This window comes from Merops nubicus, unplaced genomic scaffold (assembly GCF_000691845.1).
Source record: "Merops nubicus isolate BGI_N331 unplaced genomic scaffold, ASM69184v1 scaffold8935, whole genome shotgun sequence".
In the NCBI taxonomy this organism is placed as follows: Eukaryota; Metazoa; Chordata; class Aves; order Coraciiformes; family Meropidae; genus Merops; species Merops nubicus.
This window is the reverse complement of record NW_008608919.1, coordinates 1-53,371: the sequence shown is the minus strand read 5'-3', so window position 1 is coordinate 53,371 and position 53,371 is coordinate 1. Positions and strand designations below refer to the sequence as shown.

General features: G+C 45.6%; 2 protein-coding genes across 2 annotated transcripts; one reads left to right on the top strand and one right to left on the bottom strand.

The window, feature by feature from the left end:
* Positions 1–14,162: 14,162 nt before the first annotated feature.
* Positions 14,163–40,033, top strand: KCND3 (potassium voltage-gated channel, Shal-related subfamily, member 3; the record flags this gene model as incomplete). The annotated part of the gene is made up of 6 exons (XM_008940416.1): positions 14,163–14,325; positions 27,909–28,010; positions 34,294–34,386; positions 36,626–36,682; positions 37,641–37,888; positions 39,829–40,033. Coding segments are annotated over 6 exons (868 nt in total), but the record flags the coding sequence as incomplete, so codon positions are not given.
* An 8,053-nt stretch (positions 40,034–48,086) lies between these two features.
* On the bottom strand, positions 48,087–53,368 carry DDX20 (DEAD (Asp-Glu-Ala-Asp) box polypeptide 20; the record flags this gene model as incomplete). The annotated part of the gene is made up of 10 exons (XM_008940415.1): positions 48,087–49,180; positions 49,598–49,699; positions 49,783–49,888; positions 50,572–50,654; positions 51,343–51,401; positions 51,694–51,832; positions 52,334–52,476; positions 52,558–52,672; positions 52,950–53,118; positions 53,291–53,368. Coding segments are annotated over 10 exons (2,088 nt in total), but the record flags the coding sequence as incomplete, so codon positions are not given.
* Positions 53,369–53,371: the final 3 nt, after the last annotated feature.

The following is a 53,371-nucleotide window of genomic DNA, read 5'->3' as shown; positions in this document are numbered from 1 at the left end:
CCCGCCGGGACGTTGGCAGCGACAACGCGCCTGGTGCTGCCCACCTCTCAAACTGCACAAAAGGGAATTTCACACCTTGGCAAACTGCCCACCTGAATTCTGGAGCAGTGAAAAAGAAGAAAACAAGTTTTGACTAGTAACATTTAAGGTGACACTATCAATCACTGGCAAACTTCGACAACACCAGTTAATTTTTGCTCAGAATGATAAAATACTCCACTGGTGAAGAACATAACAGGGAGCTTCATGCAGGGCTATTTTTCTTGTTGTTTTTCTTTCTATTTAGAAGAAAAATAATGTTAAATCTGCAGTGGTTTTAATCAAAAACAGACAAGGGAAGTTGAACAATGCACAAACAAGCCTGCAGTTTCAATTGACTTTTGTTGCTTTCACTTGAAAGTTTATGATTTGGATTTTTTTTTTTTTTCCCTAACAAAAATCCAAAACACTTCAAGAGAAACTGATATTTGTGAGCATGCTCCTTTAGTCTGTCTTTGAAGAAAGAGGAGTCTGAAATAGAATAGAATTATTCAACCAGCTCTAGACTCAGAACACTTCCCTGGAGGCGTAGATCTGGCAGCATGTAGGTGAATTTGATTTCTTACTCAGAAAAATTATCTATGTGTTATTAATATTAACACATGCTTAGAGGAACAAATGGATAAGATGTTCTAAAATACAGATAAAGATGGATCCTAGAGCCTGAACTCTTGACAATCCAAGTGAAGAGGTCCAGCCAGCAAGGGACAGAGAGAGAAAAGGTGCCAGCCAGTTTATGATTTCCAGGTGACCAGTTCATACTGATTCATAAGCTGCTTTGGGACAGACATATCCACACATAGGTGACACAGTGCTAGAAGAGTCTGTCTGGAACATATGAATCCATAACAATCCCTATCCAGAAGTCCTGCAGCTCACCAAGAGCAAATCCTCTCAGACAGTCTAAAAGATGCTGTTGTGCCTTCACGGTGGCTGTTCTCAAAGAAAGTGGAATAAAATCGAGGGATAAAACCAAGGGATCATTCAGAGCAGGTTCATAGCATTGGTCTTCCCTGTGAAAAAAAAACTGTATAAGAATGGAAGTAAGGATTCTCTGATTTGTCTGTCATACACTTAATAGACTAAATTGTGTATTGCAGTGTAGTGTTTAAAGCTCACAACTTCTTTTCTATTGAAAGAAGATAAAAGAGATAAAAGAAGACAAAAGAGTAGCTAGTGTAAGAAAAAGCTGTTTGTTTTCACTGTCTTCTGTGACAGCCTTGTGCTGGCCTGCACTAAGTAGATTTGCAGAGGGGCACCTGTATTTCTTAAGGTTTCATAATTTATTTTTATTTTCTGTGATACAGAATCACAAAATGGGGGAGGGGAAGTTACTTCAAGGCTTCCAAAAAATCAAAATTTATTCATAGAAAAGAAAGCAGGAGGAACACAGTCATAAGCAAGGAATGCTGAAGTCATCTAGCTTGTAAAGAAGTCTATAGCTACCTAGCCACAGGTGCTCTTTACATCCCAGAAGCAGAGGAGAGGATGATTGATGGGGATGTGATAACAGCTCTGCAACCATAACACAGCCTTTCAGGAGCACAGGTTTGCACCTGCTCAAAGATGAGGCTTTAATATTTATTTAAATGAGACCATTAACAAGGAGGGGGGCGTGGAGAAGAAATCATTAAGTATCTAAACCAAGGTAGAACAAAGCACACCCACGTCAAGCAGGAGCCTTCTGCATTGCAGAGGCAACACCCCGGTGGTGGTTAGCAGAGCCAGGCAGAGGGGCTGGGGACCAGCTCCCAGCTCCCCATTTCTCATGGTATGCCACGTCCAGACTCTGCCTCCTGGCTAGGTTGTCTGACGTGACCACAGTGGCTTTCAGAGTCACATACAGAGTCTATGGTGAGAGTTAAGAAATGATTTAGGTGGGTAAAGATGCAAACAGCATTAGGCACACGCCAGCGCCTCCGTGATCCCTCTTATGAGCCCAATGAACTCTGCAAATCCAGCCCTACGTCAGCTCCGGTTTTGCTCACGAATCAGGTGAGGCTGGGGATGAGAACACAGCCACCAGAAGCCAGGTTCCACCAGGCTGCAGGGACATGCTCCAGCACCCCAGTCTCACTGAAACACACCTCTGCAAGTCTTCAGTTCAGCCTGACTCTGCCTCACGTGCAAGGCAAGGCTGAGGCAGTCTGCCCTACAAACACACAGTGTCAGAGCTCGAGTGCTCCAAAAGAGAGGTCCAGAAACCTCTGCTGCCTTCCCACCCCGTGACACAGCGTTACAACGTTTGCAGTAGTATTTGGGATTGTAGTGAAGGGCAATAAAGAAAACTTCCAAATCTTTCTGATCTCAGTAATATCCTGTACACACCAAGTCATCCTTCAAGCACCAGTTCCACATTTGAATTTCCGGGTTGTCTTTCAACCTGTCACAACAAGGATTTGTCCTTTACACTTCCAGGACTCGAGCAGCCTGCACTGAAATGGTTTCTGTGGAGCTCAGGAGTCCCCCCTGCAACACAGTCACTCTGATGCTCATCTAATTCTTCCTGTCACTGGGGTATGCCTGAGCCAAGTCAATTCTTAATTTCTTTCCTGTGTCACCATCTGATTACAAACGCCACATTATTAGACCCCTTTCCCTCAGAGGAACAGAAGGGTGTATTTAGGTAACATCCAGCCCATGGACAGCATTTTACACCTGCAGGGAAAGGCAGCATTGATCAGATCAATCTAAAGCCAACTGGAATTTATATGCAACCTTCCATTGCCTTGAGTGATGCAAGTTTCCAACATCACTATTTAAAAACATGTGTCTTTGTGACATTGTGTTTATAAAGGCCTGTACTTTATGGGAAGAGGCAACAGGATGCAGAGAGAAGTGTACAGCTCACGGGTTTTTTTAGACCTGGGATCTACCTTCTGCTTCTGCCACATCTCTCGTGCCAATAAACCTGACATACTTCATGCACTTCACTATTTGATCATAATTGGTAGACTGTTGAAATAGAACTTTTGATAAGGAAAGGCAATTCTATGCAAATTTACAGAATTATAGCTATTCTTATATGTGAAATATTACAAAATATTATTTAAAGAAGCTCTTAGGTGCTTAAATATAATCAAAGAAAACAGCTTCTCAGAAGCTGATCAAATTAAAACAGCTTTTCTCTTCCAATAAGCTAGTGAAAAAGCCATTTTATAGGAACTGTGAGAAAGAGGTTAGTTGTGCATGTTGTTAATGAACCCAGTGCTAAAGTGCAGCCACCCCCACATGGAGGCAAAACTTCTCATTCTGCTGCACGAAAAACACTGCCTGAGAACTGCCTCCAGATGCAGAGGATGCACCTTTGGCTTTACTGCAGGGGTGACTGAGCACTGGAACAGTTTCTCCCCAGAGGTCATGGAGCCTCCTCCCTTGGAGGCATTGAACACCCGATGGCCACAGCCCTGAGCAACCTGCTCTAGGTGACCCAGCTCTGAGCAGGGTGAGACTAGACCAGGCTGAGCAGGGGGCTCCAGAGGACCCTCCCAGCCTCAGCCACTCCACGACTCTGTGACTCGGTCACATATCCAGAGCAGACTTGTTCCAAATCTGTGGTCACAGGCTCCAGTGATTCTGTCCCTCTCTGCTCACCCCCACAGAAAGGCTACAGAAGCTCTGGAGATGATGCAGTCGTTGCACAGCATTCCTCCCTCAGAAAGCTTTGAGAGGGTGAATCAATTCTATGCACAGTGCATCTTCCAGACCCGTAGAGGTGCCCAGGATGTGTAATGCTCCATCACAACTTACTCCTTTTTCTTCTGCTCGCTTCAACTCCTTTGAAACTACTTCCAACTCCAAATTCAACTTTTCCAAAATCTGTGGCTTTCAAAAAGCCAATTCTTAAAAAGCTAATTAATTCCCCATAGGCTTTTTTTTTTTAGACTCAGTAAATATTTCTGAGATTGCTTTTTGTATAATCAGTGTTAGCAGCTCATTAAAATGCACAGTATGTGTATCATTTTGAACATGACATGGCTCAGCATGGACGCTCAAGCTGCTTAAAAAGACAGAAAAGAAAGAGATGAGGATAAAATAAAAGCAAAACCCCAGCATCTCCTTCCAGCTGACACCACAGCTAAGGATGTAAGACAGGGCAGAGAGCCTTCAACCCTGCTATTAGGTGAAAAGTCTAATTGCTCAGAGCGCTGCCTGCCCTCTCCAGCCTGTATGCTTTCTGGAAAGATTTCTTTTACAGAGAGCTTTAAGGTGCTAAAAAAAAATAAATAAAATGGATTCTGCTATTAGGTAATTGTGTAAGGTCTTCACTCCGAGTAACATGAGGAGACTTCTTGAATTAATAATGAAGTAATTTAAAAGGCCTTTATTGTATGCAGCCGGAAATAAATAATGCCTTAATCTGGGACATTTTATTTTCCATTAAACCAGACACATTTTTAAAAGCATGTGTTATTGAGAGGAGAGGCACTCAGCTGCTAACACACCAGGTGCCTGTGTCAGATGGACAATAATACTCAGGACTTATTCCTAATATTTCCTGAGTATCGCTGGTGCTTGATAGCTGTAGAAAACACGAAGGTTGAAAATATTGCTCTGGGTCACCCAACAAAGCCTAAGATGTAGAGCTGGCTCAGCAGCAGTGGCTGCAAAGCTGCTGTCTGATGTTAATTCCCCTGATTTCAGTTGGTGTGTGCTCTGTCTTGGATAAAATACCCCTCTGTTCATTCACAGACACGTTATAACGACTGGCATGCCAGCAAAACAATAGCAATGCTAACCCCAGACTAATTAGTAACTGTCTGTACAGTAACTTCTTTAAGCACGTTAGTCCCCAGCTGCCAGGGCAGAGCTCTGAGCCACCGAGCGGGCACTGCAGCCCGGGCAAGGGAGAGAAAATGAACAGAGATCAGCACACAGCCTCCAAACGGCCCCCACACGTGGAGGGAGCACATGCCAGGGAGCACACGTGGAGCACGTGCAGAGCACCCCCAGAGTGAGCACCCCCAAAGCACCCCCAGAGTGAGCACACACATGGGGCACACTCAAAGCACATCTCCCCTCGTACCCGGCTCCGGGGCCAAAGAGGAGCCGCGGGTGGCGACTGCCCTGGCCCAGCACAAGGGTTAACGCCTATAAATGGATTTGAGCCTCAGTGCCCACATTAGAATTTAAATTAAATTAAATATTGACCGAGGAAGAACTTGCTGTCAGGTTCAGGGTGAAAATATTCAACTACCAAGGAAGCAGGAGTCCTTGAAACAACTTCACATTTTCACCTTCACGGGGTAGGGGAGGGGGGAAGTAAAAATTCTGCAACTCACCCTGCAACACACCCAGCCCTGTGGTCAGCATCACTGGAGGGTCTGAGCCACATCAACATGTAGCAGTTGCTCTCACTTGAAATTCTCTAGCGATCTGTCTACCCAAAAATGCTGTCAAGTTCACCAGGGCTTTTTCTGCTACATCTTTCACTACAGAAACCGAGACTTGAGAATGAAAAACTTGGATGCCAGCAGAGCTGTTTGGTGATGCATGAAGTGAAAGAAAACAGAGATCACTTTTTGCTAGATGTATCAGCTTTGCAAGAACTAAAAGGAATTGAGCTTCCTCTGAAAAGCTGAATGAATAAACATTAGGTATAAAAGGCAGCAAGGTGTGGAGGCTAAGACTTGGGGTATTTTCTGCAAAGTGAAATTCAGCTTTTCTTATATTGATTCTACATTGAAGTCAATTCCTATTTTTCTCTGAATAACTGCTAAATCAACAGTTTAGATTTTCCTTTTTGTCTGAAAAACAAGTTAATGCTTTATTAAAGGTCACTAAGAAATCAGAGCTATCATAAGAAAGGAAGCCTCTCTCTTTCATTACTGAGATGAGTACAACACAGCAAACTCCTGCCTCTGTCCACTGGCAGACCATTGCTCTGCATGTCACCTCTGAGCTACACAGACCAACAGGATGCTCCAGATTTCAGTGCCTGCTTTTGTTACCTGTGACAGTGACAGCCAAGGACCAAGGCAGGTAGTGCACATCTGCTGCTAAGGGAGAGCAGACAGGAGGTCTCTGGCACAACCTCTAAACACACAAGCAATTCCCCATCCAAAGAAATGTAATTTCTAGCATTAGTTTGAGGGGAAAGGGAGAGGAATAGTGACAGTATATTAGCTTTGGTTCACCAAATAGCAGAGAACACTTCCACCTTAGTGTTCATCTTAGTTTCATCTTTGTGTTCAACTTTTCATCATTTAAAAACAATATTTGAACATCTACGTTATCATCTTTTCAGTGATCAGGAAATAAGTATGGGCTTTGTATTAAGCAAGGGCTGAAACCATGTGCTGAACTGGGACCACTGCGTTAACTGGTACAGGTTCCCCACTTGCTCTGAATAATTCCTGCTGGCTACAACAAATCAAGGTTTCTAGTGGTTGGTGCACACTTGAAAATGATGGAGAACAAAGAAACCACTGACTGAAGTCTCAGATATGGTGCAAGTCACAATTTGCAGAGGCGATGGAACTAGAGACCCTGAGCTGGGTGGATGATAGTGTGGGGAGGGTGTTAGCAGGCTCTGCAGAGAGGCTCTGCCCTCAGGAGACACCCAGTCACCAGCACCCCCCTGCAGAGCCCCCTCCCCACCCTGCTGCAGAGGGGCCCTGGGCAGCGGCGGCCGCGGTCGCCCCACCTCACACTCACCAGGCTCCCAGCACACAGCTCTGGGGGTGCAGGGGGCTCACACCCCATCCCAATCCTTCTCCACAGGGCTCTCATGAGATTTCTTCCCTTGCTCCTTTTAATGGGTGGTAATAGAGAGCACTTGATTAGAAGCCTTTCATCACTTTAGGACAAGGGGCTTTAGCTTTCTGACCTACTTTCCTCGCCAATGAAACTCCATTTTTAGCTTCAACTCAAGGTCTGAATGTTACCCAAATTCAGACCATCTGTTTTAACTGCCTACAGGCTGAGAAGTTGATCCAAGCCAGGAAGAATAAATGGAACCAGTGTGTGCATATATTAAGTATTCTCAATCCTCAGTGTATTAAATAACCTACTCGGTTTATTCCTGAGCCTACATAAACATCTCTGTTTCTTTGGGCAGTGCCTGCTGCTGCTGTTGTAAGGAATATTGATGCTACTAGTTGCTCTCAGAGACCTTCAACCAGGTTGTACAAGTACAGGAATGAACAGGCTACAACAGACCCCAAATCCCTGTAATCCCTTAATTTGCCTTTGGTGAGGGTGGGTACAGGCTGCCCAGACGTACAGTTCCCCCTGAGCAAATTGTTCAGGAATAACCTGCTTCTCTTCCTAGTTCTCACTGCTGGAGAAGCAACAGAACTTGCATCTCCTCAGTGATCCTCCTTCATCCAGGGTGAAACAGCATCAGACCTCTCTTCAGAATTTCAGATGCATTTCTCAGTCTTTTTATTACACAAAACCTCAGTAACAAATATGAATTTATAAACCAGAACAAAATCAAAAAGGCAACATGACCTGGAAAATCCCTACTAAGTAACTGCTGACCACAGCTTTACAAAAAAATCAAACCAAATCTAAGTACTGGAGATAAGCCTCTGCTGCTAGCACTGATACACATCTACAGCTCTCATCCCTCGCAGCTTGGCTGGGGGATGTAATTTTTATCTAGGGAGGATGAGAGCATCCATGAAAATGTTAACAACTAAAATATGCCAGAGAAGAAGAAAACAGTAGTGTAAAACCAAGCCAGATATTGCAGAAGTTGAATACCCAGCTGGGGAGCTGCCCAGCTCAAAACAAGGCAGAAAATAAGTATATTTAATATAAGAAGAAGCCTAGCATGAAATAGGCTCTGCACTTCCCTGGCCACAGCTGATTTGCTGTTCAAGGCCGTCGTTTGACAGCCTGTTTATAGATCCTCTTGCTTCAAAGCCATTATGGCTCTGTTTGCAGCAGACTCTTCCAGGAGGCACCACAAGGCTCCTCATGCATCGGGTTTTTTGGGCATCATCAGCACATCCCCTTCCCTCTGGGATCAGGGTATTTGAAAAGCTGATGCTGACATACCAGACTGTCCTTAGGGACACAGACACTGAGCCTGGGTCTGCAAAACACTTCCAAAACACTTATCCTATGTTTTCAAAATATCAAGCCAGCATTAACTAATTAATCCTCACAACACTTGCCCAGGACAATTCTGAAAATATCTTGATCCCCCTTATGGTTATGGAAAAATCAGACAAAGTGGAGCTGTCCTCCCTGTGGCCATGGCCAAGTCAGCCCACAGACCTGAGGAGCACCTCCTCACTTGTTCTGTGTCACACCCCTGCACCCAGCCCAGCACACACCACTGCTCCAGAGCTCTCCTCCCGCCTCCCAGCACACAGGAGCCTAATGAGTCTCCTGTGGAAGTTTGCACATCTCTGCTGGGAAAGGCAGCAGCCTCTCTGCACACCTGGGGGTGTGAAACTGGCCAGGTAAGACCCGGCTGGGCAGGACCAGGGCACACGTGAGCAGCAGCTCGCTGGGCACCAGGAGCTCTGGTCCTCGACAGGGCAGTTCCAGCAAGGTGGGTCAAACAGGTAACGTGGCAGAGGAACTGTGAATTAAACCCTCAGCTAGAGCTCTAACCCTCCCCAGCCCCCTGTACTGTAGCTGTTAATTCCCTGTCCGTTCATCATGTGCGAATCCAAGAGAGGAAGGAGAATTTGCCTTTGTTCTGTCATTGGAAGTGACACAATGATTACTTCACTGGAGGTGCAAAGCAGCATTACCATGATTCCTTTGGACTTGTACTTATTAAATGGAGGGACATGAGCTCCTCTGAGCTGTCAAATGCAACACACACAATGCAACTGAAACATGTAGCTGAATTTTAGCCTTTTTTTTCTCCTTTCTGCAAATAAGAAATATTTCATAGTGATGCACTTAGAGTATAAAGAAGGATCCCCTGCACCTGGAAAGCTACATGCTAATTCCATGCTTTACTCTCTCTCTCACGCAAAAGGCTCTCAAAATCACACCCTATTGTATGGTACATTATGTTATTATTCTGTCCTTATTGTCCTAAAAGCAGAAGCTTACGGGTGAGAGCAAAATCTTCTTTTGACTCTGCTGTGCCGGGCGAAAGGTTAGGGAGATAAAGAAGCTCTCAAAGAGCTGTTAATGCCAGCGTGAGGCAGGAATACCAGATCATCTGAAGGAGCATTGTTTCTGCTCCATCCTCCACGAGACATTTCAGCTCTCACAGGCTGTGCCTGAAAACCACACGGGTCTGCACCACTGGGCAGGAAGCGTCCCGACCACTTCCACACAGCGGCCAGGAAAAGCACAGTCTGACTCTTGTGAGGGTTTGCTCCATGAGCCAGCTGTCCCCAGGTCCTCGTGTGGGCTCTGCAGCCTCGGCAGAATCACTCAGGGGCACAGGATTTTGGCTCAGCCAGGTGCATACCTTAGGAAAAGTTGGCAGATAAAAAGGCGGCTGGAAAGAAGCAGCCTCTAAAAAGCTGTTTCACTGTCCCCACAGGGCTGTTCCTGCTGTAGCACCTTCCAGTGTCCCTGTACCATAGGATCTTCCAGCTTTTTGACTCCAGTTGCCCATTTCTAGGGCTGCAAATGTCGCACAGATATATAGGATCATCAGAGATGCTGCTGAGAGTCTATTTTTAGAGCAAGTCATTTGATGAGCTATTCTGCACCTTATTTATTGCTGTCTCCAGCTGGGGAGCTAAGCAGTGTCCAGACACCTCTGCTGCTAAATCCAGAGCTCGGAAGCAGTGACCTCTATTTGATAACATTTTCTGTACTGACAGAGAGAAACACAACAGCACATTATGCTGTCAAGGCTAATCGCTGCTAATTAGGCTGAGTGACATATGACCCCTTTTATATCTAAAGAACACAGAAGTCACACTACAAATAAATAGAAGTTAAAATTCTGCATTCGCAGTCATTTCCAGCCTAAAGAGTGAACACTTAGAAGTAATTTCCTATTTTGTTATTTTTCTGGCTTATCTCTTTAAGACTTTGCTTGAACTTACAGTTCAAGTGTACAGTGAGTAAGAACCTCGGTGTTCATCGTGTTTCCTTGCTGGGAAAGGGGCTTTGAGGAAGGAGAAGGGGCTCTGAAACCAGGAGAAGAAACGGGGACACACTGAATCTAAGTCTTTGGGAACGTGGGATACATGTGTAGAGGCTCTGGAATCGTTATCCATGTGCAGAGAGAGCACTGGAGGGACCACAGCAGCAAGGGCAGGTCCTCTCAAGGGTATCCCAAAGAAGGACCCCAGCCAGCACAGCCAGTAAGCAGAGCAACAAATTCAGCAACTGAGAACCTGCTTGATCTGGTGTCATCTAACTGGATTCCTGGCAAAATAGATAGAAAAGATGTTTATCTCTAGGCATGTTCCACATCTAACGTGGCCAATGCTCAGCATTCATCTCTGGACAAGCCAGGAACCATGTACAGGCTGCATTTACTCCAGGTTTCTGTACAACTGCCCTGAATTATTAATATTTGTCACACAGCAGCACTTGGGGCTTGCTGCTGGGTATGTTCAGAACATAGGGCAGCTCCTGCTCTGAAGAACCTCCACCTATTCAGCCAAACAGGCAAAGAATAAGGGTAAGCATTTCATAACAGTTGCTATTTCAAAACTGGGGAGCTGAGGTACAGAAGCTGAAATGATTTACTAGAGGTCACATTAAAAGTCTACTGAATGTGCTGCCTCCCGTTGTTTTATTACAGGCTCAAACATCCCATTAGACTCTCTGAATATTAATCATTACCTAACACTTTCTATCTTCTTGTTGTTCTAATGAGATTATTGATTAATTACTTAAAATGCACTTGCTGTAGAAGAAATTTTTTAGGTGACAAGTTACCTTTTACTAAACAAATTAATGGGAAAGTTGAGTTCTTTCATTCCAGTCTAGGGAAAAGAAGTTTTGGGCCTAAAATGCCCAATTAGTACTAACTGAAATCCAATATTTGAGATTATTTGGCACTATACCTGTTATTAATATGCCACGTGGCTATTAGTACCTTGTGGTACCATCAGGACAAAAATAGTCACTCCAGCAATTAATATTGCAGTAGCTGCATATGTCAATACAGGAGTTGAACAATTGCAGCTTTACAGGTTCACTCCAGACCCCAGCACTGGCCCAAGTCAAAGGGAGGCCTCTCGTTAAGTGGGAGGAGATGCAGCTCCAGCTGGGCTTTACTGGGATGACAAAGCCAGGACACTTCCCAGCACCAGCATCGCTCACGCCGCAGGTGACCCAGCCAAGGCAGAGAACGTGGCTGCAGGTGCAGGCACCCAGGGATGGACCCAGCAGTGTCCCCCCACAGAGAGCTCTGTGGCAGAGCCAGCAGTCAGTGGTACAAGTTCTGCCTCCTGTTCCTGTGCAGCCGCCTCCAGCTGCACAGATAGCTCAGTGCAGTATCCCTCACAACAGTTCTGCAAATGAAGTTCTACATCTCCCCAGCAAAATCCTCCAAGACAGCCTGATCTCCCCTGATGGGGTTTTAAAGCACCTTCTCTGAAGTCCCAAGTAATGAGGTAACTCTCAGCCTGCGTGTAAGAACAAAACTCTACAAGACAGACTGAGCCAGACACTTATTACTGTTCTTTCTCCAAATGCACAGAAGGGCTTTCTCTCAGTGCTCCAGGTCACCCAGATCATGTTTGAGGCATGTGATTAATTTTCAGCCTTACTGTGTTAAGGGGTGGCAGGAGAAAAGTAAAAGAGATTTATTTTTTTTTAGAGCAGTGTTAAATGAGGCAGAAGACTGTCGCTAAGCAAGAGATTTTAAACTATTTTTGCAAGAAGCAGCAGCTAAGAAGTTAATAGACATAAATAGCATTTTATTGATTTGAGGTATTCTGAGGGGGTCTAATGCAGGTGAAGGCAGGAAAAGGATTCTGCTTGGGATAATTAAGCCTTAGCTAGCAAATCTTAAAGCATTTACATCAAAAAAAAAACCCAACACAATAACCCAACCTAAAAAGCCAAAGAAAAGCTGTTCCTCAGCCTGAAACTAAGACCTGCCTGGGACACAGGCAAGTGTGACAGCCCCACCACGGTGACCTCTTCCCCAGCTGCTTGGCCACACTGTCTAGCCACCAAGCCTAGGAGACAAGGAGAGCACACAGGAGACTCCCAGGAGCAAGCAGCTGATGTGTGATGAGTTGTTTTTATTCAGAGACCCTCACATCAGTGAGTTGGGTGAGATGGGGGAAAGAAGTGCAGCTGATAAAAAAGGTGTCTTGAAACATTTGGTTTTCCCATTGGATAAATTGTTCTTAGCACAACTCTATTCCCATAAAAGCTCTTAGTCCTATGGAGACATCAAAGACAAAAGTAAGTCTCAACTATACAATGCTTTGCTTTTCAATATTTGCTGCATCAAACACCTGAACATCCCAAAGAAGAGCACAGGGATCCCAAACACCATCTGACAGCAGCAAGGGGCCTCTCCAGATGTCAAGCACCCTGAAACAAGGGATGTCCTCCCTTGGCCCAGCTGTTAGCTTTAGCATCCTTTCCCTGTCTACAGCAGACCCTCAGCCAGGACCTCTCTGCTCCAGGGTGCAGGCAGGTGACACAGGCCTGCTTGTTGGGGGATGTCACAGAGTACAAGGTACTTTGGGAATTCCTGTACCCCTGTGGTTTGTGCACAGCCATTTCAGCACCAAATATTTTTTAAAAAAACCCAAACCCTGTTGTTACTTGGCTGCTTGCTTTTCCCTTTCCTCCAGATGAGAACTACTTTGATGAATATTGATATTAATGTATACATTTACACACAAGCACGTAATAAACAGCCCACTGAAACAAGGCCTGTAAATTCAGTCAGGGGCTGTGCTAATCACGTTCCCATCGTACTCCAGGGGCTTTAGCTACAAATGAGCATTTTGTTACACGATCAGAACACGCTGCAATCCCCTCCCAGCTTTCAGGATGGGTTTTTATTTGCCTATCAACCGTTTGCAGATGAAAGCACCAAAGTCACTTCTAGAGGGCAAACTGGAGGGGAGGAGGAGCCTCCTGTGGAGGTTCCCACCACCTCTGCTGGAGGCAGGGCACAGCATCTCACTGCCAACATCTGGGGCCCGCTGAGATGGGGGATCAGTGGTGATGGCACAGTCAGAATGAGCTCCCATCACCTGGGATGCAGTACGGGGATTGCCAAACTGTGAATCACAACTCCAAATCCCCACTCTCTTCACTGAAGAAGAGCCCTCAGTGAGCCAGCACAGCCCCTCGGGGCCGAGCCCCAGAGCAGTTTGAGAGCCGTGTGTTCCGTGAGGGAATTACAGCCATGCTCCCTCTCATGGCACTGCTGAGCAGCCAGCAGGCACAGCACCTTGGTTTCCTTCTGTAAGAACAGTATTAAAGCTTAAAACTGCTGCAGAAAGCTTCTGCCATACACAAAGTAAAACCACAAAGAGCAAATAATCAATCCACAGAGTAGTGATTTCTGCCATGTGGAATCCACCAAGCCCAAACCAGCATCATCTTCCACCTCTGCAAAATGGATTATTCAGCCCCAGATTTGGATGGCATTATTGTACATACAAATTACAATCTTTCGAGGGAGATTGCTGGGCCAAACCTGGGTTTGACCAAACCAAAGGTTTGTCTGAATATTTTTCAGCTGGTCTCATTCCTGAGAATTTACCCTTTACTGAATCCAGACTTTGAACAAACCCCAGATTTTTGACTTTACAGATGGCAAGGGAACGGATGGGGTTTGAAATGCAAGTGTAAGTCAGTCCTCACTCACACCTGGATTCAAGGGAATGAAAATACACAAAATACACAAACCTGCTCACAAGCAGACACACAGGGTTCAGTCTTCTAGTGCTCATCTACCTGGAGAGGTAGGTATCAAATGAGCAAGGATGTGAAATTAGGTACCCAGCAGCTGCCTGAACTGGCACATCTATTCTCAATCAAAAGTGCCTTTCTTTGGTGTAGTTTGATTCATTGCCAAAGCGTGGTTCCAGTTGCCATCTCCAGGGTGAGAACAGCACACACACTGGGGTTTGCATGGGGGGTTCCTCAGCTTTGGTGTCCCACCGGACGCTGACGCTGCTGCCCACGCAGGGACCCTGCAGAGGCTCTTGGTGCCTTTTTTCTGAAGGAGGGGCTTTTTTTTTTTTTTTCCCCTCTAGTTATGGTGACATGGTGCCCAAGACAATTGCTGGGAAGATATTTGGCTCCATTTGCTCCCTGAGCGGGGTGCTGGTCATTGCTCTGCCGGTTCCAGTCATTGTTTCCAACTTCAGCCGGATCTACCACCAGAACCAGAGAGCGGACAAGAGGAGAGCGCAGAAGGTAAGAGCCCCGTGGCCACCTCCTCTGGGAGCTCAGCAGCTGCCAGGAACCCCCAGCCCCTGCTTGTCACCACGGGGCTCAGAGCCACCCGTGACGGTCCCAAGCGTTGCAGAGGGCGTCCCGCACACACCTCCCCAACCACCCCACCCTGACCACCCCCTGCACGGAGACAGGAGCCAGGCCAGGGCACACCCGGGGTGCTGGGGGTCCTTAGAAGATCAGGAGTGATGAGGCTTTTGCTGCTCACCTCTGCTGCCTGCCAGCCTGAACTAAATATATGCTCATAAACCTTTGAAGGATCAAGCAGAGCTGTTTATCTTTCGGCTGCTTGGTTCCTGTTGTCTCTCTGGAGTTTTGAAAACATGCATCCAGAAACATGCACTTCCAGTACACACACCCCTCAAAGCTGCAGACTGTACCAGGCAAAACACTGGCAATACACAAAAGCCCCTGGAAACATCAGAGAATTACTGAATGCCCAAACTCTAAAGAGTTTTTACCAGCATAAGCTTACTGATTCACTGAGAAACTCTGAACAGATTTATTCTCTCTCTGTTTCAGTCTGCTAAATTGCACCAAAACCAGAAGCAGGTTTTGACAACCACAAACTAAAGGTCTGGGGGGTTTTTTTCTCCCTGTGGAATGCTGTCTACCAGAAACTTGAGACTCAGGGGACCTGATGGAGAACAGTAGTACAAAGATGTGCTATTTCTGCTCCAGGCAAGCATCTGGGCTGTGCCTACTTCTTGCTTCTCAGGGAGCTGACAGCAGAGAACTGAGATACAAGAACTACAAAACCACAAAATTTGGCAGTCAAAACACATAAGGAGAGTAGCAGAGAGAGAAGCATGAGGGAATGAGCTGCAGGCTCCCTAAGTCACTGCTGGGTTTCACAAATACCTGCATTGGGTTTGGCACTGTACAACCGTGAAACATCAAACTGCAATACATTCAGGAGGCATTTGGGAGGGAGAGCTGTTTATCTGATCAGTCATACAACAATCTAGACAAAAATCTAAACTTACCATAATGGGAGCCCACTCTGTACCACACCCTGTTCGGTCAGCAGCTGGACAGTGGGAAGCCAGGATGGATCATTACACTCACTTAATGAATTTAAATGATTTGCAGAGTGGGTTGCCTAATGTGAGGCTGCACCCAGGGGTAAAGTGTGTGGATTTGACTTGAAACGGGAATGTGGCACCTGTCAATGCCCTGGAAGGACTGGAGTACTAACAGGGAGGTTTGTGAAGGGGACAAACCTTCACAATTTAGCTCATCTAAATAATCAAAGGCTTTGAGAGAAAGCAATTTTTTCCTACTGGAACAACACGTACCTGGAGTAAGAGACAGAACCTGAGTTACAGGATAGCCAGGCAGCAAACAGGCAAGACAAATAAGCCAACAAGATTTGTGCATAGCCATGGATCACAGTACAGAGAAGCTCCAGAACTGACTCCAGGTCTGTGCAGGATCAGGTTGTCCTCTCCAGGCAGCATACTGAAGTTTCTTGTTCTGATTCACCTTCTCCTTTATTCATTGGACTGTGATCCACTTGGTGACAAGGAGACATACCACCACCTTGGATGCTGATGTGATTGATTGCAGCTTTTATAAGGTTTTCTGTATTGACACACAGAGTGTATAATTTCCCCCCATTTGAATTTCTAATTCCCTTGATATTGGATGAATTTCTGGGCTAAGAAAGTTTTCTCAAGTCAGAAGTGTGAGTAATTTTCACATGATCATACTGCATGAATACTAAAGAGAAGGAAAGAGTCAGAAGCACATTAATGGCAGCTTCTCTGGAGATGGGCAGGACGTACAGAGGGACACTGAGGTTCTGCTTGGATTGCATACTTGTTCCAGCATCATCCTCCAGTGAACTGAATCCCTTCTTCAAGAACAGGAAAGCTTTAGTAGCAGTTAAAACTCTGTCCCCATCTAAAGACTTTTTCATGGCTTTTTTGAGAAGGTTGGAAAAAGCTCTTTGCACTCTCAGTCCTTGAATACAAACAGCCCACCAGCAGCAGGTGCCCAGAAGCACAGCTCAGAGGACAGAGCTCTGAGGAATAACACAGACACTGCCCCTCAGTTTATAGCATGCACAGCCCAATGTCCCTCTAGGTTATGACATGCTCAGTCCTAACTTTGTCACTTAACTGTTGAGGAGGCAGAAATAGTATTTAGATGCATGAATAAAATATCAAGAGGTGGCTGTAACTTCTCAGCTGTTCTTCAGCTAAGGAGAAATTTTCCTTAAAAAGGGGGGGGAAAAAAAAGGCCCAAATACCCAAAACCAAACTATTAGTGATTTAATCACTTTGAAGATAAATTATTCTTTGTCAAACATGCACTGCAAGAGAATTAATTACAAAGAGACCTGGCAATCTTAATTTATTGTGCTGTGTCATCAAATTTTGTCCTCTGGCATGCAGCAAGGACCAGGTCAAACTGAATGGAAGATGAATTGATCATTTCTGACAAGGTTCATTTTGGTAAAACTGGTTTGTTTTTTTTTTTTCCCCAAAGACTTTTTTTTTTTCTTTTTGACTGATATGCTAAGAATAGACCTTCCTGACTTTGAAACAATGCTGTTCTTTAGTCAATGTCACAGCCTTTGGTTTTAAAGGAGAATTTGACACTTAAAAGGCTTGACAATAGAATGACTTTGTAATTCAGATAATACCAGAGTCTCTCTCTTGCTGTACTCAGTTTGCAATGGATGCAACGTGAAGAAGGAGACGAGTATCTGGTGCTGGTTTGAGGACCACACCTCCCACTTTTCAACCCTAGAGAGAAAGCAGAGGCAGCTACTAACAGCTACTGAAATGCTGCTCCTTTAGCAGCAGTAGAAAAAATAAAATAATTAATTGTTCAGAAGTTAAAGACTGAGTGAATACAGCCCCAAGGCACGACGTTATTCCCACCAGAGCAGGGCAGCAAGATTGCCAGGTAACAAGGCAGTGAAAAGAACAGATGTAGCCTTTGAGCTTGGTCCAAGGATCCCAGAGGTGCAGACTGCTCTCCCATGGTTTACAAAAATGTTGTAAGCCTCTGGAGTCCAAAGCTGCTCAAAAAACCCTGCAAGAATGATCCTTCTTGAGTAAACTATCTGCTGACAGGGAAATTTAATCTCATGTCTTTAAGCAGAGAACCAATACTAAAAATCAAAGGCTCTATCTTTGCACAAACAGTAGATCTCTTAGTGAAAATACTTCCAGAAAGAGGTTTTGCAAGAAGAGTGATGAGAGCCTTTGTTGGTCTTTAATCTCCCACGTCCAACAACTCCTGTCTTTATCCAGCTTTAAAATAAACACTGGGGTCCTTCAGCTGAAAGTGCAACAAAGGCAGCTAGTTCTGCTGGTTTTTTTTTGTTGTGGGAATGATACTTCAGAAAAGACATCAAGAGATCCCTTTGATAACTCCTGAAACTGCTCTAAATACAGTCTAGCTAGTTACCCCATCAGCTCCAGCATCCCCCTCCCTTGGGGACAGGAGCTGGCAAGGAACCGAACTGGAGCTCTCAGAAACACGAGCTGGCCGAGGTGGGGCAGTGGCTGACACAGCAACAGGCACTAGCAGCTTTTCAGGAAGAAAAAAGGGTAAGACAGAAAAAAAAAGTCCTGTAAGAAGGGCAGCAGGGGATTCTAGGTTAGGCCCACAGGGCCTTTAGCCCCAGCAGCACACCCAGCTGAACACACATGTAAAGCAGCTTTGAGCAGCCTCAGCAGGCACGTGGTAGTAAAGCAGAAGCTGAAATGTTCTTAGTCAGTTCCATTCATTTCATTTCTTATCTGGTGGCCTCCGACTATGAGAACAAGGGATGTACTACAAAAACCTTGAAACAAACTTCTCATTTCAGCCTCTAGGCTATAAGTTTCCAGGAAAGAACCAAACACTCAAATTTAGGCAAGGAAAGGACCGCTCAGGACAAGATAATTTTGCAGAGCCACTCTCACATGAAACTATTACTATAGGACTGAAAACTCCAATGCAGGCTATCAAGGAGTAGATGGTATAAATTAGGTGAAGCAGAGAAGCAACACGTTGCCTGGAAGATGAATTAAAGCATTCAGTCAGAGAGCCAGTACCAGCAGAAGAAAGGAATGAGGGGGCGAGGAAGGAGCCGTGGCTTCTCAGGTGGAAGCCAATGAGAGGAAGTAGCTAGAGGAAAGTTATTCCTGACAGGGAGAGCTCCTCGTGTGATGGCTGCACACAGGCAGCTATGGCTCTGCAGACTGATGAGGTAACTATGGAGATGCTTAAAAAGGGCTTAAGCCAAAAGGAAGGAAGGGTAAGGACAAACGTCTTTCTGATGGTTCCACAAGAGGCATGTTAGAAACAGCCTGTTCCAGACCCAGGCACCACTCCCAGAGGCATGGAACACAGGCCTGCAGTCAGCAGAGCAGAGGAAGAGGGGAGATGGTGATGAAGAGAATGCTTAATACGAGATTTCTGTCATCATCACACCCCTGAGGAGGGCGGCCCACACGCCTGTCAATAACGAGGCCATTATAATAATTGATTTGCCTCTGAGCAGGGGAGTCAGCTTTGAAATGTTCTGTTTGTCAGCTGACACCCTGAGTTTTAGAGGTGGGTTAGTGAACTTCAGAGCATGGAACAGAACGGCCAGAAAAAGCGACTCGAGCAGAGCTGTGAGCTGTCTAAGGAGAGCTCAGCAGCAGAACATGACTCAGTTCCCAGCAGGGAATGGGGTTGGGAACTTAAGGAGAGAGAGAAACAATAAGGTTAAAACTGGAGCTGGCTGACATTTAAAAAACATGGGGTTTTTTTCAACCACAATGAACCTGTGTGGAATACGTTTTTGTTGATGATATTTAACAGTTTTTGACAGGAGTGGGAAAAAAAGCACTTTTTTTAAGATATTGCATTTTTGCTAGCATAGGTACCTCTTTCTCTTCCTCCTCTCTTTCCTGGTCTGTGTTTGTCACATCCTTCATACAGTTCAGGGGAAAAACAAACAAACCAATCAAAAAAAACCACCACAAAATAAACCAACCAGGAAGCTTTCCTCTTTTTTTTTCCTATCATCCAGAAAAGCAAAGTGGCATTTTCCATCACTTCAGCTACTTCAAATTCCCTGGGTCCCAAACTGCATAAGGGAAGTCGATATCTCCTCTGAAGGGAGGGACTGAAATCAGTGAGCTCCAGCTCATAGGTGCAGCCTCCAAAGCAAGCCCATACTCTGAAATATTAAGCCTGTTGTCTATAGTGGCTCAATGCCCAGATGAAACAATTTCCACACATATCCAGAAGCCACTCTACATTTGTTTCGTACCTTGATGCTCTTTCATGTCACACCTCAGCCATAACCAGGTCACAGCCTGCAGTGCAGGAGGACCTGACTGGTCCACACTGGGGGCTCTCCTTGGGTGTCCCCCCTGCCCACCTGCAGCCCAGGGGTGTGGGGCAGCCTCTGTCCTGGTGGCTCATTACAGAGTGTGGCTGGGAGGATCTGTGGGGGCTGATGTTGCACCACTTCATCCCAGATGTCTGAACAAACACAAACTGAAACTGCCTTTGTCGAGGAGAGCTGCATGCAAAACCTCCAGCCAAAAAGACCTGGGAAGCCCTGTGTGACTGTGGGTGGGGTTCTAGGAGTCAGGTTCTTTGCCGTTACCTTTATGAACTCCTTATTTTTCCACTTGCCTGAGGAATGCAGAATCGAGTAGGCTGGTGCAGTTCAGCTCCCATGCAGCTCCCAGGCTACAAAATGAACATGGCTCAAACTCCCCTGCACCAACTGCAATAGAAGGTTATGTCTGGATTAATGGGTATGGATATACCCACTGGGTCAGGAATAAACACAACTGAAAGTGAGTTTAAGTGGCAGTAGAGCTTATTGTGGTTCCTAATTTGTACCATGACAGTGATAAGCAGATGAAGAACAACATTTGTCACTGACACACGTGGTGCTGGGATGGCAATACAGGTCTCAGTCCTCTAATCACAGATGTCAGATAGATGGGATCACTCTGCAGTCTGCCAGCACATCTCCCCAGAGCCCCTGCAGAATTTCCCTGACAGATGTCTTACACAGCCCCACTTGAGAAGTCCTAGAATCTCATCACTCCACTACCTCCCACTCCACCCAGCAGCAGTGGTCTGCAAAGTCTGACTCAGAACAAGCCTTTGTTGTTTGAAGGTCATGACAATCCCATCAAACAGCAAGCAGCTCCACCACCGGCTCTCCGGGGACGAGCAGCCTCCCGGGGCACGCTGGGCGTCAGGGTACCGGGGTAGCTCCACCCCGCCCACCGCGGCCGAGCTGGAGCAGCAGCTTCCCCAGCGACCGAGCCGTTCGTGCAGGGCTGCCTGGGGCCAGGGCAGCTGGCAGCCAGGATGACCCCGCAGCTCTCGCCGAGGGCCGGAGGAGGTGCCAGGCAGGCAGCCAGGCGCTGGGGCTGCCAGGCAGGGACCTGAGACAACACACATTCTTCCGAGGCTCTGCTTACCAAATAGGACCAGGGCGTGGTTTTGTGAAGGTTTTTTTTTCCCCCCAGAAGCCTAATGCAAGAGATTCGGCCCCAGGAGCAAGAGGAACAACTAGGAGCAGCTTCAGTAAGAAAGCTGATTGCACCACACAGCAACTTCATTGTCACCCGATGACTTCGAGTCGTTTTCGTTTCCCAGCAAGCAACACTTGTCTCAGTTAATACTGAAAGCTCATGGCACAGAAGGGAGATGGAGCACAGCTCCTGGCCCTGCCAGCGTTGCCCACACTGGCACTTGACCCCATTCACTCCCCTGCTGCCTGTGGGCACCTGCCCAGAGACAACACACTCCAACTGCCAGGAAGCAGGCAAGGCAGGAGAACAGCCCCACCATCACCTTCTCCACTTGGGCTTCATTCCATGGGGGAGAAAGAAGGGCATGAGTTTTACAAATTTGCTTATTTTCCTCTTGAGTTCTGTACAAAGCTTTTGGGGTCACTGTCACTGTCCTACCCATGTTTTACCATCCTGAGGAAGCTGTGAGCAGCACTATGTGAAGCAATTACCTTCATTTTCTGTAGCTAACCAGAGGCCTCCGCATCATTAATTAGTGTTCATATATCAGGTCTAGTAAGTTGGCATGTGACACTAGATCAAATTCTGTTAATTTCTCCATCCCCTGAATACTTTATAGCTATTAATTAGGGGTGTGAGCTGTGTGAAAGGTATTATAAAAGTGAGATCTAGAAACAGACAGACAAATAAATCACAGGCCGACAGATGCTCATCACACTCTGCTTCCAGTGAAACACAGAAGCTTATTTTAGAGTAATGGAGAACAGCAACCTCTCTATTAATGATGCAGAAAAACACAAGACTCTTTAGAAAATGTTTATTAAGTAATACACTTCCAGACAAATTCAGGCATCCTAATTAGCACCCTGAAATGCTTCAGCTCAGACTATACCAGATTCCATAACTAGTACAGCACCTCTTTGACCACACACTCCTGAGGCGATTTTGACCCAAGCTCTAAAATCTGTTACAGCATTAAGAAAATAAAAAAGCATATGTAGAAATTTATTTTCTTATTATTTCAAGAGGTAAACTTAAAGCTGGTGCTCTTCTCTGCTTATCAGTCAGCTGGACTAGCAGCGTGGGAACTTCAGCACAGAAGCAGCTTTGAATTCCAGCCAAGATGCAGTAACTGTCTGTAACATTTCAGTCAAGAAAAAACTGTCCATAAGGTCAATTCTTATAGAGATCAAGGTCTGCCTATAACCCTTCCTGGGTGGATGGATAGATGGAGAACTAAAAAAAGGTATTAGAAATAAGCAGGACATCTATAGAGGATAAAAATATGAAATGGGCTCCAAAAAAGCTTACTACTTAAATGTCAGGCAAAGGAATAAAGTGAAAATTGTCAAACTCCACAAAAAGTGAAGTTTATTCTATTCTCTCCTGTAGAATGCAGCAAGCACCAGGAAGGGAATGGTCTATGTAAAAAGAAAACGTCAATACAATGACAGCTGAGTACAACTGGCAACAAATGTATGCAGGCTGGAAATGAGATTTTCTAAATAGAAGAATGAAATTCTAAAATAAATGCCCAGTAGGAATAAGACCTTCACTAAGTTTAAGCCAAAGCTCGCTAAGTTTAAGAAGAAAATGTCTGTAATAGAAGGGAACCAGTCTCAGTCCCCCAGGGGCTTCCCAACCATCCTGCATTCCTCTCTGCAAGTTTTCCATGTCACAACGCTTGTTTCAAAGCCCTGTGTTTAATCAGCCAGGATATCCATGACTAGTAGAGGAGCCGAGATCCATTAAACTCCATATTCTGTGCATTGTGCTATAAATAGCTCGAACATCATGTTCTTCGGTGTTGGAAAAGATTAAACGATATAGTGCATTTGAAATGATGTTCTGTTGCTTTAATGGTGCCAAGGGTAAGGTAGGATTAAAAGGAGAGCCACAGAGGAGGGGAGGGGAATCTTTCATCTCTGGAAAGTAATGAAGAGGCCCAAAATAAGATCAAGGTCTGACTGTAAGTGGTTCCATCAAATTATATAGGAATATAATGAGTTCTACACTATGTAATTTCCATATGCAGCTCTACAACATCTCCCCCAAAGCAAAAGTGACAGAATATTTAAATGTGGCTCAAAAGCTGTTTAATGTAAAGATTTGAGAGGAAGGAGAGTCCAAATGTGCATACTTCATTTCTTATGAAAAAAAAAAAAAGGTTAAAGTGGCAGAAGGATGATCTGCAGAAACTAACTTTCCTAACACTGCTGTAACTCTGCTGCCTGCCCATTAGAACAGCCAGATGGAATCATGGCTAGCAGAATAACAACTCGTACTTATTATATGGGTCATTTGCTTTTTAAACAGCCATTATTTCACTCAGCATTCAAACACATGTAATAACCCCAAGTCCTCATTTGGCAGTCCAGCCTGCTTCCAGGCTTTGTTAACGACGGCGTATCAGCCTCCCAGAGCCCTAAGTAGGACAGATGATCAGTGTTGCCTGATTATATGGAGGAAAGCACTCCACGGACAGTAGATTCATTTAATATCTTGTCCACTCTATTATTTTTGAATGTTCTTTTAAGAACTGAACAATTTTCCATTTTCTGCTTGGCAAGGAAAAACTGCCACAGCAGGCCAGGGAGCTAAGCTGGTTGTCACCAGATGGAGGTTCCATCCACTCCCTAAGTTACATGTGTGCTGAGTTTCCTCTCAGAAGTACAAATTGAAGTCTTTGCTGAATTCCTTTCTGAATATTACACTAAAATTAGTTGAAGGTCCCACAGATGGCATCATTTTAGGAAAGCGAGAACACAACTACAAGAAAACACATTTTGTCATTCCATGCTCTCAAGCCCTGTTTAGTCTGCAGAAACTCCTGCCTAACTGTACAATCTTTTGTACAGCTTGTTATCTTTCTTTTCATACAAGGAAAGGCTGAGAGCTGGGACTGCTTAGCCTAAAGAGGAGAAGGTTCAGAGGGATCCTACAATAAATACCTGAAGGAAGGCTGGTAAAGAGGACAGAGCCAGGCTCTTCTCCATGTTGCCCAGTGACAGGGCCAGAGGGGATAGACACAAGGTGAAACACAGGATGCCCTGTCTGAACATCAGGAAACAGCTTCTCAGTGTGTAGGTGACCAAGCACTGGCACAGGGTGCCCAGGGGGGTGGTGGAGTTTCCATCCTTAAAGATATTCAAAAGCCATCTGGACACAGTCCTGGATAACTGGGTCTAGGTGGCCCTGCTTGAGCATGGGGGTTGGACCAGATGGCCTCTGGAGGTCCCTTCCAGCCCCAGCCACACTGTGAGGGATAATGCTACTAACAGCCCGAGTCTAAAGAGGGAGCAGAAGTGGACACAGGACCTGCTCACATCGTACCTGCCACAGACCCAGACCAGTCACCTCCTTGCTCAAGTACAGAAGATCTGGAAAGCTGAAGATGTCTGGCAAATATGAAATTATGTCATAGGTTGTAACTTAATAGTGTATTATAACACATAAATCAAGAGTGAACATTATTTCCATAAGAACTAGATGAAAATCATTAATAAATAATAATTAGCTGTTTCCTGGCCCTGCCATCTGGTAAGCCCTTCTCCTAGCCAGCAGCTCCTGCTCCTTGCACTTCTCCAAAGCAGGCAAAAGATGAAGACAGGCTATTCTTTTTCCTTTGTCAGTCCCTTTGGTAGACATAGGGTGCTGTCAGCCCCTCAGATCATCCTCCCCACATGTCCAGGGCTTCACTGTCCTTCCTGCTCACTCTGAGTCCCCAGTTTCTTAAAAAGCAGTAAGGAACCATAAGTTCCTGAGACCTGCCTTCCATCCTGCTCTCAGAAACACGTGGGCTCCAACATAACCAAATTAATCATTCTAACCTATAAGTGGCTGTCATTAGTATTAGTATTTTCATCATATAAATTATCTTCCAGATTAGGTCATATGCATTTTGAGATCCTGTGGTTTCCTAGCAACTCCTCTTACCACTCCACATGCAGACACAGTGTGCCGTTTTCTTTTCCTTTTTTAGACTCTCCATGCAGGGGTTATATTCAGTAACAGTTATCTCAGGCCTGGCCCTAACGACCTTTAGTCTGTCACGTTTGTGGGATAAGATGCAGCAGACAGCTCGCCCTGCCCCCTCAGAAGCCATTTGCAGCAAAATGCCAGAAAAACCTGGTCATCCACTTGCCTGTCTGCTGTCCTGCAGACCAGAAGTGCTGGGCTCTGCAGGGCAGGGATGACAAGGGCAGAAAAACTGCCACAACTTGGAAGACCCCACCAGCCTAATTCTCTAGTTTTATGGAAGCCAATTATGTGACAGTGTATAGTATGGTTCCCTGCAAAATACTGCTGCTCCAAAGCTTGCATTCAAGACTTTTGCCTCTAATTTACTCCTCACCTGATCTGCCAAAGCAGAGCTCTGCCTGCAGGCCAAGTCCAGACTGAGGCATTCCAACAGGTAACCCAAACTCCCCTGAAACAGGCACTGCCTGCTTCCACACCAGGCCCCGAGCCCTGCCCTGGGGTGCCCTTCGTGTCCTGAACCCACTTTGCTCCCTCCTACCAAGCAGTGGGGGCTCAGCTGTGGTGTGGGAGGGGGCTGAGCTCCCTGTTACTGCCAGGAGTGCCCCAGCACGTGTGGCACGGACCCAACAGCACAAAGTCTGTGTCACTGGGCAGATGTGCTCCCCAAAGGATGCACTTTACACACAAACCTCACATTAAAATATGGGCTATGGTTTTAGAGTCGAATGTTTCTAGTCCAAAGTTGGAAACTGTCTGGAGAGCCAAACCAATTTTAGGCACCAGTTTTAATTAACTTCTCTAGATGAGTTAATCAAGATATCCACCAAATTTAATCACGATGGGGCCACAGTCAGGTGATGTGCCAATCCTAGACAATTTTTTTTGTGTAAGGAGAATAGGATTAACTTCTGTCCTGCCCCACTGACATTTTTTAAAATAACAACATCTGTTCTAAACTACAAAAGCCACGGGGCTTAATTATTTAGATACCTAGTGGCCCTGTTTCGAAGAAGAAAAGAACAGACCTCAGACACAAACCATCTTCACTCCACATGGAGTACAGCTATTAATATTTGATCCCATACTAGCCTGGAGGCACAGGGAATAATGTTCCCTACAAGGGCCTGAGACTATATCCACTTTAACAACTGACTGAACCAAAGAGGAGGATGGAGCCTTGCCTGCTCTAGGTGAGGTGAGCTGGGGACTCTGGTAATCCCTTAGCACAGGAGCTGATACTCTGTCAATCACAGGAAGAAATGGAAGTCTTCTGTGGCTGCCATCAGAACCTCACTGTAAAGATGATCGCTGGATCCAATATCCAGTCCTGACTATAGAGATAAAATCAGTGCCAAAAGTGAGGAACAGGGACACAAAGGCATATATGTGCAAATAGAAGAAATAATTCAGTGGAACTGTATTTAACAGAAACAGAGAGATAATGCCACATAACTAGGAAAGGGAACATCCTTCAGCCCCTTCTCCCCTGCTCTCTCCCCCTAATTCATATCCAACTGTAGTGGTCCCTGTGGGGTTTGTTCTAGATTCTCAGGCCAGTCTATTCAAGGCTCAGAGCAGCAGTTTGGGAAAGTCTTCAGAAAAAAAAAAAAAAAAATCAAATTGTGTTTTCTTCTTGTACTTTTAGAGTGTCTTGCAAATACAACTCCCACCCCTTTGACAGGGTGACCAGATAGCCCTGGGAGATCCCTTGGCCCCAGTACAGAGTAAGTTTCATCAAAGGTTTCACTCTCATATACTGACTTGGAGTCTTAACACTAAAATGGGACAACGAAATCTAGGTGAAGTATAGAAAAAGTCAATTTTGGATGTCCCCATTTTGGGGTGTCAAAAGAAGATCTATTTCTCAGACTGGTCATAGTCTGTGTCACCCAATTAAAGCTGCAAACTAGTATCTTGTTCCTGTCTTTGTCTGAGAAATTGTCTGCTTAAGCAGAAGCTCTTAAGGTTAAACAAATCTTTCAAATATTGAGGGCCAGAGTCACTCACGCATGTACAGTAATGGAGCTCCTGGAATTATTACACTCTCTGGACCCACTGCAGATATTTGCCTCTTGGCTTTACTCTTCCTACAGTGTATACCCATTAGCACCTCTAATTAGAAAGGAAAATCACGAGTTCCATGTTATTTAAAAGATTATGCAGCATTTTAAACTACAGCACAATGTAATTATTTTTTAATAGCCACAGCTATTTCATGTATTTACTTTTAATAGTATTTGAGTCATAAATTAACAGTAGAAAAGAAAAAGGCAAATCAGCACTTGACAGAGAAGTAGGCAACGATTGAAAAGAAAGACTGAAACACCAAGAACTGTGATCAGAGAGGCAGAGAGCCTTGTTAGGTCTCCTTGTCTGCTTTATTGTGGACTGCTTTTTACCATCTAACCTGTCCGCCTGGAGGTCGAGGTCAGGCATTAAAAAACAGAGGAGCTGATGTCTGTGTGGTGACAGTGACTTCTCTCAGTTTGTCCAGAAGATAGGTATTTTTGGACAGTCTTCTATTACCAATACCTGAGCCCCTGAGCCAGCACTGCCCCTGCAGAGGACAGTCCCCACCAAGGAGGGGTCACTGGGCTCGCTGCAGGAGCGAGTGACAGCACGTGTCAGAGCAGAGAGCTGACAGCTACGGAGAGAATGGAACAGCCCAAAGTGCTGGGGAGGAGGCAAGGCAAGGAGCAGTGTGTGCAGAGCACGTGTGCTGCTAAACCACACACTCCTGTGCCAGGACATGGCCAAGGCAAGTGTCTCTAGTTGCTGTGCTTCTCATCCCCCAGAAAATTACTATTAGCTTTTGAAAGGATAAACAAATGTGCAGCACCTCACCTCTTGCCTCTGGAAGGGCTCTAACGTTGTGGCAGGTTGTGCCCCTCAGACACACGCTCTGGCCTGGCTCCCGGGGGCAGGGCTGTCCTCAGCAGCACCTCTCCTCTGCACACCCTCGCCTGTCACCCTCAGGCCCTGGCAGGCAGAGGGGGAACCCGCCATCCCCTTCCTCCTGCCACCGCCGCCCGTGTGCCCGGCTCTAACTCGGCTCGTTTCCCCCCACAGAAGGCCCGGCTCGCCAGGATCCGCGTGGCCAAGACGGGCAGCTCCAACGCCTACCTGCACAGCAAGCGCAACGGGCTCCTCAACGAGGCGCTGGAGCTGACGGTGAGTGCAGAGCAGCACCTCCCACACACGGCCTGGGACGTCCCCTACTGCCACTCCTGCCCCGGGCCCCCTCCCTTCCTCTCCTTTGCCCCCCCAGTGCCCATTGCCCGGTGCCACGCTCGTGTGCTGTGTGTGCTGCCTGGGGGCACAGCTGGAACCCCAATGCAAGGGGGGGTGGGAGCAAAAAGCTTCCTTGGACTCCTCTCCTCGAGCTAGGAAAGGATCTGGCCTTCCAGCCCTTGAATGATGCAGTCTTGGAGCTGTAGTGATTTATACAGCCCATCCTATAAATATCTGCTCTCTTCCAACATATGGTTATTTATTTTTAAGAGTCTCTCTCTAGTGTGGACTATCTGATCATGCCCAACAGGACAGGAAAACATTCCCTAGCTCCCGTTTCAGACAGTTTGGTGGTGAGTTTATTTTTAACAGAAAGGCCTCTGGAGACTAACGCGAGCTATTCACGAGAAGAAAAGTTTTAAGTGCGTCAGATTGCTCAGCAGAATCAGGGAAAATGAGGGGAGGTTATTACATTAAGCCTGATCAACACCAGAGCAGGTATTAGCACATTTCACAGATTTCATTTCAAATAAATCAGCCTTTCGTGCACATGGGGAGCAAAGAGCAAGATGAAGAATACCTAACTGAGCCACCACAGCTGCCTTGTGCTTGTCCATGTGTCCTTACTCATGGCCTGATCCTTCCAATGCACACTATTTACCCTGGCACACATCCTTGCATTTGTAAAATCAAAGCTGAAAAACCCTTTCAGCTCCTGGTGAAAGCTGCTCCCTGGGACCTGAGCCCACCCCTACCCAAGTTCAGTGGGTGCAGCACACAGAGGGACATCAGGCAGCACCATGTTTTGCCCATAGGATGCTACTCAGTGCAGACCAAGATAGAGGAACCTGGCCCTTGACAACTGGAACTGTTTGTAACCATGAAGTACAGGTTTGGAAGGTAGGATGCCCAGACTGGTTTCTGTTCTCTTGTCCAAATCCTTCTGACTACACATCTAACGTCTCCTGCTCTGTGAACAGCAGCCACGCTCAGAGAGTCTGTTTCTTGAACTATATGTTGCTGTTGAACGGTTCAAGGAAAGTTTCTCTACCAAGCAGAGACCAGAAAGACTGGTCACACCAAGTCCAGAGCCTTACCCCCATAAAGGAAAGGCTCAGGATTGGGATGGCAGCTCAGCTGAGATTCTGCTATTGCAGTACCCAGGAACATGCCAAATTTTGACAAAAAATTTTAAATTTCCATTTGAGTTTTAGATTTCTAGTTTTTAAACATGCCAGAAGACCTTAGCAGGGACACTCAGTTTGCACTTGATCTTCCATGCTGTTATCCCAACAAGAATCTCCTCACTTCTCTTGTCAACCAGAACTCCCTGCCAAGACCTCTCACGGAAAGCAGCTGACGCACCAATGCTTAAGTCCAAAACGCATGAGGTTGACAGAAATATTTGGCTGAATGGGTTCATTTCCTGGCAATTGCCCAAAAATAAGCGGAAAAAGGGTGATTTGTTGGCTGCAAAGCTACTGTAGACACAGGAAGGAAAATAAAAACATTTCTGAAGAGGTTCTAGAGGATTTTTTTTACCCATTAATAACTAAATTCAGACAGACAGTAGTGCCTAGAGCAGGTCTGCCCAGGCTTTCCTGGGTGCAGCTTGCTTTCTGGTAGCTTACAGCTCTAATGCTAATAGGACTCCCCCACAGCAAGCAAGATCCACAAATCCTACTTTGAAAAGCACTATTGTGTACATTTGTATGAATACTTTGCAAGACAATATTCCCACTCTGAGGAATTTCTTCTTGAAACAGACAAAAGCAAGGGGTACAGGGAAAGGAAGAATTACCACCTCAGACATATGGGAATATAATTTACTAAAACAAGAATCTTGCCAAAGCTGTGCCTGGCATCTGCACAACCACCAGGAAACAATCTCTGGCTACCTGAGGACTAGCTGCACACCTGAACATGCCTCTGCATCCACAGGCAGTGGTGTTAATTAATTACAGAACTGCAGGACATCCTTTGCTCTGAAGGTACACACGACCATTTTAACTCCACCAGGCAAGATTTTATATCCCTTCATTTTATGGCAGAACAGACTATCCTTAAGAGTACAGAATGTGAATGAGAGCACAGCCCAGCCAGCCTGATTTTTTAAGCTGTAAAAATATGAGAGAATGCGAGTTCTGTAGTTACTACATTAGGGACCAAAATATTATCTACATACTGTGCATGTCCATCAGCCAAATTAGTATCAGACTGCTTCAGTGGTCAGGTACACATCCCATTCTGACACCCTGCCCAGGACTCATGCTAACTTTAATGGCCTCATGTGGCCAGAATGCCACAGGGCTGGGCTGTTACCCAGCAGCCATTCCAGCTGCAATTACTAGATGGCTGTGACTGATATTATCACTTTCCTCATTAGCAGCCCCCCAGCACTGCCATCCACCTGTAATTGTTCCACAAGTGTCCAGCAGTCTGGCACCACGAGGGTTCGCCCAGGACGTGTCCTGGCTATGGCTCTGCAGTCCCAGGAATAAATAGGGAAATAAGGACTGTTCAAGATTCTGGAACATGAGCCAGAAGGTCCTTTCATTAGCACCAGAACTGCCACCATCTTTCAAGGGAACAGCATGTCTTCAGCCTGTAGCCTTGTACCAAAGTAAAGAGCAAGCAAAGAAAAGGATTCATCTGAGGACAGCAGCAGGAAGGGGTTCTGCTCCTAGCAAGAATACAGACTCCTGCTTCAGAAACACATGGATTTGTGGTGTTTTGCATTTGCCATCTAGATACAAAGTACTCAGACAGTTTTTTTTCTCATTTAGAGAGATTTTTAGTGAGCTTTATGTCAAAAGTGCTCAAGGGATGGTGAGCTTCTTCCCATGGCAGCAGCCTACAGATCCTCTTAGTGTTAATCTCCTTGTACAGCTAGCTGAAATTCCCTTTTAGCTAGAATGCTAGGAGGTGTATATCCTGGGAACACCAGGTTGTGAGGTCTTGTGCCTTTTCACAAGCAGAATCTGCTTAGCCACAGCTCAGTGTTCCAGCCATCCTCATGGGAAGGGACAGCCCAGGCACGGAACCAGTTCAGCTCAGTCCACCAGTGCCCAACCTCGCGTGCTGAGGCACTAGGCAGAAGAGGGAAAGTGGAAGCATTTTGGATTTCAAAGCTGACACTACTGTGTGTTTCAGTCTCCCTCCATGCAACCAGCAGTTCGCTGAACATCTTCCAAGAACAAACTGAATGGTAGTTGGCATCAAATCCTTGCAAAACTGGCATCCCCCCTTCAAAACACAAACCACATCCTCTCCTCCCCCCCACCAGCTTTTTCATTACAGCCAGACTCTTCTAATGAAGACACAGATTTTGTTTGCCTGCAGTAACGTAGGTACCACTGATGCAATCTCTATAGCTATACATTCCTCAACAGTGCTGTCAAAACACCAAACATTGCTGATACTTGCACTCTCCCTGTCCCAGGACAGTAGTTCCAGCAAATCTCATTCTTCACTTGGACACTAGGAGGTTCTCACTGTTTGCATTGCTCTTTTTTTCTGAAAACACTGAGCTGACTGAAGAAAAAGTGAAAGGAAGATAAGGTTAAGAGTCATACTCACTGATGCTACACTTCACTCCTGGTCACTGCCACCCCTTGACCCATTTCCATCAGCAGCAAGCATTGCCTCACCTCGTGATGGAAACCAGGGGCAGACTAAGCTGTGCTGCCAAAATTTAACAATTGGCTTCTGCCAGAGGTACAGAAGCTCTATCTTCGCTTTCAGATTCTATTTAGATCTCCTCTCAAGCAAATCCTCATAAAAAGATATTGTTTGCAATATGTGGTCTTTCTCTCTCCTTTTTCAGTGTTTTAGTGCAGCATCATATCTGCTTTAGGGCTTGGAAGGACCTCCATGGGAAATATTCCAGCACAGACTTCAGCAGAGTCCATAATCCCAGCAGGGGATGAAACAGGACCTGCCTGATGCGTTAGCTCACCAGGAGGATTGTTAGTAAGAAAAATGCAACTGACTTTTTTCCTTTTTTTTTTTTTGGCCACTTCTAAAAATACTTCTGGGAACGCTCATCTTCCAAAACAATAGCAACAGAAAAATCCATAACCTGCACAAGATGCATTCCCATAGGAATCTATTAATTCTGTGTACAGTAAGTCAGCTTCCTTAACGCACCAGTTCAGCTCTGTTTTGGCATCTGTCAGAGGCAGATTTATTCCTTCACTTGAGGATCACAGAACCATCCTGGAAGTGACACCCCGAACACACATTTGCAGTGAATCACTGGGACACACAGGGGTATTTAAAAGCAATGCTTTCAGCATAGCTGAGTCTGACCCCCTCGAGAGCAGCAGACAATGTCTTGGCACTTCTGCCAAGATGTTCTTCTGTGTCTCCCATCCCACCCATTTCCTCTCTTGAGCAGTGAGGTACTGCTGATTCGTGTCTAGGCAGAGATTCAAGCCATGCACATCAATTCTTCACTTTCAGAGTTAGGCATTACAGAAGACACCAGGCCCCCTTTGCTTACAGAGCACAGGGAAACATTTCACAACAACCCAATTGCTATTTGAATGCACATAATTGTCTTTGAAAATGCTAGTCAAAGACACACAGAGATTAACACATCAGGAAATCACAATGAATTTCAAGATCAGGAGCTTAAGTGGTAATAGTAAGAGAACATCCTTAATAACCCAGATCTTAAATCTGCCACCATAAAACAGAGAAAGTGAGAAAAATAATACTGGCTCTCAAATAGCACAGAAACTCTCTAAACAACACCTGTGGCTTCTTTTCCTTCCATTTCTAAGGTGTATCTGATCATCAGCTCATAGGGTAAGCAACACACTGTATTTTGAGGGGTGGGAACATCTGATTCACTGATACAGTGTGGAAATCAAAAATACAGAGTACTACACACCCAAGTTGACTAAATGGGCCTATTGCTGTTTTGATGAACACTTGATGCCAAGCTTTCTCCACAAGCTAAACATTACACACACGCTGAACTCAAGCTCCTGGCTTCACATTTCCTTCTGTTCAGCTGTTTCAAACAGATCAAGCCTCTCTGTTCAACAAAAGCACTTGGACTGGTCTGAGAGCTGCAGCTCATCCTAACCACCAGTAACACTGCAGCCCACGCAGCATCCCCCCCAAACCACCACACACACTTACCTGATGGAGAAGCTGAGAACAGACCACCAAAAGCACTCCAGTAAATCTTGCCAACCCAAAGTCCCTAAAGAGGACTGCCAGAAGCAGCTCTCACCTCCTTCTAGAAGAGACCACTCCTCTGAATAGCTTTTGACCTAAATACTCCCAGCTGTACCCAACCCCTCCCCAGGCTGCCCACCTGACTCTAAGCACACCCTGCTCTCTGAATTAGCTAACAAATTTGTTAGGCACATTCCAGTCGTTAGAGGAGACGAGGGAAAGCTGGTCCCCAACTGTCCTGGTGGGGCTGTACAGTGAGTCAAGTATCTGGATGGTGAGGTCTTTGGAACAGGCTTGTCTTGTTCTGGTTTTGTGCTAAGTAATGCACAGAGGGTTCCTGATCAGTTCCTGGGCACTGCGTTACCAAAACATAAATCCCAGGGAGCCACCCTACTGAGTGAAAGCCACAGTCCATAAGAGACTAATGGGGATGGTGCTTTCCTTCTCCTAGGGAACTGGTGCTGCATTCCCTGTGAAGGTAACCCCTGTGCCACTGCTGCACGATGCCAACCCACGTGCAGGTCCCAGCAGGGCTGGTGCTGGGCAGCCCTGGGGGTCAGGCAGAGCCCGGTGTCCAGCTCAGGAAACCAAGACAGCTTGTGCTCTGTCTCCTGACTGGAGCTGGGCACATCTGTTGGCAGCCAAAGGTCACATCAAGCTTCAAAGTCTTAGTGTATTTTTCAGAAAAATAAACCAGCACAGATTCTTTTTTTCTTTGCTTTCTGGTTCCTGAGCCCTGGCACCACACGTCAACAGCACCTCCCAGGCTTCTCCCCCAGCTACCAAATGGCTAGAAACACACTGCTCTGGAGTCAAAGCTCAGCTCCTCACCTGAGTTTAAAGCCAAACCGTTAAGAGAAGCAATGAGGTAACCTCCCAAGAGTCAGGAGAAAAACCTGAGAGCTGGCAACGCCGAAATTGTTATCTTTAGCCCCGTGAAAGCTGACGCTGGTAGCTTTGTTTGTTTTCAAGGTTTTACAGCTGCTTTGGGTTTTGTTTCTCCCCCCGTCCCCTCCTTTTCCTGGCTATTCAGGGATCCACTGAAGACGAACAGCATATGACTAAAGGCACTTCCCTTATTGAAAGCCAACATCACCACCTGCTGCACTGCCTGGAAAAAACAACCGTAAGTAGCAACACGTCCGTGCACATGTCCCTGCCCTCCCCGTGTGTGCCCGGCCCGGCTCCCTGCGGCACGGTGTGCACAGCATGCCCAGGGACAGCCGGGGGACAGGCACACTGCCGGGGGGCTGCCACCAGCCCCCCAGGAGTGTTTTGCCACGGGTTAAACGCACTTCTATTCCACTGTCTTCTTTAAAAAAAAAAAACCAAACCTTTGCAAAGGGATAAAGATGTTTACATTAAACATTTTAAGATAAAGATTTTAAATAATGCTGCTGCTGCACTGCACCTACACCAGTACAGTGTCACAGTTGCTCAGGCAAGGTCACTTGAATGCAAATGACATTTCAGCATGGGGTTAAGGAGATCCCCCAAACATGATGTACAAGAAGTTTAATTTCTTCAGTGCTTCTGAAAGAGAACTAAACTGCATTTGCCTTCTGCTGTCAGTCACACATCACATATACTCGTCAGTTATGCTAATTAGTAATAAAGGACAGTTCTGCTGCCTTAGGAGGAGGCAGATGCTGTCAGTGCCTCCAAACCCCAGTGCCAACAAGCTGGACATAAATAACCTGTAGCACTTCGTATGGCACAGAGCAGCTGAACTCTCTTAAAGGGTTGAAAGGTTTCAGGTATCTTCTCTCACTACAGTTCTGGTTACAAAAGCAGGTAACCCATCTCAGAGCCAGTCAAGCAGTTTCTGTAACAAGACTTTTCTGTTCACATCACACAGGGTGTTGGGAGTGAGAATTTTATTTTTCACTATTAAGTGATTCTGTGTGCAGAAGTCTCTTGGAACATTTCAGATATTTATTTGACACCTATGTTTTACTTCCAGGTTTATATAAAAGGTTCTGCAGTAAAGGAACACATTGTCTATACCATGATTCATTCTAGAAAGAATGAAGAGAGGTTAACATTTGAAATATTCATGCCTTTTTCTATCTGCATCCATCATCAAATGTACTTTTGATTTCTGACTTGCAAGAGCTTTCTTTTAGATAAATCACCTTCACTTCCATAGTTTGGCTTATGCTGGAATAACACCACTTAGGCTTCCACGATGCACTGGAAGAAGATGGTTAATCACAGTGACCTGCTGAGTACAGCTGGTTTCTCACAATGAGCTATAAAGGTCACCACGCCAAGGACAGTGAACTGATTCTTCCTGTAGCAGTGACTGTTGAATTTATAAGACTCATCTTGCCTTTATTTCTAGCAATTTTGGATGTTACAAGCAGATATTTCGCAATCTGACTCTTCAGTCTAGAGCTTTATGCCTAAAACCTGTACTACTATGACCTGTATTGGGTTTGGATTCTGCTCTGAAATTATCAATCAAAGTAGTTCAATCAGCTTGTGTGAAAATTCTATAGATCACATAATCTGTTCAAATGCTATGTGACAGTGCTCCTCCCAAAAACTGAAATCGTAGTAAGAGAATTTTTAAACACTGAAGAGTCATTTTGTGACCATGTTGCAGGAATGGAATGAGGAATGTACCATGGTTGCAAGCTTGTTTCAATGGGCAATTCACCTTTCCTAAAGTAGGCAGAGGGATTCTACAAGTACATGAATTATCGTCGTGGTATCTGTGGTCATCACTAGCATACAGCCTGACAGTCGAATGGCTGTGAATGGCTCACAAATCTGGTGTGCCAGATGACAAAGTCACCCTAAAGCACTTCCAGCTGCCATAACAGAGATTACTTTGTCATCTTAACACAACAGATGAGTTTGTTCAAACAAAAGGGAGGTTTCTTCCACTCCTTCCGACTTCCAGATTGCGTATGGACATTCACAGGCCATGTTTTCTCCAAATGCTGAGTGCATCAAACCCAGTCCTTCAACCCAAACCTCTCTTTTGTGTTTTCACAGAGTCTGATCAAACCCCCTATCCATTGGTGACCCAATGGCAAAACAATTCCAATTTGGTACTTGCCAATCAGCAGCTGAAACTTTGTTTTCCTTTGCCTTCAACTCTCAAAAGATCAAACTTGAGAGCAGTTTTGTTCTTTTCCCAAGAACATAACATTAAAAAGCTTCAAATGTGAGAAGGAAGGAACAAAGGGGTCTGATTCAGGCAAGGTTTGGTAAAGAGAAGGTCCTGTTGCCCATTCAAACTTGAGTGAGCCAGCTGGAATGCTGAGGCAATAGATGCAATGCTGGGACTAAAGTTCTGAATGCTGGAATGGACAATCAATTGTGTTTTTATCTTTTGTTGGCATGTTGTCCCCTAGGGATTGTCCTATCTTGTGGATGATCCCCTGTTATCTGTACGAACTTCCACCATCAAGGTATTTCCTTTTTAATTCACTCCGTTTTCTCTGTGGTCTCTGTGACATGTCTGGAGAGTGTTTGCTCCATTCTCCTGCCTGGTCTTGTCCTTGGGAGTCTGTGCACGTGGCTCGTCGTGGCTGTCAGTGCTCGTTTCCTGTGGGAGTTGTTAGATGTCCCAATGAAATCTGATGGCTGCCTTCACCATGGCTGCTTTTGTTTCCCATCCCTTCTGATGCTGACAGGGACTGGATGAAGCACGTTCACTAGAACTGCTCCAGAGTTCATACAGACACACACAAGGGTCCTTTCTTTCAGGACTTCTTGTCCCTTAGCACAAACTGTCCTTACAGATTCAGCTTTCTGAATTTCCTTCCCTGATACACTTCCCACTCCCACCTGCCGTGTTTCCTTCCACTCAGCTCATAGCACCCCATGAATTGCAGGTATGCTTTGGACCAAACAGCCAACAAAAACAGCATCCTGCAATTAAGCTGTATGTCAAGATGGTCATCCAAATACAAGACAATCCTGTCTCCAGGCACAGAGGAAAAGGAGCACAAGTCTCCTCTTGGGTTGATAACCATGTGGCATTGCAGGCTTTTTGAAGCCACTTGTAGAATCCAGACACAAAAATAAAGAGAAACTCCAACAATGATACATTAACAACCTCAGACTACGTAAGCCAGGCAGCACTGACAGACCATCCTGCTGCTGTCACTGCAACAGCTTCTCTTGTTCCCCAGCTGATGCAGGGGAGAAAAATCTTCTCTTGCTTGCAGTGAGTGAAAGGGCAGAGTCATTTAAGATCTTCCTGGTGCAAGTCTCCTCAGGCACAGAGGCAGAAAGATCTTACACAGACAAGAAGCTGACACATCCCACCAACCTAGCAAAGGGTGCTGTTGAAAACAAACTGCTGTTAGGCCAAAGCTGTTGGGGTCACCAGAGAGTAACGACACTTTTTTTTCCCCCTGCCAGAACCACGAGTTCATAGATGAGCAACTGTTTGAGCAGAACTGCATGGAGAGCTCAATGCAGAACTATCCTTCCTCTCGGAGCCCCTCCCTGTCGAGCCACCACGGCCTGACCACCTCCTGCTGCTCTCGCCGTAACAAGAAGAGCACTCACCTGCCCAACTCCAGCGTGCCAGCCACCCGCCTGCGCAGCATGCAGGAGCTCAGCACCATCCACATCCAGTGCAGCGAGCAGCCCTCGCTCACAGCCAGGTACAGTCAGTAGGCTCCTGCTGGGAACCACTGCATGCAGACCTCTGGTGCACTGTCCGAGTGGATGCCCCTGCAGGCCTGGTCTCCAGCCAGGGAAAGGGGTCTAGTGCTGGGAGCATCTCTGTTTCCCTCCTTCTGACAGCAGCCCAAGGGAAGTGGCTCCTAGATGATCTGGGAAAGAACCAGCTCAAAGCTAGGCTCTAGTGCAGCTCTTCTCTGGCCAGACTGGACATAGAAGACTGATTCCAGTTGCCACGTGCCTATGAAGTGCTAATCTCACATGCAAGAGCCAGCAGTGCCCAGCTGCAAGTCACCAAAGCTGGCACAGGACCACTTCACAGCCCACTACCCAGATAGCCCAGTACCTCCAGGCCCTTACTGGGAGCGGGCAAAGACAATTGGCTAATCAGTATCTGTCAGCAAAAGCTGTCTGAGAGCTGTGCACACCGACACGGTCCTCCAGGCACACTCACTCCACTGTTCTCCAAAATTCTAACTCACAACTCCAAGTGTCAAGGATCACTGGGAAACAAAGAGGAATTTCACAACGATGCCTTAGTCACTCTTACCTAAAATGCCACTAGTGACACAGGTGAAGAAGTGTCTCTTCATAGAAAATTTTGTAAGTTTACTTTTATACATAACTTGCTGGAAAAAAAAAAAAAAAAACAAAACCACATTTCTTCAGAATCTCTTTTTTGCAAATATTACTTTCTATATCCCAGTTAGCCCATTAAGCTTCTTGTGCACTGGGCTGTGTTTGAACTTAACATTCTTCCTCTCCCCCCTCCTATCAAAGGGATCTAGAAACTGAAACAGAACTGCCTTTAGGGCAGCAAGCAATTACTCTGTGCCAGGGTGAAGTCAGAAGGGCCTTTCAGAGAATGAATTATGAATGAATAAGCACAAAGTAAGTCTCTAGCTATTGCAGTTTCAAGATGACAATAGCTTAAGCCAGCACCTGAAACAGTAATTCAAGGGAATGTCAACTGTTCTGCCTAGTGCAGTGGATGCCAAATCAGATGGCAGTGATATTTTAAATGTCAACACCGTTTGCTATTTCACTTGCTTACCAAACTGTCTAAGAATGGAGAGAGAAAAAAAGCTTTTAAGTTGTTTTTTCATGTGGAACGCAACTAACTGGGTGTACTGGTTACCACTGGCAGAACCACCCAGTCCCTAAGACTGCCCCACTCTCAGCTTGTGACTGAGGCAGCCAGGGAGCAGAATGGGCTCTGCTGTGTTTTTGGGATGCTTGAGCGAGCCAGAAACATCCTCTGGGTGAGTCACTGGGAGATAACAACAGCCACAGCCTTCCAACTGGGAGCTCTGCAGTCTGGAAAGGACAGGCCTTGTGTTTAAAATGAACATGTCGGGCTGGTAATAGCAGACTCCTGTAGCTGTGCAGATGCACAGAAATCAACCTATCATTTTCCCCTCCGTAATTAATTATAGGATGCAATTGATGCAGATCTAATAAGAATGCTCTCAGCTGCCAGCTCCTTGAAACTCCTGCACAAAGATGAAAGAATAGAAAAGATCAAGGGACAGTGCATTTGGAAGAGGAATTTGAAATGCAAGAAAGACAACATATCCTCTTCTTAGAAAGGACTACCTGTGCTCTGGAGAGGTGCAGTACACAGGACAATATATTTAGATATCCTCTTAATTAAAGCGTAATTATGCAAGAATGGAAACAGAATGATTTGCCCTGTGAAAAGCTGTATCCTAACCAGGGGGAATATTTAAAAAACGTTAGTGTAATCTGGGTAGAAATAAATGATGCCCTGCAGGAACGGGGGGGAACATTTTAGTGGAGTCTTCTGAATGTTTCAGCGCCCTTAGCTCAGAGGAATGAGACGCTGATTAGGAGCAGCTACAGTTCCCACTCTTTCTGCTGTCTGGTTTTAAAAAAGCCAAATGCTAAATTTGTTTTCTAGTCGTTCCAGTCTCAACATGAAATCAGATGATGGGCTGAGACCGAACTGCAAAGCTGCCCAGATAACGACAGCCATCATCAGCATCCCCACGCCGCCGGCGCTGACGCCAGAAGGGGAGAGCAGACCCCCGCCCGGCAGCCCCGGCCACTCCACCACCATCCCCCCCCCCGCCACGAGCAACATCGTCAAGGTCTCTGCCTTGTAAGACGTCTCATGCACAGAAGGAGGCTGGAAGACCGGTGCCCCTCTCCCTCCACACCTCCACGTTCCTTTCTTGCTGCAAATTGTGCCTGGATGGACCAACCTGACATTCTGTCATCGAATTAGCAATGGAGATCTAACGAGGCAGCTTTCTTCAGACTCGCATGCTGTGGACTGAGGGAGGATGAGGAAAGGGAGGAAGAAGATGGATAAAGGCAAGACCTGCGTGGACAGCGTGTTGTGCCATGGTACAGGGCCTGTGGAGGCTGAAGGGAAAGAATCATCGTGGCAACCAGAGAGTCAGTAAAGGAATGGGAGCTATAACACTGTGTATCGCAGCACCTTTTTAAAGGTTTTTAATGGATAATATTTATTCATGAGGAAATGACTGAAAAGGTGAAAAACAATGGATTTTGTGAATTTTTTTTCTTCATGGAGCAGAACCTTTAAACCAACCAAAATTTCACATTTTTTTTCTTTTATAGGAAAAGATTTAGACAAAGAAGCCACCTGTCACAGAAATCTATTCCCACCCCTCTGTGTGTGTGTGCGAGCGTGCAGCAGAGCCACATCAGAGCAACCCTGAATTACACAGAGCAGAGCATGCTCCTGTGCTGGGTGCACAGTAGGAAAACACACGCACGTGTCAGCACACACGTGTGCACACACACACACAACTCTTTCACCCTGGATGGCATTCTTTAGACGATTTTGTATCCGCCTTTTAAGTCAATACAGTGCAATTGCAAACAGTGTGTTTGTCTGCTAATTATTGTCTGTGAAAACATATTTGTGGAAAAAAAAAAAGACAGGCTTTAGTAGAGTTTTAGTCCCACACGGGTACCTGCTTTCTATTTTTGTTATCACTTACTTGTAAGAGTGTGACTAGACTACCAGTTCTGTATTTTTAAAAAGGAAAAAAAAAAAGGTAGGATTCTTTTTTAATACTGTACACACAAATGGCAAAGAAGGAGAAAGCACTGAACTCAACTGCATCAAACGTTCCTAAGTCTAACAGAGGTTTCTTGTAATGTATGCCCATGCTTTTTAATTTTTGGTTTCTATATATCAATTTCTTTGCTAGCACTGGACATACAACCCATTGTAAATAGTAGCCAAATAATGTCTGGATCTATACTTGATAATAATTAACCCCAGAGCCAAATATCTTGCATGGACAGAGAGGTATTTGGCTTTTTCACAGTCATAGGGCTCCAATTGTCTCATCAAAGGCTTCTGGGTTGCACTGATTTTGGGGGTAGACTAGGTTAGCCATTTTATTTCTCCAGTCCCAGCACAAGATCTACAGCATGTGTCCACTTGAGAGGGGGGAGCAGTACTGCAGTCTGGAAAACGTTTGGTAGAGTGGGGTACAGACAGCATTTTCTTTTTGCAGTTCTACACTTAGTTTGGGAAAAGTCACAAACTTCTAGTCAAGCAAAAACTGAAGTAACACTGTCTGGTACTGCCAAGAAGCTCCTATTCCTAACTAAGCTGTGGTCAGTCCTAGCACCTCTTCCTGAGATCTTCCTAGAAACTATTTATTTCAAGGAAATACATGGTCCTGAAACACAACTGATTTTTACCCCACTCTTAGGAGTCACTTTTTTCTTCCATTCTGCCTTTCTCAAGTCCCCTTTTCATAGCAGGGGTGATCCATGAAGGGCAGAGGGAGGGACAGCATCACCCACCTTTCACTCGTCACACTCTAATTCCTGTGCCCATGCACAAACCCCTCGTCAGGACCCCATACCTACCCCCCAGCAGCTTGTAGATAGTAGGAAACACTGTTTCTGAGCAGTGATTTTACCAACATTGCAGTTAAAAGAACTACTCAAAGCATGTTTGAGGCTGATCCAGCAAAGGGATGACTTTTTTTTAACATCTGTCATACTCTATCCTGATGTAATATTTATATAAACATATACACTCATACATATAGAAATAAATACACATACATGTATAGATAGATAAATAGACCTACATGCTGACTTAAACATACAAGCTGGCAATCTGCTTTGTTAGCATCCTAACCTATTAGTCTAGAGAGTGGGCTCAGATGGCTGATGCATTAACTCAATACCCTCCTTAGACACCTACAACATTCTAGGACTATTCAGGCTATGGCTAAGCCTTCAGCTGCTGCACCAGCTTATAGTCATTTATTCCAGTGCTGTAATACACTACCCAAAACTATGTTTAGTCCTGTTTTAAATGATTAACACGCTCTGCCTCTGCTGCTTCCTGTAGGAGGCTACACTGCAGTTATTCTTACCATTATTGAGTTTTTCTTGATGTTTTAATTTAATCTTTCTTTTGCTTTAATTTCATTATTTGTCATCATCTGCTCCCCATCAGAACACTCTCACCCTTGTAGATCAGAGGCCTTGCTCTCCACCACTCACCACCCTGCAGCCCCACTTGCACTGGCACAGGACGAGGGGTAAACGCTGCCGTGCTGACAGTGTTCCTTCCAACACACAGGAGTGAACCATTACAGAGTCAGGGACTCAACGTGGATTCTCAGTGCTGCCTTTCTTAATCCTCACATACTGTGGAGTGGTAAACAAGCCCCTTCATCCCCCTGCAGCCTTTTCTTTAGCTATAAATAGCCATCACAGCAGCCCTTGTCTAAAGCGCTGGTGGTGCATTCAATTGCCATCCATCAAAATGCGTTTGGAAAAAAAAAATCAACATCTTTAAGAGTTAAAAAAAAAGGCAAGAAGGAAAGCCAGTCCTCGGGGTTTCTGGCTGGCTGCTGGGGCTCAGATTGTCAAGGCAGCCATGGCCTTTGTTCTCTTCCACAGAAGAGGAACCATTGTTATCCTTGCTCAAAAATACGTGGCTTGCCTCTTCTACCATTAACTTAGCAGGTGCTGCCCCATGCAGTCAGTACCTCAGCAGAGACTTAAAGAGGATAAAGACAGACAAAATTAAGGGAGGCTGAGCCTAGAGGAACAGGCCTAGGAACATTTTCAATGGAGGCATTAGCTCCCTTCACCCACTGATGTGAAATAGACTGGGTCATGCTCCCAAAAGCACCTGAGAATACACTAGTACGGAACCTCCCCGGGCTGCACCCCCGTCACGGGGGCTCTGTGCAGTTACTGGAACAGCAGAGACAAGACTCCCTCACACCAGTGGCTGGTGGGGCCCAACGTCACATCCTTCCATCCAAAGGCAGGGGAGGGAAAGCATGTGCACAAAGAGCACTGAGCTGCACCACAGCCCACTCCTGCCACACAGGGAGGCAGCTGGCTCCACCAAACCGCAGCTTATGAACTATGGCCAAGACAAGGCCAAGTCACTCCTGAAAATTCCTGGGCCAGAACTTTTAACTGAAGGCTTTGGACCATTCCCCCCAGCGGTCCCCAGTCCTGCCCTGTCTTACCAGCACCCTCTCCCCAGGGCCACACCCCCCCACACTGACAGGGAGAAACCAGCACGTACCCCACAGCCCGAGGCACCGGCAAGGGGCTTCTTCAGGTGTGGGCAGGTTCTAGTCCTGACACCTTCCTGAAGGGCAGGTGGTAAAACCAGCCTGACTCACACCACTGCTCAGCAAAACATCCAGGGGCTGTTGGCAGTTCATTTCAAAAGCCTTCCCCCAGCCCAGCTCCTTACTCCTCCTTTTATAGTTATAGAAAAGTTTGTTTAAAAAAAAAGATAAAACGGATTGTTTGTACACAAAGCAAGTGGAAGGGGATTATTTTTTCAGTCTTTTATAAAGCAATATCAAAAATATCAAAGGAGCAACACCTTTTTCTGAGCATTGTTTCCTTTCCAAAGCCTTTTCTGAAGGAAAAACACTTTCACAGGTTTTCAGCATATTCTATTAATAGATTTATCTCTTCCCACCTGGCATTGGGCTCGCTGCTAATAGAAGGAATCACACCCAACTGGCAAAGAATGAGAATTACCTTTCACACCTAGGCTTTGACTTCCATCTACTCTTTCTAAAATCCACCTTTTACTTTCATTTTCTTTGAAAATCTTAAGGACACTCATAAAGAAGAGGCCACAGATAACTGATCTTTATATGTAAAAATCAAAAAGTTTAAGAATGTAACCCATCCTTCACTGCAATATATTGCATTGCTCCTCTAGATTAGATTTAAAATTCTCCAAGGATAGGACACCCACCACTTCCCTGGAGAGCTTATTCCAGACTAATAGATCTCAGTGTCAAGGATTTTCCCCTGCTGTTCAGCCATAATTCTTTCCTTATTGTTTCCTCTCGTGCTGTCATTATATTCTCCCATACCACATTAAATTATTCTCCTTTCCACATTGTTAGTTAGCTGCCCACAAGCCTAAGAGAAATATACAAGTATCCACAGCAAATTCTTATCCCTGAGATTACTTCTGTCAAATAGTTCTTATTATTGAAAATGAACTATGGAAAAGGTAAACTAATTAGCACACATAGCTCTAGCATGGAATGAAGTTCACAGGAAATTCAAAATCCTGCCTTCTTTACAGCTGGCCAAAATGCTAAATTTGAACCAGTGCTGGTTGCTTAGCTAGGAACAGGTTGGTGCCACACTCGTGCTGCAGAGCAGAACTCATCACTCGAGTTTAGACAGCTTAAGGTGTGTGCACAAAAATCAGACACCAGCTAAAGCAAGCAATGTTCCTTCAAATATTTTGCCTTTTTAAGTAAAGAGGTTGTAAACTTGTTGTAACTTACATGTATTATGAACCACATTGGGTAAATTTAAAATAATATTTAATTTTCGAGTTGTAACACCCCTTGGATCTTGTAATATTTCTTCTGTGTCAGACTATGGCAGTTACAGTCAGCATTTATGGGTGGCCTGTGAGTATCAGCAGCTTTGAACTGCAGACTTTATTCTGCTTTTAAAGTCAGGTGAATTCTACACCTTCTCCATATGAGCGAGTATATCTTAACTCATTTATTTTTTAAAAAATTGCTTTTCTCCCACAGTTTGAGCAACTGCACTAGATATGTACCACTTCAGAGCTCAAGTTTTTAGGTTCATGTTTAATTATGCCAAAAACAGTCTTCATAATCGTTGTATCTTTCTAAAACTTTAAGAGCAATCAGAAGGCAGAGCCCATGTTGCTAGAGTAGGAGACTTAGCATCAGGAACCTGTGTCCTGCTCCTGACTGTCTTGAATCACTAAGTGACCTCGAAGAAGTCATTTCACCTCTCTCTGCCAATTATACAAGCTGTGTAGAATTTAACAGCTCCACTTCCAATAGCAAAGCTCAAATCACAAACCCTACAGACCACTGCAGGGAATTCTGGAGGAGGCAAACCAGAAGAGTACTGCTGCTTGTGTTCAGAACGCAGAAACTGTGCCAGGAAATCTTCAGGTGGAACAGCCAAAAGATCAGGTGACAAAGAGCTTGTGAAAATCCCTTCCCGAGTTCTGTTCTCAGTCAATAGTCTGTTACTTTGTGTGTATTTGTGTGCACGTGTTTCTCTCCCCTTTGATTTAGAGCAGTGCTAGTTACAGATGTGGGGCTGCTGTGGGGGTGAGCCGCTGCCACCGCGCCGCAGGCTCTGCTGCAGCCCTGCCTGGGAGCTCCCAGCAGCTCCCTGGGCCAATGAAGTAGCTCAGAAGGCACGTGGGATGGTATATTTTTGATAAACCAGTAAGGCATCCAATGCAATGTGTTTTCTTTAGAAACGTTATGTTACGAGAAGCTCTCAACCTTATTATTTTCTATTTTCGTACTATAAATGGGCTTTGCTTACAGACATCAGAGGACAGATACAAAATGTACTGTATACAACTGCAGGTAGCTTCATTTGAGAACAACTTTCTAGAAGAACCAAGTTTCCTGTTGTCTTCTTTTGGAATTGTAGTGCATATGTTGAAACTTGTATATCATTTACAGTATTGAGTCTTGTGCCACTGCTGTACCTGATGTATCCAATCTGGATTAAACAGAGTATGTGCCACAAATACCAAGATGATGCTGTAGATTTCTTCTAAAAAAAAAAATTCTAGCAGGTTCTTTTGGAGAACTCTGGGTGTTGGGCTACCTAAGCCACTCAAGTTGCATTAAAATACTAGTAATTCTTAAGCAACTACTAACAAAACCAGCAAGGTGTCCAAGGTCTTACAGAGGAGCAAAACCACAAAGATCTAAATGCACCTCCTACAGTATCCTCCTTTTGAATGTTCAAGAGTTGCAATAAAACTGATCTTGGAAACAAAATCCACATCACCTTGGCCTTTCCAAACTACACACACCAAATCTAGGTGACACAACAGGAGTGAGGCAGGGGAAAAAAAAGAAAATACAGAAAGAAAAATACTTCCCCTAATGAGATATTGAATAGGTCTAAACAGCACATCTTACACTTGCTTTCAGAAGTCCATCTCATCTTGCCCGTTCACTTTAGGCCAGTCTCACATTCTGTGCTGTAGGGGCAGCTGGTTTCAGCCACAAAACCAGCAGAGCTGATCTCCTCCTAACCACAGCAGAAAGCCTCAGAAGCATTAGTTAAAATTTTCAAAATTCTTTAAACAAATTAAAATCACTCAGGAGGTGAGCTCTCAGCCCCGAGTCGGAGCAGGGAGCACAGCTGATGGTTCAGCCCTGCAGTGAGGGAGGCACCCACCAGAGGCCACCGCAGGGATGGCACAGGCAGCCCGAGGCCAGGCAGCCCCGGGGGCCTGTGCCACCAGGCTCTGTGCCAGGCTCTGTGCCACTCAGGAGCTCAACCCCCCTCCCAGCTCACCCGCACAGCGAAGAGCCTCAACTGCATGGTACAAAGCCTGGGACCCAGCACCCCACAGGAAGGCTGGAAGTGCTGCCAGGGACACCAGAGGACTTGCAAGGATGTCAGGAACACTCAGGCACCAAGTGATTTATTTAGGCTGTGAGAACATACTTTATTTCTCAGAAAGGACTGGAACGTTGCTGAAGGTGAGCAATCAAGCATCCCTAGGACATTACCTTCACCCAACTGAAGTGAGTCTCCTCAGAAGTACAGTGCCCAGTATGTAGGAAGCAGTGCTTTTACTAAAAATATTTTGGCCTTACTGTGGCTCAAGAAAAACAAACAAGCAAAAAAACCCTAACAAACCAACAGACTACAACTGCTCTGAACTTTGAGAAATCAAAGAAACTAGCAAAAAAATATCTCTCTACATTCCCAAACATGCTAAAGGTAGAGGAAGAAGTTTCACAAGGAGCATGGAGGCAACCTAGGGTCAATACCCATGGCCAGCCAGAGCTCTCACCTCCTGATCCAGGACAGCTACATACAAAGCACTGCAAGCCAGTTTTAGTATTAATAGGTCATTTCATTTCTAATTAAACCTTTCCTGTACGTGTGGCAAGTCTCATATTGCTGCACCCAGAGGCACAGACCAATTAGGATTGCTGCACATTTTCTACATAATTAAACCATCCTCTGCTGCACAGTTTGCCACACACCTAGCTCTACAAATGTTATTTAGACAATGTTAATTAATTGAATTCAAATTAGCAATACAAGCATGGAAATGCAGGTTTCACTCTGGCACTGAACTGGTAGCACCTGGTGTTCAACAGGAGAGTGACCTCAAACCAGATTACGTGGTCTTATGGGGAATTTATCATCACCCAAAATGCAGGTTTCACTCTGGCACTGAACTGGTAGCACCTGGTGTTCAACAGGAGAGTGACCTCAAACCACAGACTACATGGCCTTATGGTGAATTTATCACCACCCAAAAGTCACCTGGAAGTCAAGTCAGGCAAATAAAACCAGGGTTGGTTTTTATTTTCTCCTTACTGAAATTTAAGTGCAAGTGCTGCCCTTTTATCTTCCCTAATTTACTCTAGATTGTAAAGATGGCAACCAAACACCCATCTGTCTTTCATTTCCTTTTATTAACAACTTGGTTTAACACCATCACTAGAATGCACATAAAACATCGACCTAGAAACAGCTGATATGAAAAACACTTTTCCCCCAGCCTTAAAGAAGGTCTGTTCAGGCTGGTCAGTGCTCCTGGGGGCCAGCAGCTCTGCTTGCCCGGGGCACAGCCCCTCGTGGTGCCAGCAGCCCCTCCCCATGGCAGGGCCCTGCTCAGTCGTCACCTCTCAGCAGCTCCTGCAGGTACACGGAGCTGGCGTGGCGGGCGCTGGCCCAGCTCAGCTGCCTGTAACCCCCGTAGGCAGACACTGCAGCACAGTAGTTCTGCCATGCCTGGCAGCAGTATCTGGCGCTGGGTTCGTAGCTCCAGTCCTCATGCAGAGCCTCATCACCCCAGGGGCTGGGGGAGCAGCTGTCCTGCCCCCTCCTCCTGGAGGCACCAGGGGACTGCTGGCAGTGGCTCCTCTTCTCTTTAGCATTCTGTTTCACAGCTTTCTTTTTCGCCCGATTTTGCTTTGGGACTCGTGATGGCTCCTGAAGCTCCTCTGGGGCAGGACAGGGCCCTGCACGGGCCTGTCGTGCTGTGGGGGCAGCATTCTGCTCCTGGGCATCTGCACACACTTGGAAGTGTGGGTTATTTTCCCCACTACTGGAGGAAGCCCTGGAACTGTACAAATCATCGCTGTCAGACGCAGCACCGTTGGCTACGACCTCTGGAGTATTTTCCACCTCCTTCCACTCCACTCCACCATTCCTGGGGAGCTCACGCTCTTCTCCTGGGCCTGAATAGCTTCTTAAAATCTCAACCTCTCTCTCCAACCCTTCTTTAATGAAATACTCATAGTCTTCAACAATCTCTGAGAAGCTCCAGGGACTGTTTGGTTGTTTTTTGAAAGAAGACAAGCATGGAATTTTGGGAAGACTTTTTTTTAAGGCCTCCTCATCTGGAGCCTGAGTCTTCTGATGTCCATCCACTCTGGAGACAGTTCTGACTTGATTCCTCTGTTCTGTGTGGCAGCTGGAAGTCTGGGGGTTCCTGCTACCTTTTCCTACATTTGCAGAAGTTGTGCACTTTACCTGCCTTTGCTTCACAGCCTTTTTTGGCCTTTCTACAGGAGAATTATCACCTGAAAGGTTAGAAAGAGGCTGAGGTACCTCTGAAAAACTGTTTTGGACAGGCTGCAGAACTGGTTCCTCTGGTTTAAGACACACAGTGTCAGGACTCACTGAAGCACCTGCACGTGTAGCAGGTTTGACTTCTACCTCCCCATCTTCCAACTGATCCATCATCCCTGGAGGTATAGGCTCTGCACAAAAGGGAAACAAGCAGGCACTTGGTTAAGGCATCCTGTCCTCTAGAGCTCATGTGAGTACTAAAGTAAAGCTTTGCAAAACTGCAGAGGAGACATTCAGACATATTAAGTTAGGGCTACAAACTGACCTCCTTTAAAAAGATCAAATAGCCAGAACATTTTCTTCATGGAAGGCATAGCAAAGGTAAGTCAAAGGGCACTGCACTACTTGTAACCTATTTTTCATATCCTACTTAACCAGACTTAAAAAAACTAGAACTCAGGCAAGAAGTCAAATGCTCTATTTCCAGGAGAGCTTCTAGCAAAGCAAGGCTAGAAAATCATCTGCTGCTTCAATTATTCCTTCCTCCTCCTACTGGATCTTACAGCCTGAGAAAGGCTTATAACTGCATTTCCCAGGACAGAGCATACCTGGTAGAGGGAGAAGCTGAAGATTACACTTCTGGGCAATTTTCTTCATCATGTTTTCCTCCTCTCCACGGCAGCAGTATGTCACAGATAGCCCTAAAGTTCCTGGGGTACACAACATGGAGTGGGATCACAGCAGAGCCAGGGAAGCCACTGCAAGCCCAGGGGTGCCAGGGGGCTGCTCTCACCGAAGCGCCCGGCTCGGCCGATGCGGTGCAGGTACGTCTCCCAGTCTGCAGGCACGTCCAGGTTGATAACCAGGTTCACCTTTTCAGCATCAATTCCACGAGATGTCTTCTCAGAAAATGAGAAGGAGAGAAGGGGATAGAACACCCAGGCTGCTGAGCAGCTCTTTCAGTAAACACCACATCTGGGAGTTGATACAATGCACCATAAAGCACCTGCAGTCTTCCAGCCAGGGCACAGCGTGACACGTGAAACAGGCACACTGGGCACACTGCACTGGCACCAGCACACCAGGGATATTTTCTCCTTAGGTTTTCTACACATCAAGTACAAGCAAGGATGGATTTTGTCCCCCCAACATCAAAAAATCCAACCTGACAGCACACAGCAATCTTTTCATGACAGGTCCTCAATCAATCAACTGAAGAGAAAATTGGAATGCCTCCAGCAGAACCTGCTCAGCTCAGAGCCTTTCACCACGTCACCACTGTGAGCACACTGCACGAGAGAAACAAAGCACTCCCTCCTGCAGCTCCTGCCCAAAGCCAGCACTGCCACTCCTCCAAGACACCTGCAAGCTTCCCCAGAGCAACAGAGGAACTAAAAACTGCCTCTGAACCAGATGAGGCACAGGGGACAACTCCTCAGTTTCCCAGGGGAAATGAGCTGCACAGGGCGCCCAGGTCACACCCTGTATCAGGACATTCGTGTTCTACTCAATGCCAAGTCAAATCTAACTCTGAAGTACCTTTATGGGCAATACTCACGTCTGCTACAGAATACCAACTCACCAGGTCTGTGGAGATCAGAACCCTACAGTGGAACTGCTTTAGTTTAGCCATAGCATCAAGTCGTTGATTTTGATTCATGCTGCCTAGAAAGACAAAAGTTAGAAAGAGATTAAATCCTCCAGTTGTATATCCCTCAAGTTCTGGAAAACAACTGCTTTGTAAAACTGTAGATGAGATCAGAGATAAAGTTGAGAGAAACCTCCTCAAACACTGTTTCTTGTTTACTCATTTGGAAGCAAACAAAAACTTGAAAATAAGAAAACTGTTAAAAAAAAAAAAAAATCAGTGTTTCACCTATTTTTAAAGGGAAAACAGCTTTGCAGACACTCAGCCCACTTGAACAACACTGATTTAAGACAAATTTTACTTAAACACATAAGTCATGGAAAACACTGCTGAGGTGAAAAAGGTGAAAATCCAAAGTTCTAATAAATAGTAGGTGCCAGCTACCAGCTTTTATAGAGAAGCCAGAAATAAAAGAGATTTAAATTCAACATCTCATTCCAAAGAGAGAGTGCTTCAACCTGCAAATGTAAATTAACTTACAAATAAACCAATGCACTCATCTGGACATTCCTAAAGATGACTCTCAAATTTGAGAATGGGAATGTTAATCAGTACTCAGGTCCTAAAGGTCCATGAAGATTCAGGAGTCATTCTTAGTTATTCAACCAGAGGCCAAGAAAACCAAGATTTAAGATGAACTTTTCCTATTTCAGTTCACATTTATGGACAATTTCAACAATCTCAGAACGTTTTGACTGGACTCACCCGAAATGCACTGGGCAGGGAAGCCTCTGGATGTCAGCACTTCAGCCAGATGTTGGGCCCTGACAGAACACACACAATGCAGGCTGTGAATGGAACCACAGCCCAGAGAGCCCCCGAGCAGCTCTGCACAAGGCTTCTCCTCACGTTCCAGAGCTGCCACTTCCACCTCCATGGCTGGAACAGGAGCCTTACAGAGGGCAAAGGGCCACAGGCCACCAGGTGCCACTGTACCCCAGGGGTGCAGGAGGCACTTCCATGCACCCCTTCACTCCCGGTGTTTCACACCTGGCACCTGCACATTGCTCTGAGACCTTGTACTGCTTTCCACAGATTTTATTTCAAACTTATTACCTGCTGTGCAAATTGGAGAAGACTAAGGCTTGATTAAATGGAATCTTGCTGAACAGCTCCTGTAGGTGCTGGGCTTTTTCCTCAAATGTTTTATGGGGAAGTGGGTGGAAATTCACAATTTTGAAATACTGCTTCAGCCCTGAGCACAAAACCAAAAACACTCATCACATTAAGGGTCTCCACAAAAACATGCACAGTGCTAGGCAGTCAACGTGTCACTGCAGCTAAAACAGATTTTACTTTTAAACAGGCATGTTTAAATGGGATTAAACATGTGCCAAGTGAGAACCCACAGGACAGTTTTTTCTTACAAGACTAAATTATTTTTTCTAATGGCTAGAAAAAAAACCCAGAAACATTCATCACAGATGTTTTAAATACATCAGCACTGGGAGCAAACACCTCAGGATTTAAGCAACTGGCTTGTGAAGGAGAATTATGAAGAATCATCTATTTTAAAGGTACATGCTTTGGGTTCAGTATATTCTTTACTCATTGACAACAGCATCACAGAATGGCTGAGGCTGGAAGGGACCCTACAGATCATCTGATCCAGCCCCCTGCCACGGACAGGGGTGCCTCCCAACCAGACCAGGCTGCTCAAGGCTGCATCTGCTGCCATAGATGAACTTCTGCTTACCAAGGAGACTGGGATCAGTAGGGTTCAACCTCACAAACGTTGGCTCCCTCATGTACCTGGTCAGGGCATTAGCTAATGACTCAGGGTAAGTGGCTGACACTGCCAGCATCTGTTTGTTGGCTGGCAGCGAAGAGTAAATCCAACTGTGAGACAAAGAGAAGGGAATGACTAAGGAGCATGTATCTCTTCTACTGATAAATCCATTAGATAAGCATTAGTCTTACTTGATTTGTTCCTGAAAGCTGCCTTCTTCTAGAAGCTTGTCTGCTTCATCAAGAATGAAAAGCCTGATGCTGGCTGTATTCAAGTAGTCCAACTCTATGAGCTGTTTTATTCGACCTGCATGTGAATAAAACAATAAAAGAAACTTCAGAAATATTAAGTGAAAGGTTCTAATGATGAATTTTGCAATTATTTTAGAAGTTAATTTTAATAAGCCTTTTAAAAAGTCATATTTGAGTCATAGCTGTCACTAAAAATACCTGGTCTGAATGTCTCTGGCACTGGACTTTGAGACAGTTCCCTATTACTAAAAACCCAACCAACCCAGATTTCAGAAGCACCAATTATTGTACTGTGAAGTATCACAGTGAAGCCCAGCAAAGCCCATCCATACCTGGGGATCCAACTGCTATGTGGCACTTCTTTAGTCTCATTTTGTCCTGGTTCAAAGGAGTGCCCCCAATGAAGACGTGGCACTCCAGGCCTTCCATCTTGATCCCGAGAGTTGTGATCACAGCATGGATCTGCACAGCAATCTCCCGGGTAGGAGCCAGGATCAGAATCTAAAACCACCAAGGATTAAGTCTGAAAGCTGCAGAATGGCTCCAAATATTAAAGCTCAGCGTCTAAAGGTAACGATTTCAGACACCACGTCTCAGGGCGACGAGGCCGCCTTCCCCCGAAAGCGCGGGATGCCCTCCCACAGAGCACAGCCCGCACGGCCCCGGGGCTCACCTGCGTGGCGGGGCTCTCCAGCAGCACCGCCTCCAGCGCCACGGTGGAGAACACGCAGGTTTTGCCGGTGCCGGACTTGGC